The following is a 72089-nucleotide window of genomic DNA, read 5'->3' as shown; positions in this document are numbered from 1 at the left end:
ATTATTTTTTTTGTTGTTTCTGTTTTTCCAAGTAAGAACTAGTGGAGAGTTTTGCCAACATTTGTGAAGTTGAATACTGAATATTTGAAAGAAGAATTTTTGAGGTACAAGTACAGGGGTGTCCTGCTTCTGGTAGTTCATCTCCAACCCTTATTAAACACACCTGAAGCAGCTAATCAATGTCTTACTCAGCATACTTAAAAACATCCAGGCTGGTCTGCTGAGGCAAGTTGGAGCTAAATAGTGAACAGTGGTCCTCCAGGTCCGAGTTTGGACACCCCTGTACTAGTAGCTTTGATGCTTATTCGACATCAGACTAAGGCTGCATGATGTATATCGAAATATTGCAAATGTATATATCAATAACTGAAGGATTTTAATTCTTCAAAAGTTTATGAAAAGTCTAAGTTTTAGGTCGACACAGACAGCAGAGAGTAGACTGGACACATTACTGTTTCATACGTGTGGTATGCTTAGTGTTATTAGGCACAATAAGCAAAGTAGCCTACTCACGTGCACCTCTAGGACAGCGTGTGATTCGGTTCTCTTCCGCAGCTTATATGGCCAAACCAGAGGTGGGTAGAGTATCCAAAAACTGTACTCAAGTAAAAGTACAAGTACTTATAGAAATATTTACTCAAAGTAAAAGTGAAAGTAATAATCCTAATAGTTACTTGAGTAAGAGTAAAAAAGTATCCAATAAAAATCTTACTCAAGTAGCTCGTTACTAGTTACTTTAATGATATATATATATATATATATATATATATATATATATATATATATATATATATATATATATATATACACACACACACACAATAGCATGTTATTATTTAATGTTTATTATTTAAATAGATATTTAATTTATTATCATAATTAGATATCTTTGCAACAAACAAACAAACATAGAAGAGACTAGCATTATTTCTAGCATCTGTAACCCGAATGTATCATTACTATATTAATAACGTATACAGCTAACGTTACATTTTAAAGAAGAGAGAAAACTCTTTACATGTGTTCGCGCTCATGTCTGAACTTGACACAAACAATGATCAAATACACATTGACGGATCTTCTTCGGTCTGTTCTCCAAAATGTAATCAAATTCTGCAGGCGCGTGTAACTGCTTAACTGTATCAACGCAAAGCGTTAATTTTCAAGACGAACAGGTCGCTGGCGCCGCCATTGCGCAATAGTATATGTATAAATTAATGTATAAATTAAGAAATATGCCCATAAAAACGCTAAAGAAATACTACATACTTTTGTTATAGTGACGTAATAATCTGTTTGGTTGTAAAATGTCGGCTATTGGCTGTATCATAAAGTAAAATCAAACGAAATTGATAGGCCTACCTGTGGAATTGTTAACAGACAGCATACGCAGCTCAACTAATAAAGGTCTTCATCGCTGGCAAACAATTTGATGCATTTGCAGATTTGCTTTTAATTGACTGTATGTCCACTGCCACTTCATCCGCTCCGAGTGAGAAACCGCTTCAGACGATTCAGCGCGTGCAGGAACTGAACAAATCATTCAAACTGATTCGCGAATCAATTTAGACAGCTTTACCAACTTGTTTGAAGTCTTTGAAAAGAATCGACTCAAAAGAATGATTCATTTGTGAATGGGGCATCGTTCATGAAAAAGAGACAGCGCGCTTGGAACTACGCATTTCTTAACATTTACAGTATTGAATTAAAATAAAGTAACGAGAGGAACGTTGCCCATTGTAGCGAAGTAAAAGTACAGATTTTTCATTACAAATGTACTCAAGTTAAAGTAAAAGTACCCATATTTTAATCTACTCTAAAAAGTACAAATTTTCCAAAAAACTACTCAAGTACATGTAACGAAGTAAATGTACTTCGTTACTACCCACCTCTGGGCCAAACGCACATAAAATTATGTTAAAGTGCCCGTCTTGGTAAGTATTCACGTACACATAATCAGTTATATCTTAAAGGGGACCTACTATGCAAAATTTGAACACGTATGTGTGTCCACAGTGTGTGTAAACAACCAGCCTAAAATGGTAAAATTCCAACCACTCCTTTTTTATAATCCCCATAAATCTCTCTGAACGAGCGATTCCAGATTTCCCCTATACTCCTACATACTGTAAGAGTAGGGAGAATCTCCGCCCATGATTGGCAACGGAATCTGCATTATTAGCTTAGCTCCTCCCCCAAGTGAGTTGTACACAGTCCGCCATGTTAATCTCCTTGCCAGAGCATTTAAAAGCAGCATTCAAGTAAGAAATGCATTCTTATTAAAGTTTTTTTTAATAAAGAGCAGTGAGTGATTTTCCGTTTTTCTTTTGTTTGAGCAGATATCCAAGATCACAATATTGCACAGCAAACACTGGTCTAAATATTCTAATATTCACCATGTTACAGTGTAAACAGTCATATTTTATATTGTACTGTGTTTTATATAATGGAGCATAAAAACATCCTGGTGTCGTACATAGACTAGATATTTATTTAGCATTGAAAGGTTGCCTACCTGCCTATAATTCATATTTCATCATGTTTACTTTGACACAGTTTACTTTGACCTCAGCTGCATCAATCCCGTTCTTTTTCTTCTGAGGTAAATTCAAGGTTTATTCCTCACAGTGCGTCTTCCAAACTTGATGAAAAGCAGATGAACGATGAAGCTTGATGTTTGTTTATTGTGGTCTCATAAAGATAATGAGCAGACGCGTGAGAAATGATATGACTTACTTCATTTAAAAGTAAACACTTCAAGCTTTCTAAAGACACATCTCTCATGTCTGTGTAGCAAATATTGTTAGTATTAGTTTCAGTTGATTTTTGAAACGCGTTTCAGAAAAAAGTTTACAGAGACTGAGGTGGCAGAAAGTGCATCATGTTTGTTTTCTTTATTTTACAAAAGCACAAAGTTTTGTTGTTATTGTGAGTGTACACAAATAAAAGTAGACACCTAACAGTTTCGAATGATGTATAACACTTATCTGTATGATCAAAATCGACAGAGTATTTTGAGTCTCTTTTGCACTGATTAGAAAAAAAGCCAGGTGGTCGCGTCGGCGCAACTGTGAACCCTAGGGAGTTAACAACACATACAGAAGTTGGTACTGTATATTACGCTGCTGTCACTTTAATATACAAATCTAATATACACATGTGATTTCTTTCCCTGCTGTTTACGTTCACAGACATAACTGACTCTGATTATGTGAACTTTGTTTGTTTTTGACATAACCGTGTGTGTATTTGACAGTTGAAGTGCAATAAGACATGTAAGAGAAGTCAGTTTAATACTCACAGGATGTGCCATTTGACATCCAGATTTCTGTGCGTGTGCTTCAGATGTGTGTGCTCAGAAAACCATATATCAGAAGTTTAAACTCTTATGGCTTTAAAAAGCATGCAAATAATTTACTTTCTTGATGACGAAGAACTGCAATGTCACGTGAGCGTGACCGCCATAGAGATGATAATCAAAACCAAACAGATGTTTTGTTTTTGGCAGAGTATCTGAGGCATGAGTTGTACAGGCACCAAACTCTTCAGGAAAGTGAGGTGGGGAGCAGAAGCTCATTTGCATTTAAAGATACATGCATAAAAACAAGATGTTTTTCCTTCCACTCAAAAATGGGCATTTTCAACATAGTATAATAAATGATCAGTGGGTTATTTTGAGCTGAAACTTCACAGACTCATTCTGGGGACACCTGAGACTTATATTACATCTTGTTAAAAGGGACATAATAGGTCCCCTTTAAGGGCACAGTAGAGAAAGAAAGTGCAAGTGTAACAATATATTGTTCTGAGCAGCTCTTAAAGTGACAGCAGCCTAATAAACCTGCTTCTGTCTGTGTGCTTAATGTTAATCAAACAACAATAGACAAAGAAAAAATCACTCACAGCTCTTGACCAAATAACTTTTGTAGCTTTAATAAGAATTAGTGTATATTTAATTAATTCAGTAAAGACTGAGCAGTGTTTTATTTTTTAAATAAACCTAATACAGGCCAACTTGAAACCCTAAACACCTGATTTACACTGATGTTAAAATGACATTTACTTTTTATGTAATGCTACAGTAAAACATTGCTTTACACTTTCAGAAGTTGTAGGGATATTTTCTTCTGACAAAAATAATGTGAAATGAATATATTTTACACACTTAAAGCATTACCGTATCGCATATTAAACACTGCATTGTTTAATGAGTTATTGCATAACACATTTTTCTTCAATATAGTACAACAACTGTGTAGTTGGGTGGTACTTGGCCAGAATAAACAAAAAATTTGCACCAGGTTTAATGTCAATAGTCAAAAGTCTGGCTCACATGGTCTGTTGACAGTTAATGTGGATGACACACACTCACACAGTAATACGTGCAGTTTTTAAGTACCATACCCATAGCGGGAAATGTCACCACAGATAGTGGCTCATACCACAAGATTCATTACACACCAACTGGCAAACTGAAAAACTCTTTCTTTTAGAGGGATCAGTTTAAAACTGATTGGTTGTTGTAAAGGTATATTTTATAATGCAATTTTATTATTTCATAATGCAAATCTCAGTTAATCCCATCTGTTATCAAGTAGCACTGTTAATATGTTTTTAATATGTTTAAAATCAGGAAAAAAAAAAAAAAATGTATGTTTTATGTTGGAAATGGGAAGTCCTTTCTCCGTGATTACCAGGAACAATTGCTATGGCACTTCCTAAGAAAAGGTTATTTTGGTATTATGATGCAACCACTGATGTCTGGTGGATGTCTTCATCTTCCTTGAATAAGACACTTGAGGTTTACCTTTTGACAGTTCTCATTATGGCCCTGTTTACACCTGGTATTAAGATGCGTTTTGGTCGGTCGGATCACAAGTAGAGGAGACACATTATTGTTTACACCTTTTTATCTTACACTCTAAAAAAACAATGTTGGGTTGAAAACTCAATTTAACTTAAAATTGGGGGGGGATGGGGTTGGGAAAGGTCACCTGAGCTGCCCACAAGGCTATCGGCGCTGATGATAGGACATTATTTTCAACTTCACTGCAATGTTTTATTCTCCATCATTCAATTAGATGTTTTGTGAATACGGCTCCTGGTTTTTTAATCTGTGTGTTTTGTCCACTTTCAATGGACAATGGGTGGGTAAATGTATGGGCTTTTCAGATCTTTCGATCTAATGGACAAAATAAACTCATGCAATTTACACATAAACGTAAAAGCAAATGACAGAAAAACATACGGAGAGCGTATGTTTACACCTGTATTTAGCGTCATCAACATGTGATTGGATTGACCAAAACACATCTTAATACACATCTTATGTAAACAGGGCCAATGACAAAGACCTCTTGACGAATTTATTTAAAGGGTTAGTTCACCCAAAAATGAATATTCTGTCATTAATTACTCACCCTTATGTTGTTCCACACACGTAAGACCTTTGTTCATCTTCAGAACAGAAATTAAGATATTTTTGATAAAATCCGATGGCTGAGTGAGGCCTCCATTGACAGCAAGTTAAACTACACATTTGAATACCCAGAAAGGTACTAAAACATATTTAAAATCATTCATGTGACTTCAGTGGTTCAAACCTGTTATGAAGTGACAAAAATACTTTTTGCGTGCCAAAAAAAACTAAATAGCGACTTTATTCAACAATATCTAGTGATGGCCGATTTCAAAACACTGCTTCATGAAGCTTCGAAACTTTACAAATCTTTTGTTTTGAATCAGTGGTTCGGAGCGTGTATCAAACTGATGAAGTCATGTAAACCTTTGAAATTTTGAAACGTTTCGAAACACTTATGTTGTAACGAAGCCTTGTGTACTGAAATCATATGACTTTGGCAGTTTGATACACGTTTTTGTTCTGAAGATGAATGAGTAATTGATGAGTAATCAATGACAGAATTTTCAGTTTTGGGTGAACTAACCCTTTAAACATAAAATCCAGATTTAAGTCATTAGCAGTTTTAGTTTTGTGGAATTTAATGATGATCCAAACTTCAATCATGAAATATCACCCCCAAGTCTCATCAACACAAAAGGACATCCGCATCCTATTTGTTTTCATTCCTTAAAAAATGACAAAATGCATGTGATTAATCACAACTGATTAGTTTAATCTATTAAAAAGCTTCACGTTTCAGCCATCGTTTCATCATTAAATCAAAAGGTTTAAAAAAGCAAAACCAAGTGCCCCCTGCTGTGCCATACACGTGGTGGTCAGGACAGGGAGTGAAAGAGAGAGAGGGAGTGGAGGTGACCAGGAGGGGGACTGGTGTCCGAGTCAGCCTGACGCCACACTAAAGCAGACACCTCCTCTCTCTGTTGACTCAGCACTTGGCCTCAGGCTCAGAGAGACAACGAGGACTGCAGGGTCCTGATGTCTGACTCCCTGTCACACGTCAGGTACTAAAAAGGGAAGAGTGAAACAACAAAATTGCATGTTAATGACTTTCATAGCATCAGACAGGAGATCTCCAGTCCCGAGACTGGAGAAAAGTGTTCTTGTCAGGTCTCAGAGCTGTCACTGACCAGTCGTATCCAGCTACAAATAAGGAAAACCTGCTTCTCAATCACAATAGAAAAACAAGGTTTGGTTGCATATTCCCCATTTCGGAGGCAATAAAATAATCCAGGACTTTTCAAGCAATTTTTTTCCTGGAACAGTTCTTCACTGACAGTCAAAGAATCTTTCATACAATCTGTATTTCTAGGACTTTTCTCCATAGGCTCGTAAAGTTGACAGTTCTTGACAGTTAAATCAAGCGATTAGTGGTGTCACTAGCTAACTGCCCTCAGGGAGTATCTCATCCCCCTCCCCCTCGCTTGAGTAACAGACTAAACAAACAATCGGCAGTCAGCCTGACTGTGGGAACCATGCAGAGTCTGGATGTATGTCCAGCAGATTGACAAGCATCTCTGTGCAGCTCATCAAAGAATGTCAAGCAGAATTTTACTCAAAAGTGTTTGACCTTCATTATTCATTTGCTGTGAATGGTTCAGATCTCATCCAAGTGGTCACTTCGACTGTCTGATGTTGGAAAATGGACCTTCGGAGTCTGGATATAAACCATATTTAAAATGGCATGAACAGAAATAAGGCTGCGAGGGACAGTGGTGCAGCCAAAGAAACATTCCAGTGGACAAAAAAAAAAAAAAAAAATTTGGGTTATGAAAAGTAGACATGAACTAAGCCCTTAAAACAGAACAACACATTGAACTGACTGTTTCTGTTTCTGTCCTTCACAGCCTTGATTTGTCAGCATCAGTCAAGGAAGCCTAGCACTTGTAAAGTGGCTGTTCTTATTCCAGAAAGCATGTGTAAATCCATATTCTCTTTATTGCATTGAACTTCATAGACTGCAAAGCATTGGTTATTATATAATTAGCCTTCGACTGCCTAATTTGGCTGCATTAGTATCCAGATGAAAAGTATGTTAACAGGTTTGAGATGTATAGGGATGTTATTTATTTATTTATTTATTTATCTTTTGAAAACACATAGCAGGTTTCCAGATATTCTATTCATATCAAGGTTTTTGTGCCAGCTCTGGTAATTCCATATACCCACTAAATAGTAAGGGCAGATTGCATTTTCATATTTACATTTTTTTTTTTTTTTTTTTTTTTTTTTTTAGCACACTAGGGTGATCATGAACATGGAATTGTCCAGCCATGACTTCCAGTTCCTCAGGAGTATTAACATGAGGAAACTCAAAGGCCAAATTCCCTTAATCATTCATCACAATTAGTAAAACCAAAGAATATAGTTCTGATGTGCAGCAGAGGATTGTTGAGCTTCACAGAATACAAAGTGGCTGTAAGAAAATAGCTAATGCATTGAAAATCCCCATTTCCACTATCAGGGCAATAATTAAGAAGTTCCAAAACTAAAAAAAAACAAAAACAAACAAAAAAAAAAAACAGATGGATTTGGGGCACACATGGATAAAACAATCAAACAAAAAAACATACACGTTTGGAACAACTTGAGGGTGAGTAAATGATGACACAATTTTCATTTTTGGGTGAACTATCCCTTTAATATGGTCAAGCAATTCAAGATGTATTTTGGATAACTAGCTCAAACATGTCACTTAGTCAATTAGTCAACAATTTACTACCCCTAACAAGACTGGCCAAGATTAACTCGACTCGCCGGTTCATCACCTGATCAAGCACCAAAACCTGTTTGGTCCAGCTAAAAACCATACTAGTCAGATATGGAGCTCCTTTATTCAGTTAGTTTGGTTGTGTTATCAGGGTTTTCGTTAACATTTTGATCCTGAATGTTGTCTTGTTAGAGGAAGGTGTTTTTGTTTGGCAAAGTCAATCAAGACTTTAAGTTGTTCAGCTTCATTCATCAGCGTTGTAATATTATGAATGGCTGATGATTTATTTAGAAAAGTTGTGGAGGTAGAGTACTTCAGAGTTTGATGACTGGACAAAAACCTCTTTCTCTGGCAGTGTGAGCTCTCTACCATTTGTTTTCTCCATTCCTTTTATATTATGTGGTTAATTTTGTAACTCCACTGCTCATTTGTTGTTTTCAGCTTAGCATTGTAAAATGTTGTGTTTCTGCCCAGATGAAAAAGGGACTTTTCAACAGGGTAGTCTTTCCTTGCCTTTTTTTGTGATGGTTGAGTCTAACTTCTTGATTCAGCTTTGCTTCGTCATTTAGAAAAACATTAATTTAACAGTTAAGGAGTGAGTTGGTTTTGGTAGCATAATTTCATACCAATTTGTATCAGATGAAATCTATAACCTTAAATAGAATATGCATTGCATTTAATAAATTCTCAGTATAGGAAATAAAGCATGACACAGTACAGTTTTGATTTGCACATCATTGCACACACTGAGATCATTTGCATAAATAGCACATTCAGGAACCATTCACTTCATCTGCATCTATTTCTTGAAAATGATGGCATGGTGGTGCTTTGGATTGTAATTGTAACTCTGGAAAGAGTTGAAAGATTGTTGTAGGTTGTATATGGCACAAAATTATTACTCCAAACATGTAAATAGTCTGGAGAAATGTGAATGAGCTTGTAATGTGCGTGAGCGAAGAGCGAGTACATTTTCAGAAATAATATACTGTAGTTTGTGTTTCATATTCGGCACAGTATTGAACACTGATTGATTCTGTTATTTTCCCGTTTGTCACGGTAAAGCTACTTTGAAACAATCTGTATTGTATAAAGTGCTCTATAAATAAAAGTGACTTAATTTGACTTGATATAGGATTCTTACCAATCAGCTTTAACATTTCAATGCTTCCCTGGTGTGGACACAGATTCACAATATTATATATTATATGTAATATGAGATCAAACTACAGTAGTCATGTTGCCATAATGAATCATTGCCCTTTGAAGGTTCCAACACTGTCTTCAGTCTCCTGACGGACATAAATTGCACAATCCAGAGATGTGACCTGCCAAAAGCCAGCAAATCCTCCAAAAAAAAAAAAAACATTCCTACAGATGTATAATATATATTTTACTATCAGCAAATATATTGTGTACAAGCTACTTTTTGTGTGTGTGTGTGTGTGTGTGTGTGTGTGTGTGTGTGTGTGTGTGTGTGTGTGTGTGTGTGTGTGTGTGTGTGTGTGTGTGTGTGTGTGTGTGTGTGTGTGTGTGTGCATTTAGCAGGCAATTATAGATGAGGATCTTTATTTTTTCATTACACAAGATGTTGTCATGAAGTTATGCAGGTACACACCCTCTGGAGAAACATAGAATTAAGTGCAAGGACATAAGCTAGTAAGAGTTACGCAGGTGAACCTCACTTACCTGAGTCTCAAGAGGCGCACTAGTGATGAAGCTGAAGGGTGCAGTATTAAATGACCTTGTTAGAACCTGCCTCCCATGTTGGTTGACACTGACTCAGACCAGCTAGTAAGCATTGTGTGGGTAAACTCACTCACCTGGCCTCAAGAGGCGCACTAGTGACTTTAGCGTACTTCTTAGTGGACCCATATCCCATACCTGGTGATGTTGATTCAAATCCTGCTTGAAGTGGTGCGCGTAAAGCTAGTTATATTGGTGCCGTGACCCGGATGGTAGTAAGTGTAAGGGAGGCCAGCTAGTAAGAGATTTTCAGGTAAATATCATTCACCTGGCCTCAAAAGGTGCACTAGTGACTAGTAGCACTAGTAGAGGCTGCAGTCTTTAATGTCCTTGTTATCGCACTCACCTTCCATGCTGGTTGCGATGTGAGTAGTATCAGTAGCACATGGTACATTGCTCACTTAAAGGTGCTCTAAGCGATCCTGGGCGGAGTAACTTCGTGTTGTCAAACAAAACAGAGGCTAGCTAGACCTTCCCTTCTCCTCCCCCTCCTCTCCGTGCTTCCTGAAACAGTCATGAACGCACATTTAAAATCATTCTTGTCGGTTATTGGCTGGAGCATGTTTATTTTGTTTTGTGGTCCAGGCTGCACCAGTTTGTTTTTATTGCCGTTTTCGGAGCTTGTGGCGACTAGACTGCGTGTTTTACAGTGTGTTCAGGGGACAAGCAGCTAGCAGATAGTGAGGAGATGTTTGCTGTATGTGACAAAAAATGTTTTGGCCTAAAAATGCGTGACATTGCATAGAGCACCTTTTCATAGTTAATAGAACTATTGGCTGAAGTACCCGGATTTTGCCGTGTTCACACCGCAGGAACTAGGAATGATTTTAGTACTAGGAACTCCTGTTGGAGATGAGTAGGGTCTAATCCAGCACTTATAGGAGCTATCAATAAAGTAAGTGTACGCTGAATGGTCAAACGCATGTCAAACACAGACACCCGGCATTTTAAAAAGCCGTGTAAACATATTTACTTCAAGAACATGGAAAACAATGATAACGGCATTTGCCTGTTGTCTGCAAGGTTGCGTTCTTTTCTCCTCCTCGATGATATGTAATGTTGAAAGTTGTCAAAGGAGATTTTGTCTTTTTGCTCTTTCAGTTGCATAAATTATGTTTACATTCCATCTCCGTTATAATGAAACCCATGACACACAACAAACACAGTTCCGATCACAGCATCCTCCATCCACCTGTTTTTAGCTTTTGCAAATGCCACGCTTAAAAACGCACACCAATTCCTATTTCCGGTGCGAATGCAACCAGGAACCTGGCCCGGGCTCCTAGTGGCTAGTTTCTAGAACTATTCGGTGCGAAACCCCCTTTATTGTAGGGATAGCAGTCTTCCAGTATCGTCCCCCACCTACCTATCCCCCAAAAAAGAAAGTTTGCCACGTGGAGAATCCGAGACGGAAGAACAAGCACCAGACGTTTTTGATTAGGATTGGTGTTTGCTGTTCTCCACTCTGATTAAATCCTACAGTGTGAGAATAAAGAACGAGAGACTGAATCTGGTTAAATTGGACAGCAGGAGGTCTGTGTGTGTGTCTGGTGGGGGTTGGCTTCTACTCTACCTATTACTGAAAACGGTCGCCCTCATAAAACACATTTGTCTCAAAATTGCCAAACCATTTTAACATCATCAAAACAGGTTTAATCAATTACCTCAGTTCTCATGCTCTCTCATCTTAATTATGCTGTAGAGACAGCAGTCAGGTTCTGAAGGTTAATACTGTGACTGAGATAACAATCTCTCCAGCTCCTTCACTGATTGATGGGTAGCAGCGCTCAGGAAGAGAGTGAACATGGCATGGAAGCAGCGGTAAGACGTGTGGGAGGGGTACGTTAGCAGAGAACAATAGCTCTTAAATTAATGTCTGCACCCGTAAATCAGGGAAAAAGAGAGACCAAATTGGCCCTGCGATTGTTGAGATATGGAACGTGAAATCCAACTACAGCAGGACGGTTTATCAAAGTGCCCATGCAAATGCTTGAACAAAAAGACCTATTGCACAGGAAATGGACCATCTGACAGCAGTGTGGAATGCTCTGACAGAAATAAAGATAACTTTGTTGCTCTATCACAATAGACAGAATTGAAAACAATGATTTGATTGTACGTTTCTTCATTGAGCATGTCTACTTTAGTTTATTAGTGTTTTTTTTTTTTTTTTTTATTTAACATCATGAACACAAAATTAGCCACATTTTTCTGATCTGTTATTCAGTTCATGTTTTCTACATAAATGTTCATCTTTGAAAAATGTCTTTTTCAAAATGTATAACTAAGTCATTATTAATAAACATTATTTATTTATTTATTTTACTATTTTCAATTTATTATTTAATTGTTTCCAGTTCAGATGTCAGTCACAGTTCAAATGTCTCAACTAGCTTTTTGATGTTTGAGCGCACAGATTACTTTATCTTTCCCACAGAGATCGTTGAAGAGCACAGTCGATAAAATGTATCTGTGTCTCTCAAAGATCTGCAAAAAGACAGTGGAGTGTAATAGCATGCCAAATGTGTAAAACATCCTATTAGAAATGTAAAAAAAATGACATAACTGCTACTTTATGATTGCAGGTCATCAAAGAGAGAGACTTCCAACACAAGTCACTTGAGTTTAAACCTCAAGAACATACACCAAATTCCTTACAATATTTAAAAACCTGCCAAAACTCATCTTTTCCATCTCACTTTATCCTGCTGATGCTGAAGTTTCAAACTTTGTATTGTTAACACTTCTCGCACTTTATTGCTTAGGATGAATCACTTTGTTGTATTTTTTATTTGTAGGCTGCTTTAAATAAAAACATCTTCAAAATGAAGAAATGTAAATGTCTAAAGTGAACTGGCAAACTAAATAGCACTTTTAGGTATCATAACACCCTCTCAACACAATGGGTTTGAGTGTTGTGCCTTGTCATGCACTTGTAGGCATATGAGTGACCGTTAACAGATGCCTTCAATCTGAAAATCTGTCTTTGTTGAGGAAAGAAAGGTTAAATCAGTCTAGTTTGGCAGTGTTAAGGCTGGACAAGCTGATGGTCTGCCGTCGAGCAACATCGAGCCATTTTTGAGTATTAGCCAGCTTAGTTTTTTTTTTTTTTTTGGTGTTCCATGCCGATTCTGAATGTTGAATCTTGGGCCGTTGGTGAGAAAGAGAATTCTGATTGGCTGTTCAGTTTTTGCAAACCAGTCAATGCATGAGAATAAAAGCAAAAGTGATGAAAGTGAGCAAAGAAGTCAGAAAGAAGGCTTTTGGTCATCTTACCTTAGCATTTGGATTCACAAATATTTTCATAATAACATGAGCCGAATGGAATGAAGAAATTAATCAGCGTGACTGATGTTCAAAATGGCAAGCAAGTGCTGTGTTTACAGTTTGTATATCTGCAAACCTATATAGCAGCTGATGAGAGGCGACAACACAGTCAGGCTTCGTCGCCACCTAGTTCTTTGGATTCGGCTTGGTGTGTCCCTAGCTTTGAAGGTTTGATCTAATCTTGCTGGCTGCCAGGCTGGCCATCTGACAAAACCTCAAAAACCTTTCTAAAACCTCAATAACTGACCTGAGCTGCATTTCCCAAAAGTATCATCATTGGTACAGTTGCTGAAACCCAATCCAGTCTGGGAATGCAGTGGAAACCAGCAGAACAACCCTTGTGGGAAAATAATTGTGCTTAATTGAACTGAATGTGCACTTGTAGAGTATTTCAAGTCTTAAAAGTAATTTTTAAAATAAAACAATAACTCCGTATAATTGAACATTAATTAAATAAAAGGTATTTTAAGACCTTTTAAAAAGTGCATTTTGTAGTAAAATCTAATTAAAAGTACATTTACCTGTAAATCATTGTTTAAATTATTTTTTTATCATGCTTTAAAGAAGTACACTCATTTTGATGTGTTGACTAATAAACTAAAGCATGAAAAGTACTTAATTATAATTTTAACAGTAGTGTTATTTAATACTGCATTTAAAGTTAATATATTCTAAATGTACCAAATTGGGTAACACTTTATTTTACAGTGTCCTTGTTACACGTTACATGTAGTTACTACAGTAATTACTATAAATTGTGCATAATTACACACAACTACCCTAAACCCCAACCCTAATCTTAATCCTACAGTAAGTACATGTAGTTCGTAATTATTACACAGTACTTAAATGTATAATTGCACTGTAACAAGGACATTGTAATTATAAATATAATGAAATACATTAAATGGTTCAATAGAAATTACATGAAAGTGTATTTTAGTTTATCATAAATGCTTGAAAGTACATTCGGCAGTACACTGTAACGGCAGTAGAGTAATTATGAAATTGCATATAAATATGTACTCAAGTCCTCAAAAAAGCACTCTTAAATTCAACTAAATAAAGGTAATTTAATTTTAAACTATAATTCATTTCCAATTAATTGTAAATAACATGCAATTAAGTGTCCAAAAACATTACATTCAGTTTGCACTTAAGTATATTCCTTTAAAGAAGGAAGTGTAACTGACATCGCATCAGTTAAGCTTTCTGACTACGGAAGGCATAGGACATATCATAAGCATTTTGAACTGCGAGAGGCATTACACTTTCTTCACAAGTCGAATACGGAAGGTGGTCTGGTGGAAGCTAGATATTTAACTTGTTAAATATGGATATTTTTCTCACACAAATGCATCGTTTCACTTCAGAAGGCCTTTATTAACCCCCCGGAGCCATGTGGAGTACATTTTGCTTTGGATGGATGCACTTTCTTAAGCTTTATACTCATTGGTCCCATTCACTGCCATTATAAAGCTTAGATGTGTCTGGATATTTATTAATATAACTCTGATTGTGTTCATAAGAAAGAAGAAAGTCATACACCTAGGATGGCTTGAGGGTCAGTAAAGCTTGGGATAATTTTCATTTGAAAGTGAACTAATCCTTTAACAAGCAACTCTTAGTGACGAAACAGGGTTGTCACTTAATAAACCACAGGTCAAAAATCATTCCCTTAAAGGTGCCGTACAACGTCTTTTTAAACTTATATGTAATATAAGTCTAAGGTGTCCCCTGAATGTGTCTGTGAAGTTTCAGCTCAAAATACCCCATCGATTTTTTTTTTTAATTCATTTTTTTTAACTGCCTATTTTGGGGCATCATTAAATATGAGCCGATTTAGGCTGTGGCCCCTTTAAATGCTCACGTTCCCCGCCCATGGAGCTCGCGCTTGCCTTAAACAGCATAAATAAAGTTCACACAGCTAATATAACCCTCAAAATGAATCTTTACAAAATGTTCGTCATGCAACGTCTAATCGCATAAGTATGGTATTTATTTGGATGTTTATATTTGATTCTGAATGAGTTTGATAGTATGCTCCGTGGCTAAAGCTAACATTACACACTGTTGGAAAGATTTATAAAGAATGAAGTTGTGTTTATGCATTTATACAGACTGCAAGTGTTTAAAAATGAAAATAGCAACGGCTCTTGTCTCCGTGAATACAGTAAATAAGGATGGTAACTTTAACCACATTTAACAGTACATTAGCAACATGCTAACGAATCAGAAAGACAATTTACAAATATCACTAAAAATATCATGTTATCATGGATCATGTCAGTTATTATTGCTCAATCTGCCATTTTTCACTGTTTTCCTTGCTTGCTTACCTAGTCTGATGATTCAGCTGTGCACAGATCCAGACATTAATACTGGCTGCCCTTGTGTAATGCCTCGATCATGGGCTGGCATATGCAAATATTGGGGGTGTACACCCCGACTGTTACGTAACAGTCAGTGTTATGTTGAGATTCGCCTGTTCTTTGGAGGTCTTTTAAACAAATGAGATTTACATAAGAAGGAGGAAACAATGGAGTTTGAGACTCACTGTATGTCATTTCCATGTACTGAATTCTTCTTATTTAACTATGCGGAGGTAAATTAAATTTTCAATTCGATGGCACCTTTAATTTAGATTGATAACTTCACCTGTGAGAGAAATGTTTCCTTTCAGATGACAGATGTGATGACAGATTTCGCAATGTGACCTTTCTAGAGGAATGTAATTTTGTGTAAATGATGATGTAAAATGACAGGATGATGTTTATTATTACTGGACTTTCTTTCACTTTTGTCTATCTGTGTGTGTATGTAAATATAAATAAGATGTGTGCATATATACACTACCGTTCAAAAGTTTGGGGTCAGTAAGATTTTTTAATGTTTTAAAAGAAGTATCTTCTGCTCACCAAGCCTGCATTTATTTGATTAAAAATACAAACAAAAACAGTAATATTGTGAAATATTATTCCAATTTAAAACAGCTGTTTTCTATGTCAATATACATTAAAGTGTAATTTATTCCTGTGATCAAAGCTGAATTTTCAGCATCATTACTCCAGTCTTCAGTGTCACATGATCCTTCAGAAATCAATCTAATATGATGATTTGATGCTCAAGAAACATTTATTATTATTATCAATATTGAAAACAGTTATTTACATTTTTATTTCATGATGCTATGATGAAAGTTCAAAAGAACAGTATTTGTCTGAAATCTAAATCTTTTGTAACATTAAAAGCTACCGTTCAAAAGTTTGGGTTCAGTTAGAATTTTAATTTTATTTTTGGGGGATAGAAATAAAATCAATACTTTTCAATCAATCAATCAATCAATCAATCAATCAATCAATCAATCAATCAATCAATCAATCAATCAATCAATACTTTTATTCATCAATGATGAGTTAAACTGATCAAAAGTTACAGTAAAGACAATTATAATGTTAGAAAATATTCTATTATAAATAAATGCTGTTCTTTTGAACTTTCTATTCAGATTTTTTTATTTTGAACTTTCAGAAAGATTTTTGAAAAAAATTGTACACAACTGTTTTCAACATTGGTAATAATAATCAAATCATCATATTAGATTGATTTCTGAAGGATCATGTGACACTGAAGACTGGAGTAATGATGCTGAAAATTCAGCTTTGATCACAGGAATAAATTACACTTTACTGTATTGACATAGAAAACAGCTGTTTTAATTTGGAAATAATATTTCACAATATTACTGTTTTTGTTTGTATTTTTAATCAAATAAATGCAGGCTTGTTGAGCAGAAGATACTTCTTTTAAAACATTAAAAAATCTCACTGACCCCAAACTTTTGAACAGTAGTGTAGATGCATTGGGAGTGTGTTTGTTTTTGTGTGTGTGCATGTGTGGAATCGTACAATGACATCATAATGATTTTTAGCAGTGTTAATTGAAAGTCTCTTGTCTGCCTTGACTTTTGCTGACACAGACACACACTCAATGACAGCAGTCAAACCTCCAGCACATCATTAGGCTGTCTGGAGTCTGTGTGTGTGTGTGCGTGAGCTGTCTGCAGGTATACCTAACACCACATATACTTACCTGCACCACGCTGCTGAGTGTTCACACTTTGCACATTTGTGTATGAGCCGCGAGGAGTGTGTGTGTGGCTCCAGGTTCACCATAATGAGGTGTAATTCACTGCTAACTGAAGATATTAGGCTGTCATGGCCTGAAGCAAGTTTTCACTTAAACACACACACTAAATGTCAAATAATCCTTACTACCTTGGATATGATCCTACGTAAAAAGTGACAAACAATCAGTACATGCACAAAATTAAAAAGCGTTTAAAAATGTGATTCTCGCACTAAAGGGGCGGTCAGTCTAGATTTTATGTTCCATTCACTTCCATTCTTAATCTAAAGTAGTGTTGCACTCTTAAAATCTAGTGTGACTGCCTCTGAAGATAGCACATGTGCCTCCTTTAGTCTAGTTGTGTGACCTTCCACAGTCTGTGGAACAGTTCATTCGTTGCTTAAACTATGTTGATTGGTATAATTACAATGTAGCTGGCACCACTATCTTTGTGTATGAGTACAGACATGCACACACATACATACATTTATAGACATCTTAAAAGAAATCCAAAGTTCGGATCTTTTGCTGGAATGCTCTCTTAATGATGCCCTTATATAAACAACCACACAAACAAACATACAGAGAGAGAGAGCCATGGCAATGATAGAGAGTGTAATCTGTGTCTTTCTGCATCATACTGCTCTGTTTACCTTTAATTACACACCCTTTAACACACCTCTTCAAACCTCCATAATCACGGCGTTTCACTCCAACACTTACATGCAATCTCTTTCTCTTCTGTCTGTCTCTCTCATAATGTGTGTATTCATGTGATTACCTGGTGTTGCAATCTCACAATTGCATATGTCTATTGATGAGACAGCAGAAGTAAGCCCTGAGCTCCCTGCCTGTCTCTCACACACAGACACTCTCAGAAGATGAATAGCACAGAAGCGACAACTATACAGCCTGTTCATGTGCAAGAACATTAACACATGACCGCCCACATGCACACGTCAACGACATTTACCCTACGTGTCCACTGGCGCAGAAAAAAGCTGCTTAATACTGCCCAAAACGTCAGAGGTCAGATCTGCTGCTTATAAGGGTGTGTCAAGACAATTAAGGACTTAACCAAATGCAAAAACCTTCAATTTAATTTCATTCATAAAGACTCAAATAATGACTTTAAAATTAATTCTGCTGAATAATAGAAGCAAATTCCTTAGACTGATTCAGTGAAATCAGTCTCTGAAGTCAATTTGGTGTGCTTGTTAGGGGTTGAAAAGACTTGTGGAGCATTTATTTGTCATAACTGTTGGATATGGAGCATAAATGTGGACTTCAAAGATTTCTTATCCTATTGCGTCTCTATAAGCCATGATCAGCGACTAGTCGATGTCAAGCTTAAAGTGTCACGGCAGAGCATTAAATTTGACTAGTTGACTCATCTGTGCAACCCCTAGAGCCTGTAAGTTCAAATCCGATCCAAAATCATACTTACTAAAACTTACAAGAAGGCTGCATGCAGTGTTTCCCTTTGTGAATGACTCTGTGCTCTGTGAACAAACCATTCAAGTCAATGAATTATAAAAGAAACTGAGGGAAAGGGAAGAAACAGAGGGGAAGCAAATTTTTTAGGGTTAAGCAAAGTACATTTTTTATGTCATGTGGACTTTAAATACAGCAAAAATTGTTTTCAAATTTATTTAAAAAAAATACTGTTGAGTTATAAAACTAAATTATACCTGTTTTTGAAAGGTTTTAGGTTTGAACCCTGTAAGAGCTGATACAATAAATACCACCGTTATGCTCTTGAACATGACTCTTATCCTGAGGTTACCACTTTGGTTTTGACCCTGTAATTTAAAAGTGTAACAGTAAACTCTCTCTGAATTTCTCAACACAGAAACAACACTTTACTAGACTGAATTTTGCCTCCAGGGAGATCTTTCAGTGTTTCCTGGAGGGTAAGGGAAGCTAAAACACACCAAATAACCATTGGGGTGCCTCAGGGATCAGTGCAAGGCCCCCTCCTCTTCTCGATATCCACAACACACAGTTTCTCTTATGTCACTGTTCCTCAAATCTTACCCTGGAGGGCCAATGCCCTGCAGAGTTTAGCTCCAACCCTGAATTGAGGAACACATGTCTTACATGAAGACACCATTTCCGCGAACATGTTATATATTATCATAAACAAAGGCAGTTTGCTTTAATAAAGGCGACTAGCTTCAATACTATCTATTTAGACATATTGATATATACATTTACTAGGGGGCATTTACTAAGTCAGTCAGCTTAATCACAGCTCACACACATATCAGCCTGTGTGGGGGGTTTAGGTAAAACCTATATGGTATAAATTTGTTATAAATCATACTAAGTGAATGTAAAAATGTAAATGTAAACCTGTATAAAGTTTTCCGTAATGGGCAGGTTTAGAGTTAGGGCATAGACTATACAATTTGTACAGTATTAAAATCATTGTCTATGGAAAATTCCCATAAAAAACACAGTAACCCAATGTGTGTGTGTGCATGTGAGGCATGAATAGAGAGAGGTCTGTGAGAGAGGGAAGACAGTGACATCCAGTAAGCGCTAAGCTCAGTGTGTGTATGTGAGCGTGTAATGTGGGAGTGACCGCACAGATGTCAAAAGAAGACAGGAAACATGAGTGATAAGATACTTTACAGACAGTGTAAATTTATCAACACAGACAAAACAAAATGGCATCATATCATAGACTGTTTTTTGTATATTTGGAATAAATGCATTAACTGTATGTATGTGTGTGTCTGTGTTGGCTTTTCGGGCTAGGGTTTGGACTATCGTTATAAATACATTTATATAAAACAGAAGTACATAGGATGTTGTTATTCTTTAAATAATGTTGAGATGTATAGTAAAATAATGTCATCTGTTCACTTCATTTTAGAATTCACAACCAATATTTGAAAAAAAAGTATATAGTGTATTAGAAATATGATTAATTAAGTACATTAAGGGATGATGTACAGTATTGAGTATTTGAGGGATGATGTGGTATTACTGGTATTATGACATCATAATGCTGACGTGTGTCATCGCAGAGACAGATGGACAAGGTGGATGGGGTGTCATTACTGAACAGACAGAGTAATTTTAACTTTGGAGGAGATTGAAGAAACTACATCCACCCAGAGAAGAGCGAAGTGTGTGTGTGTGTGTGTGTGTGTGTGTGTGTGTGTGTGTTATGTGTGTTATTCTAAGTGTTATTCATGTTATTGTAAGTGTATTGTAAGTTATAGATCCACAGATATCTCGTCTTTTTCCATATTTGATAACAACATTTGAATTTGTTAAAATTTCTTCATCATGTGATGCCAGTATAGGCCATATACAATGACTGAGAAAGTTATTTTTAAAAGAATAATGTATCTAATGTAATTATATTATATTTGTGACATTATATAAAACTATATATGCTCATACAATTTGACTTGTTTCGTGTTGATTTGAAATCCACTTATTAATTATATAATATAAACATGCATGTACATTTAAGGTTGTATGCTAATATTCCATCAATCAATCAATCAATCAAACAATCAGTCAGTCAGTCAGTCTATGGATGGATGGATGAATGAATGAATGAATGAATGAATGAATGAATGAATGAATGAATGAATGAATGAATGAATGAATGAGCCAGTCAGTCAATCAGTCAGTCAGTCAGTAAGTCAGTCGATGGATGGATGGATGGATGGATGATGGATGGATGGATGGATGGATGGATGGATGGATGGATGGATGGATGATTGATGGATGGACGATGGATGATTGATGGATGGATGATGGATGGATGGATGGATGGATGGATGGATGGATGGATGGATGATGGATGGATGGATGGTTGGATGGATGGATGGATGGATGGATGGATGGATGGATGATTGATGGATGGACGATGGATGATTGATGGATGGATGATGGATGGATGGATGGATGGATGGATGGATGGATGGATGGATGGATGGATGGATGGATGATGGATGGATTGATGGATGGATGGATGGATGGATGGATGGATGGATGGATGGATGGATGGATGGATGGATGGATGGATGATGGACAATCAATCAGCCAGTGAATCAAATTCAGTCCCTGAACATGAAGCAGCCAGTACTGTAAGTGTAGTTTTAAATGATACTTTTCATTTCAAATATTCATAAACATGACATCATACATCATACACTAATTCTCCCTTAAATACTTCAAATATAAATATATAATATCAATATATAATAGATGTAATAGATTAAAATGTTGGTTTCCATGTTTGTTTTTATAAACTTGTCAGTAAAACTTATGTTGGACATTTCGTGGTGGAGAAAAAAAAAAAAATCTTAGTTGTTTTGAAAACTTACTGTTGAGATATGTATCTAATCATTCCAGGAAATATTCAACATATCAGAGAATAATAGGCATGATAATTTATGATGAAAGTGTGTGATTGTGTTGAATTTCTTTGAACTGAAATTCAGTAAATTCCTCTTCCTGTTATTACAATTCATGCTTCAGTTCAAGAACTGAAGGGAAGCCAAATGTTAAAGGGATGATATTGATTATTATTATTATTATTATTATTATTATTTTATAATGCTTCCTGAGGTGCACTTAAAATGTTAGAGTGATAGTTCACCCAAAAATGAAAATGTGATGTTTATCTGCTTACCCCCAGGGCATTCAAGATGTAGGTGACTTTGTTTCTTCAGTAGAACACAAATGAAGATTTTTGCAGTGCAAAGATTATGTTTTTTTCACAGCTAGGAAGAGCACAACATCTGGCATCGCAATCTTGTTATTATCCTTTTGTAAACAGCTAGGCCTACTTTAGATCCACTCGCTGCTCATCGACTGAACACCAGTGGGCGGAGACAACAATTTGATGATGTAAAAGTAGCCATTGTTGTCTTGCTCCACACTGTTAGCCCGGATAAGTTGAATTTACTTTAAAAATTTGAGGAAACTGGTTGCCCTAAAAAAATTAAGTAATGATTAAGTAATGTGAACTTTATAATTCGAGTTCATTTAACTTAAAATGTTTTGTAATATTAATTATTTTGTAGTTATTACAACTAGTATATTTAAGTTCAATTTACTAAGCAAGTTAACTTGCCACAAATCAAAATTCATCCATGCGTCCCATCATGCATTGCTGCATGAATAAATTATGAGCTGAATTGTCTTAGTAATTTTCTTTATTCTCACTATTTAAATTTTGCTGTTTTTTCTGTGACTTTTTAGTAGCTTGTTTTCTAATGTTCAGAGTTGATCTGTTTATCAGAACATGTTGCTTGTCACCGTCGTTGAGATTTACAGGCTGATTCTTGATGTCTGTGTGTGCCTAAAATATATATATATTTTTTTTTTTTGTGATAAGGACAACTTAAAAAAAAAAAAAAAAAAAAAAAATTGTATTGTAGAAGTTGATCCTCCGCTGTAGAATCACAGTGCTTCTGTAATCAATAATGTAAATCTAACTCAGAGATTGGGCTCTAAATGAGTTCAGTGATTTAGATCAAATAATGATTATGTGAAAACATAACCAACATCACCTGATCATCTTTTAACTTTGCTTGTCTGGTTGGTTTTAATGCAGTTAAAACTTCCCAAACAAAATCTAATATTAAAAAGTTAAGGGTCAAGAGTTCAACTAAAACAAACCCTGACCTCGATGATGGTAACTTAAAAATTGTGATTTTCTCCTTTGGTGAAAAACTATAAAAAGGTATGTTAGGAAAAAATGTCTGTAGAACAGCCAAAACAAATGTTCCAACTGCTCATCAACAGCTCCTTGAATTCATACACACCACGACAAAATGGTCGCAAACCAGTGTGAAGGAGGCGTGGTCAGGCGAAAAACTTCATAATTTAAGTGCATTTAACTTACATTTATTAACACATTCAAATACACCCACAAATTAGTAGAATTTACTTATATTTTATAAGTAATGCAACCAAACTTAAATATTTTAAGTATATTGTAATTATATTTTTAAGTAAATATAAAATCTGGGCTAAGAGTGCAGAGGCGGTTGTATGCAAATGATTGTGCCCCTGTGATGTCACATGCCACCACTGTTCCAAATGAAGCTGTTTTACAGCTTGATTATATAAATGCTTTTTTATTGATGACGAGGACGTTTTAAGTTATTGAACATGCAGGATGTAATAATAATATAAAGACCTCTTATATGCCAAAAGACCAAGGAAAATTTGATTTCTCATGTCATGATCCCTTTAAATTTTAAATTCTGCCCAATTCTGATTAAGCAAGCTCTCTCTCTCTCTCTCTCTCTCTCTCTGAAACACACACACACACACACACACCTTTTTTCACTCATGTTTGAATTACTGTTGAAAGACAGAGAATGATATTGAATTTATTCACACTTGTTGTAATGATTTTGTCTAATACGTACTGGTTTTATCCGCATTTGAAAAGTCTTTGTTGTACCCTTTATAATCATATACCACCCATTTTTCATCTATCGGTTTGATTTGACTTATAAACCTGTTGAGTCTGCCACAGTGATTTATCTGACGGAGTCAATCAACTCACAGACAACTCTGAAAAGACGTGTGTGTGTTCATGTGTGTGAGCAGGAAGCGTGTTTTCATTGCCCATTGAACCAGAACGAGAGTTTTTGTGAGGAGGGGTAATGTGCACACTCTCTCCCCCTCTCTCTCTTTCTCTGTTTTCCTTTCATTTTTCCTTCTCTCTTAAAGAGGAAGTGCTGGGAATGATCAAGCGGAAGAGCTGAGTGTGGAAACATCTGGCCAGAGATCCTCAGAGACCAACTCTCTCCTGCTAGTGCTCCTCATTTCACTCCTCTAACTTTCCATTTCTCTCTCCCTACAAAACATTATATTGTAGTACAACCAAATTTTTTTTAGTAACTTGTGTCACTCGTAAAGGCATGCTTTTAAAAGGCAATTAAAGCAATAGCTGTTCCCAAAAACGAAAACTATGTATTCACCCTTGTGTTCTTTCAAAGCTGGAAGACATTCTTGTTTCCAATAAACACAACAGAGAAATTTTAAAGAGTTACTAGCCACTCTTTCCATATTAATGGAGAAATGAATGGGTATATATTGTATTGTATCATGAACAAAAATGTGCATTTATCTATTTATTTGGTAGCAGTGTGTTTGTCTGTATATATATATATACACAGACAAACACACTGCTACCAAATAAATAGATAAATGCACATTTTTGTTAATGATACAATTAGGATTTGAGATCTGTTCTATTATTCTATTATAATTTCATCTAGTTCTTTGATGAATTTTAACAGGACAGATTTGTATTCCATTTGAAAGTAAGAACAAAAGATTTTATTACTATTTTATATTTTACAAAAAAATTGAATGTGAAAATTTAATTGATGAAGTGCATAAGATTCATCCCCCCACCTCTCTCTCTCCCTCTCTCTCTCTCTATAAAAACAGGTGAGATTTTCTGTTGACAATAGAGCAGGAAGTCCCATAAAGGCCGAACAGGAAACAGGATGCTTTGAGGATGTGCATTCTCTCTTTCCCTTTCATTCTCCTGCTCTCTCTTTCTCTCATTGTGCATTTACTGTGTCTCTGTCCCATCATCACCACAACAAACCTGAAAAAACAACCAGATCATTACACTTCCAGATCATGCCTGAATAGCACGAGAAAAAAGAAAAGGTAAAATTAAAAAAAAAAAAAAAAAAAAAAGGATTATGTCTGTAACTATGGACACATTTAAACCTGTGGACCTTTACAAAATAAACTTCTCAAACACACTTTTCACACACTCACCAGTTTAACATTTTCAGTTGCACTGTATATCAAATTCTTCTGGTCATATCACAGTTTAAAGGGAAAATATTTGATTAATGAATTATATGTAATATAATATGTAATACAAAGTTATACAAATTATTTATACACATTTGTAAGTTTGTTTATTTCACTATTGGTTTAGATTATCATAGTTTTTAAGAAGATAAAATAGTGAAAGCCATTTGAAAAGCAGCAAAAATAAATGGAGAAAGTTCTCAAGACACCCATGAATGTTGGGAATATGAAGAAAAGTGAAGATCTTTGACAGAAGAAGGACAATTTAGAGAATAACGGCAGAATAAGTTGAAGATGGGAGTATAACAGGGAAGATGGTCCAGGGAATGAAGTTATAAGCGTATTCTCGGAGCAGAGGAGAGAAAGAAGGACAGAGTGAAAGAGAGAGAGAGAGATCATCCTGTAACTGGTTTTGTGCAGTGAGGTCAAAGTCAGGGCTGAGATTTGAAATTGAGATGAAGTGTGTTTCTGGCCACATGCCTGAGAACGAGAGGGGGACGTCCTTTCAGCAAAGCACATACCATGAAGCCCTCAAGACTTCAAACAAAACCTCAAGAATCAACTACTGTAGAACATATTGTGCACACACACATTTCCATAGACATGATTTTTATACTGTACAAATTGTATATTCTATCCTTTAACCCTACCCCTAAACCCATCACAGAAAACTTTCTGCATTTTTTATATTTTCAAAAAACTTCACTTGGTATGATTTATAAGCTGTTTTCCTTGTGAGGACCAAAAATGTCCCCACAAGGACAAGGATCCCCCTTCTACACACACACACACACACACACATGCCCATGCGCACACACACACACATTATTCAACTACCCTGCAGTTCTGTACCCGGGTCATTTTCAGGAAACAGTGTCTGTGGTATTTGTGTCCCCATGATTTACTACTGATATCATTAACAGGATATCAGTAGTATTAGATTTATCTCTGTGAATATGTAATACTATGTAATAAATCTGTAATAAATCTGAATATGTAATAAATTTGTTGAATATCTAATACAAATATATCTCAAATACTTTAAAAATCAGTCAATTTGCATTTAACATTGTGATATTCTATTGAATAACAAAATCTAGAGCTTTTTTATATAATGTCATGCTTTTTTGTCTATGCAGCTGTGTTATTTTAGTATTATTTAAATACTTTTATAGTACATAATATTATTCATATTCTTTTTCATTTTTGCTTTCATTTTTATATTTTCATGTTTTATTTTAATTTTAGTTTAGTTTTTTAGTACTGTGTTACTATATGTGTATTTTTATTAGTTTTTTTTGTTTTAAATGTTTCTAATGAAAATGTATTTCATTTATCAATGCAGGGTTGGTCTTCGGTGGTGACAGATATGGCCATCCACACAAACAGTAAAAAGAAAAAAAGAAAAAAAAGAAAATGATTTTATCGCTTTGTAAGAGAAGCTGATGCTTTTTTGCTAAACCTGAAAAGTATTAAAAAGTAGAATTTAGAAGTTATATTAACTAATAATATAATTTTCTACCATATACAATTGAATGCACCTAGTTAACAACAACTTGCTTTGTTCTGGTTTTACCTCACTCCAGTCTAAACTAACTGATTTTATAGGTAGGCCTAATTTACTACACATTGTCATTTAAATAACCTGAAAATATTGTGGATTATTAAGGCTAATTTTACTAACCACTCTTGCTAAATGGGGTAAGCACACTTATGTTCTCATTTCAGAGTTGTTTGAGTAAATGATTCATTATAGACTGTGTGGACAGATCATCAGTTGTTGTCATGATTCATTAAAATGAATCTGTTCAAATGAGTCATTAGGTCGCAAATTGGACATTAGCGGACGTTGACGCGTTGCATCATATCGCAAAAGATTAGTCAATACATAAAACACTTCACCACTGGATAAGATTTTCTTTTTGTTTACTGAAAGTGTGGTTTATGTCAGCTGCACGTGCAGGGTGTCTGTCATTCCCTGAATGCGCCTCGTGAAACATGGATTCGGTCTTACGAACTTTTGGTATTGTGTCAGTTGATTTAGATATTACGTGTGAGGTAGAGAGAGTGCAAAGACGGTGCTTACTTTCTCGCGCGCACGAGGGAGGTGTTCTGCTCGTTCTGTCCGTCAGCGCAGCAGTCATCTCCCTCCTTCATTTTACAGTCGAATGGTGGCTAGAACGGCTCCAGGTTCAAAGGTCAATACGGAATGGATTAATCTGTTATTTTTTTTGACACATTATTTTTTCTCAGATTAATTAATCGAAATTAACATGTTATTTTGACAGCTCTAATATATATATATATATGGAATTGGTGGGCCAATTCCATATTAAACCCTACGGATTAAGAATAGCATGCAGACTGCTTCTACAAACATTTGTGAAAGAATGGGTCACTCTCAGGAGCTCATTGAATTCAAGGAATGGGTTTCCAAGGCCGAGCAGCTGCATTCAAGCCTTACATCACCAAGTTCAATGCAAAGAGTCTGATGCAGTGGTAAAGCACGCCGGCACTGGACTCTAGAGCAGTGGAGACGTGTTCTCTGGAGTGATGATTCACCCTTTTCTTTGTCTGGAAATCCGATGGATGAGTCTGGGTTTGGTGGTTGCCTGGAGAACAGTACTTGCCTGACTGCATTGTGCCAAGTGTAAAGTTTGGTGGGGGGTTGTTTTTCAGTGGTTGGGCTTGGCCCTTGGGTCCAGTGAAAGAAATTCTTAATGCTTCAGCATACCAATACATTTTGGATAATTTCATGCTCCTAACTTTGTGGGAGCAGTTTGGGGATGGCCCCTTCCTGTTCCAACATGACTGTGCACCAGTGCACAAAGCAAGGTCCATAAAGACATGGATGACATGTGGAGGAACTTGACTGGCCTGCACAGAGTTTGCGATGAATTAGAGCGGAGACTGCGAGCCAGGCCTTCTCACAAAACATCAGTGCTTGACCTCACAAATGTGCTTCTAGAAGAATGGTCAAAAATTCCCACAAACACACTCCTAAACCTTGTGGAAAGCCTTCCCAGAAGAGTTGAAGCTGCAATAGCTGCAAAGGGTGGGCCAATTCCATATTAAACCCTACGGATTAAGAATAGGATGTCATTAAAGTTCATGTGCACGTAAAAACAGGCGTCCCAAAAGTTTTGGCAAGTGTGTATATATATATATATATATATATATATATATATATATATATATATATATATATATATATATATATATATATATATATATATATATATATATATTTTTAGTATTGTGTTTTATTTTATATAACACATTTAAAAAAAAAAAAAGTTAACAATAACAACACTTATATGTGGTCTTTGGTCTAAAATTCGTAATGTTTAATTGTCTTTGATTGTTTGTCCCACATTTTCCCAGTTTTAACTAAGTTTTGCCATTTCTCACTATTAAAATAACAATTTAATCCTTCTGACATTAAATTTAAGGGAGTGACTTTTTGACCACTTGATTAAAAACAGATGAAATCTTCTTCAACGGTACAATGAGTGTGTCAACACTTACATTGATCTTGACAAATTAAATAACCATCAGGGTAAACTTTTTTTTTTCTCTCTCTCTTTTCTTTTCTATAAAAATCTGATCACTCTAATACTTGCTGTTCATATTGAGCTTCAAAGAAGTTTTTTGATAATTGTCCTGCAAGGCAACTTTCCCCCCCCAAAGGCAAAATAAATGTATAATAACTAAACAAATACTAATAGCGAGTTAACTAATCTGACTGGTAACTATAGTGCTAATGAAATATCTAATAGCATTAGCTAGCATCATAAAGACGATGACGGACACAATCAGAGTGAGATCCGTAAGAGCTGTGTGAAGGAACACATGCAGCCGTGTAACTGATCATGTGTAGATGCTGCTGATGTGTGTCTGTTCTCGTGTCTGTGGCAGCTTTCCATCTGGATCCAAAGAGGATAAATCTATGCTAATCCCACAAGTGATGTGTCATGAATATGGAGTTTAGCAGCTGAAATCCCCAGGGAAGACGTCAGCTAATAATAGATACATATACAGGCAGACAGGGAAAGAGAAAGAGAGACTAAAAGAATTAGACAAAGAAACAGCCATATGAAAACAAATAAAAAATGACAATGAGAAGTGAATACAGTACAGGAGAAATAGAGAAGAGTCCAGGAAATGAAGGGAAAAGGAACAACGTTTTTTACACCCCTTCATGGTGGGAAGGGAACACTATTCTTAAGTTTGTTTAACAAAAGTTCCCTTACAAAGCTAGAATAAGGAAATTATGTGGTGACCAAAATAAATCTCAGTAACACTTTAGTTTAGGGTCCAATTCTCATTATTAAAGGGTTAGTTCACAAAAAATGAAAATTCTATCATTAATTACTCACCCTCATGACGTTCCACACCTGCAAAACCTTCGTTCATCTTTGGAACACAAATTAAGATATTTTTGATAAAATCCGATGGCTCAGTGAGTCCTCCGTTGACAGCAAGTTATTTTACACTTTCAAATGCTCAGAAAGGAATTAAAGATATATTTAAATCTTTTGTTTCTAATCAGTGGTTCGGATCGTGTATCAAACTGCCAAAGTCACGTGAACCATTGAAATTACACTTATGACATAATGAAGCCTTGTTTACTGAAATCACATGACTTTGGCAGTTTAATACATACTCTGAACCACTGATTCGAAACAATAGATTTGTAAAGCTTCAAAGCTTCATGAAGCAGTGTTTTGAAAGCGTCCATCACTAGATATTGTTGAATAAAGTCGTTATTTTGTTTTCTTTGGTGCACAAAATGTATTCTCGTCGCTTCATAACGTTAAGGTTAACCCATTGTTTTAAATATGTCTTTAGTAGCTTTCTAAGCATTGAAAGTGTTAATTATCTTGCTGTCAATGGAGGCCTCACTGAGCCATCGGATTTTATCAAAAAATATCTTAATTTGTGTTCTGAACATGACCGGTGTTGAATGAGGGTGAGTAATTAATGACAGAAATTTCATTTTTGGGTGAACTAACTCTTTAGCTAGTTGCTTAACATGCACATTACTAGGATAGTAATAGGTTTTAGGATATGTAGGATATAGGTTTTAATAGTTTAATAACTTTTAATAAGTAATTAGTGGTTTATTGAGGCAAAAGTCATAGTTAATGTTTAGTTATTTGTGAGAATTGGACCCTAATTTAAAGTGTGACTAAAATGTCTGTTCAAAACACTGTTTATTCTCTCAAACAAAAGATATTAATGCTTCAAGAATGCTTTAAATTGATCGAATGTGACAGTAAAGGTGTGTATAATGTTACAGTGGATTTCTGTTATTAATAAATGCTGTTCATTTATATTCAGAAAACAAAAGGAACAAAGAAATGTATCACGTTTCCACAAAAGAAACATACATTTTAAAATATATTACGGTAGTAAATAGTTACAAGTTGTAATCATATTTCACAATATAACTATATTTTACTATATTTTTGATCAAATAAAGTCTTTTCAAAAACATAAAAAAAATTACCAACCCCAAACTTTTGAATTGTAATGTAATAAATAGTACAAAGCAGTCAAATACATGGATTTACACTATATAGGATCAATATTATAATGTATTTACACTAGTGTATATAGGCAAATTTGTTGGATAAGGTAATTTCCACTAACTTTCCCACTATTGCTCAGACATATCTTTAGTAAAAATATCATTACTTCTATTTACATAGAATAGTGTGAATAGTGTCAGTAAAATAGTGTAAAAAAAAAAAAAAAATTATCAGTAGAGCTCTATTTAATATTTATTTTTATACTTTTTAACTTTTTTTACATAAATACATGAAACAAGAAAAAAAGAATACACAATAAACATAAGAAATGGGCATTCATGAGACATTCATGCACTCTTCAGAGTGAGTATATGCTCACTTATAAATGAAAGTTTCCAGGTTACATGTCACTCTTTCACCTATTTCCTCTCTGTAAATTGTGAAAATCCTCTGCTGGGAAAACCAAGTTTATTTGGCCTTCAGGTGACAGCAATGCATATTTTCTTGATCTCTCTTTATTTATTATTCTTTTTTATCTGGATGTATAGGCACCCATGTGCATGACTGGTGTGAATGTGTGTGCAGCATGTGCATGCGTCAGACAGCAAACAGGTCGGACGGGTTATTGAGGAGAGATGCACCCGGAGGGGAAGTACAGAGAGATATGGGGGTAATGGAAAGAAAAAAAAATGGAAGGATGGGAAACGAATAAACATCATAGAGGGAAAGAGAGAGAGAAAGGAAAATAAAGGAATGGGATGCAGGTGTTGAAGAATTTTTGATTTTTCGTAATCATGGACAAAAAGTTTGCTAAATCGTTGCAGTCTGATCTTGCTTATACTGAGATGAACATGTTGTCATTACTGAGCCATTAAGATCAAGCTTTTACTGTCTTAATAGCGAAATAATGAGTGCTATTTAACACCAACAGATGTTGCAGACAGATGTTTTTATTTTCTTAAAAGGGGGAAATTGAAGATCTCTAACACCTTACAGTTGAATGACTGTGTATAACTGTGTATCTGAAACAGACATGTGGGAGTCTGAAGTTCAACCAAAAATTGCTTAAAGGGATAGTTGGAAAAAAAAAAATGTCATAATTTACTCACTCTTGTGTTGCTCCACACCCATATGACTTTCTTTCGTTCACAGAGAGTGTTCTGTTTCATAAAGGTGCTGTTAAGCTAAAAAAAAAAAAATGAAAATAATAATAAAACATGCTTATTGCTATATTTAAAGTCTTTTGAAAAGCCTCTTCTTCACTGAAACTGACTGGTCCCACTTTATATTAGGTGGCCTAATCTTACATCAAAAAAAGTACAATGTACTTTTTGTGTTCAAATTTTGTTGCAAAACACTGTTGAGGTGGGATACAGGTAAGGTTAGGGACAGGTTTGGTGGTATGGGTAGGGTTAAGGGTGGGTTAAGGTGTAAGGGATGGGTCAACAGTCTAATTATACATGTAATTACAGAAATTAATACAGATGTAATTACATGTAGGTATTTTTTAAAATATAAGTGCAATGTAAAAACATGTATGCACACAATAAGTGCATTGTTTCAAATGATTATTTTAAATGTTGGTATATAGTAGATAAAGACAACTAATATAGTGGCACCAACTTACTTAACTCAAAAATGGTTCTTCAAGAGACACTACACCATGTTTAACATCAACAATGTGAAGAAACATCAGCAAGAAAGAAAGAAAGTCATGTGGGTTTGGAACAACATAAAAGTGAATAAAAGTAGACCAAAGTTTCATTTTTGGTGAACTATTCCTTCAAATAAAGTATTTTTGAAAGCAGAAGTCAAGTTGGCTAGTGTAAGAATATGAGTCACGCTAAATAATTCTTTCTCTGACTACTCCGTCATGTTCATTCTTGTTAACTTAACCAACAAAAACTTATATAACTCATCTAGGTGTCCTGCACACATGCACAAGCTTTTGACATGCTATTAAAATCGGATCTTTTCATTTCCTAGACACATTTACTGTAATAGCTTCTTGTTCTTCTTGCATCGGTGTCTTCAATTACAGCAGAAACATGTCTCTCTGCCTCCTGAGGCCTGGGGCCTCTGGGAGAAGCCTGGGCCTGGATTTGGAGCCAACGCTGGGTTGGGTTCAGGCCCCTGGAGGCCCAAGTGGAGAGGGTAGGGGAGCAGTAAGCCACAAAGACGACGCTACCTCAGATCACCTTCAAAGAGCTTCAACTCTCCAAGGAGAGAGAGAAAGAGAGAGAAGGAGGGCTAACCGTGTGTGCACTCCCTCCCTCCCTCCCTCCGCCTCTGGCATGCGATCAGCACAAGCGTGCATGCACTTGCCCTTCCTAAAGTGTAGCACGGTGAAATAATTTGTGGGCCGCAACAGGGATCCACAGTGCAGATGACACAAAGGCGTACTTGTGTTTCCTGTAGATGCTCTGGAACAGGCTGATTCAATGCAACAGTGATAATAATTCTCTCAGATATCAAAGGAACCAACTACGACACTCTCTCAAGAAGTTCAGGAGGTCTGGATCTGCATGTGTGCATGTAAAAATTGTCTCTGCACAGGAATATATGTGTGCATATGTGTGTATGCATTTGTAGTGACAACAAAAATAGTTAATTTTCTCTATACAACTGTCACCCAGTCAGTGGTTCTGCAGGTCTGCATATGCATTTGGCATGCACACGTTCGAGTCATTGTTTTTGCATGGTGACATGCTTACACATAATGCATATGTTGGAAAATGCAAATATTTGCATGTACATTTTTTTGTGTGTGCCAAAATCAAAGATACCATCTACACTCCTCAAAATTTGTTCATGCATATTTATCTGTCACTGTGTTGTAAAGTAAAATGCTTAGAAAGAAGCATGCATGTGCAGCAATAAGCTTTTTCAGGCTAGTGAATGTATATTGAAGTTAGTATGTGCATGCATCACTGGTGAAATTAAAGATAATATCTATGACCAGTGTTGGGGGTAACGCATTACAAGTAACTTGAGTTAAGTAATCAGATTACTTTTTCAAGTAACTAGTAAAGTAACGCATCACATTTTCAATTTACAAACAAAAATATCTAAGTTACTTTTTCAAATAAGTAATGCAAGTTACTTTGTTTTCACATTTATTGACTGACAGCTCTCCTGTCTCCATGTTGAGAGAAAAAAGGTTAAGTGCAGAGGTGTTGTGTGCAATGTGTAAACATGATGGTTATTGTAGTTCTAGAATAAATGTAAACATTTACTCATCTCACTTGCATGAAAACATTCAGTATTTCTCAAAATGAATAAAAACAGTGAAATGCAATCTCAGAATTTTAAAAACTTGTAATAATTAACTATATTGAATTACACAAACCTACTTTATGTATTTAATCTCACTTTAATCTGACCTACAATGATCCAGTTCAACCACACTAATAAACAAAAATGGCTTTAGATTAGATTTAGAAATAAATGTTGAACTTCCTTCTCCTGTATCTCTTCTTCTTTAATCCAGAATGGCAGCACAGCTGAAAGGTTTGTTTGAGATGTGCCCTTTAGTGTACTGGCATAAATGCGTTTCTTTCAACCTGAGGCTTATTCATTTCACTTTTGGTGTAAATGGGCTTTAACATTTGCCCCCCAAAAAAAACAACAAAAAAACAAGCAATCCCAGTCCAAGTGAGAAAAAGTAACAGAAAAGTAATGTAACACATTATATTACATTTTCATGGAGTAACCCTATATTGTAATGCATTACTTTTAAAAGTAACTTTCCCCAACATTGTCTGTGACACTCACTGTGTGACCCATGCAGGCCTGCATCTGCATTTATGTATATACTGTATGTACGTGTCACTTAAGTAACATATTAACAAAAAAAGCATGCATATGGTAGAATGTGGCTGGTGTGCATGTATATATGCAAGAGACTGCATGCAAGTCTATGCATGAACTAATGATGACATCACATATATCAACTATCACACTCTCTATGTCAACTATGTCACCCATGCAGAAGTCTTGTAGGTATGCATCAGCATTTGTGCATGCATGCATGTGCATTAAGTGACATACTAACGGATATGCATACACAGACTTGTGCATATGTGTGTGTGCAGGCGACTGCATGCATATGTGTGCATGTATTAGTGTTAAAATCTGCCTATGCCAGAATATGAGTGTACAGGCTGAAGCATGATGTGTGTATGTGCATGCATTGCATGCATATGTTCATAGTGAAATCAAAGATAACAGCTATGACACTCACTCTAAAACTGTGTCACCCAGCCAGTGGTCCTGCAGGCCTGCATTTGCTTTTGTGCATGCACATTTATGTGTTGCTTGTTTATAGAGGAATGTGCAGGAATGGATGTACATGATGGTGCATGTGTATAAAATGCGTGTGCATGTGCTCGTGGGTGTGTGTGTGTGTGTAGGACCTTGAGCTGTGCTCTGGGTCAGCAGTTTGTTTAGCTTCAATTAGAGGCTCTGTCTTCGTCAAGGCAAGCGTGAAGGAAGAATTAACATGCAACGGCAGATTCCCACCAGTGTGTCATTACACACGCCATCTCATCTGCAACAGCTCCACTGTGAGTGTGGACTATATATATGTGTGTTTGAGTGCATATCCATTGTTTAGAAAGTTTCCCCTCTTCTTGCTTCTTCTTCTTTTTTTTTTTTTTTTTTTTTTCTTTTCTTTTTTTTTAGTTTAAATGCACTTTTGAGTAGAAATGTACTCTTACAGAATTTAAAGGTGATGTGTGTATTTTTTTGTTATCATCCTCAAATATCCTCATATACACAGAGACCACTATTATTTCTGTCATTAGCAGGTTGATTTCCCTACAAAAAAGTGTAAACACTGTGACTCTGTGGCACTGGAAACTTGTTTGAAACTTGTTTATTTTTGCTAATCTTTTCGGTGTCAGTAGAGGTGTAGAAATTACACTTCATCGTTAATTTAATAACACATTTTGCTCACAGTCTCTGTGCTGTCAGTCATGCTTGGTTTAAGAACTGCGATCTTCTATGACAAACAACATTTCAACTTATTACACATATGAACATTAATAGAGCTGAATCCTGGTAACATACTGTAAATCTAAACTCTAGAGACTGCTGTTTGAAAAAGGATAAGACAGGGACACTCTCTCTTCCCTCCAAACTCCTCTCCATTTCTCTCCCTCTTTTTTTACTCTTTTTTTCCCCACTTTTTCACTCTGACCACAGTTCTGCCACAAATATTTCCCTTGTTCGTCCTCTGTGACTGGGGATAGAGCACACTTTCGTCCAGAACAGGAAAAAGCAGCACAGACACACACTCAAAGCTCTGTGCGTTTGTAGAAAAACAGCATGTGTTTATCTTATAAATATGTTCATGAACCTTATAGCTTGCTCTGAAAATGCAGTTTGAGTACATTGCGGACCCTGAAGACCAACTAAAACAACACATTTACCACACTTGTAACATCAATTGAGTTTTTAGCATTTTACAAATAAAAATAAAGGCACTTCTTATAGTCTACTGTTCATCTGAATTACCTAAACATTTAAAGGGAACCTATTAGGCCCAAAGTCTTGATTTTGTTTATGTTTGAATGTTCAAAACACATTATTTTTCCTATATTTGACATTGTTGCAGCACCTCTCTTCCCAGTCTGTTAGTAACGCTCTGGGGTGCGTTTCCCAAAAGCATTGTTAGCCAACTAACATCGCAAGTTCCATCATTACTAACATAGTTCAACGATTTGGTGTTTCCCGAAACCATAGTTGAAATGATCATTTGCAAACTGCATCGCAAACTGGAACGACAGCTCTTGAGCTGTGGTTAGAAGCATAGTTTCTTGTTTTTATGACATGTGGATTTTATAAATCCTTATCTTGAGCAAAAATAAGCAAGCTGACATTAAGTACAATGTACATCTTTTATTTTGAATATATACAAATGTAATTTACATATCTTAGTTTGTCAAAAGATTTTAAGCACCGTTTTTGAAGAGTGCACATGTGCATACATGCTCTATAGTACGTAAGAACAAGCCTATGGTTGAATCTGGAAATAAAAAAAAAAATAACTGAGAAAAATGGTCCTCAGATTCCATGTCCATAATTTATATTTTTTTTAAAAATCAAGCATTAATTTGATCTCAAACGGATTCATTTAAAGAAGTTATTACTCCACTACCAACATCATTCACCAATGTGGTTTTGGGAAACAGTATGGTAGTGAAGCAGTGAGATACGTCATTGTATGGGAAACGCACCCCAGTTTAGTTCCTGTCTCTTTGAAGCCCCTCCTTGGTCAGCTGGATCAGTGTGTTGTGACTGGTCAACCACTGTTGACCAATTCTGTTTGGGAAATAAATGTCTCGCCCCTTACCATAACCGTGAATTTCAACAGACTACTAACTCAACCAGGCTCCGCCCCTTTAATTTGCGTACGCCTTGGGTGGGAATTATTTAAATGAGTAATATTTTGATGGGTTCGTTCCCAGGAGAAAACTACAATGGAGGCATTTCAAGGAGTTCAGAAACAGTGCAAACTGATATAGAGAATAACTCCCGCTGGAGTGACTGCTCTATGCAGTTTTGCAACTTCTATAACTCTGCAGACCATTATCATGCTCAAACAGCAACATTACACACTGAAGAAAGATAGTTAAAAAAAATAATAATAATAAAAGCAAAAAATAAAAATAAAAAAGCAAAATAGGACCACTTTAAGACTTTGATATACAGTATTTTGCCCATTTAACAAAGTCACTTTTTTTTTTTTTTTTTTTTGGTTATGATCTTAATCTTTATAAATTTAACATATATTCAATACTTAATATGGAATTTAAGGTCTCAGAACCCCAGGTTATAGAACCCGGATATTTTCAGATTTATGTATATACTATAAAATACAGTGGAATTTATTCTACTGTATTTTGTTCTACTGTATTCACCCCAAACATAAACAATGTTATTATCCTTCACCACACCTTAATGTAAAGTCCATAACTATTATCCAGTAGATGTTTAAACTGGTAACATTTTAGAAAGAAGTTCAGTTTGATAAGATTAGTGATATAATACATCACTTAACATGAACTAACAATGAAAAACACTTCTGAAGCATATATTAATCTTAGCTCATTTCAAAATTTACTAAAACACTATTACATTCAGAAGTTATTCAGAAGGTAACACTTTATTTTACAGCGTCCTTGTTACACATATTGCATGTAGTTAATGTAGTAATAACTATAAATTATGCATAATTACATACGACTCACCCTAAACCAAACCCTAATCCTAACCCTAAGCCTGTAGTAAGTACATATAGTTAATTGTTATTACTCAGTACTTAAAAATATAATTACACTGTAAAACGGATAAAATAAAATAAAGTGTAACCATTATATCTTTTAATATTATTTAATAGAACTGATATAACATGAACTAACAATGGATAATTTTATTTTTATTAATTTCTATTAACGTTTAAAAAAAAATAATAAATACTCGATAACACTTTATTTTAGTGTCATTGTTGCACGTTACATGTAGTACAGTAGTAATAACTATGTATTATAAATTAACTATAAATTAACTCTAAACCAAATCCTCATCTTAACCCTTTCTATAAAAAGTACATTATTACTCAGTAATTACAATGTATAATTACAATGTAATACTGACACCTTAAAATGAAGCGTAACCAAATACTGTAACAAATGCATTGCTCATTGTTAGTTCATGTTAGTTAATGCATTAACTAATGCAAACTTATTGTAAAGTGTTTCCAAAGTTCACAGAGTTTATAAAGTTAATTTCATGATTGCAGTTGTTTTTACATGTACAAAATAAATGTTTCTGGGCCCACAAAGAATGCGGAAGACTGTCTCAACAGAGCATGAGGGTTGACACAGGAACAGAGGAGAGCACGATATCCTATTATTAAGGATTCTGACATGATCCAACCCTTCATGGCATAACTGAAGAGTTCATTTGAGCACAACTGTCCTCCGGGGTTCGGCTGAGCGGGGCTCATAGTGTAGCAGTGTTGTTCTCTGCAAACTTCGAGAGGGGAGCCCTTCCTGACTGCGTATAAATAGGCAGATATTTTTACCCCACGGTTTTTGCGCTAACCCAGTGCTGTTTGATTAGAGCTCTGCTGGCCTCTGGCAGACACACTTTTTCTTCCCTCTCCTCCTCCCTGGAGAGCAGGGAGAGACACTGGGTGAGAGAGTTAGACTACATCATCCCTCCAGATGCATCTCTTTAACAGACCTCCAAACACAAACAAATTCACACGCAGTTCAAGGATTCTGCCCTGCAATAAAATCATGTTCTTCATCAGTATTTTTGTCCTGATTTCCAGTAAATGTATCTAAACACCCTTAAAATAAAATAAATTTACTTGAGAAGCAAAGTTGTGTAAGATAATAAAATCAAATAATATATCTTATCACAGCCGGGTTCGATAGACAACTCATAATAAATGATCGTAATACTTTTTGATCATTGCAAAGCCAATATCCACTATATCTGATAATTTAAATATATATATATATATATATATATATATATATATATATATATATATATATATATATATATATATATATATATATATATATATATATATATATATATATATATATATATATATATATATATATATATATATTTGTTTGTGATATTCAAGCCGACATCACACTAGATTTTGCGCAGATGAAACTTCTTCGGACACTGTAACGGTCGTGATATGACGTCACGCTCTGCAGGTTCTTTTTTTCTAAGCATGAATTCAACATATAACAAATAGTAATTCATTCAAAATGTAAAAATATACAACCTACCCGATTTACTGCAAAAACATCATTCTTTTAATTCAGCCAAGAGGTCACGCTGTGACGTATCGATCTTCTACTGGTCACGTCTTCACGTGATTCGAATTTGCAGGTCAGAGTTCACAAAACTTGAAGTTTGAAATGCAGCAAAATGCGAAACTTTTCACATGAGCTTGTGTTTGTGGTCTGACACATTTGCATGTGTATGAATGGAAGTCAATGGAACGAAAAGTGTAGTATGACCAAAGTCCCTTTAAGACAAGTAATTTCACTCGGTGGCCATATTTGAAATGCTTCTTGGGCATCCAAGTGCAGCTCCTATCTCTTTGAATGGGGAAACACCAAATTCTCCAACGCTGTTTGCCAAGCTTTCGATTAAATTTTCATATTTGAAATCACCAATGAAATCTGACAAAAACTGTCTCATAAATGTTGTTTCTAAACGCTCGAATAATGACAAAAAACTGCATTTTTTTTTCAGGCTGCATCAAGCTAATGACCTAACTGATCATCTGACTGCTTCTATTGGAACCGTTGGAATTATAACTACAGCTGCAGTGACACCATGACTTTACCAATCGGCAATTGGCTCTTATTTAGAAGGCGGGACTTATTCCGCCATATTGCACATTGCACTTTCTCCCATTCATAATAATATGAAGCACCATCTTTCTATATATAAGGTCTTTGGTGTGAGTCTGTGCGTTCCACATAATAGGCTTAAATTTAGGCCTACTTGACAGATAACAAGACATGATGTTAAAAAAAATTAAAAATGTAAAAAAGCAGATACAAGAAAGCAAAACATACATTACCTTTTTAAATGTTGGGTTTGGTAAAATGTATTGAATGAAGTCTCTTCTGCTCACCAAGGCTGCATTTATTTGATCAAAAATACAGAAAGAAACAGTAATAGGCCTACTGTAAAATATTATTACAATTTGAAATACATGTTCTGTTTTCATATATTTTGAAGCCATTGCTCCAGTCTTCAGTGTCACATGATCCTTCAGAAATCATTCTAATATGCTGATTTGCTACTCAAGAAATATTTCTGATTATTAACAGTGTTAAAAACAGCTGCACTGCTTCAGATTTTTGTGGAAACTGTAATCCTTTAATTTGGGATTTTTTGATGGATAGAAAATTAAAATGTTAAAATTGAATATCCGGTGGGTTTTAGGCCTGAAGAAAATGTATCTTGTTTTTCTTGGACATTTATATTTTACTGGACACCAGATAAATTGATGAGTGAGACAATCAAATCAAATCAAATCAAGCAAAGCTTATCAGCTCATATCTGATAGTTAATCTGGAATTTCGCACGAGGGTGAAAGATTTCCCCACACTGATTTCGCAACGAGTTGACCAACACGTGACCAACAGAAAGCTTCTTGATTTGGAAGTTACTTCTCTGTAAGCTGTGCTACATTATTGACAATAGACAATGGACCTTTTTGCCTGCAAAATTTTGCTAATTTTTTCAGCTTACATGTCACAGTCATGGCTAGGACAAAAACTCAGATTGAAGCTGCAGTGATGTTGGTTTCTAGTAGGCGTTTCCTCTGAACTACACTGAACTTCCTCTGAACTACTAATTTACATAAAGTTCAACTCTGCAATATAAAAAATTAGCTGTGAACTGATGTTCATGTCAAATCACTTGGTGTTAAGGTACACCGAAACTTGTGTATGTTCCCCTTTCGCCTAATTCCACATTTTCTTCTCATTCCCGCCATGTATAAACACAGCTGAAGTCAAATGACCCACAACTTCTTGACACAAACCCAAACTGACCAGCTGGTGCCACCTTTCTTTTGAACACACAAACACATATAAACAAACAATCACACACCGTTACTTCACTTTTACGCATATCAGGATTTCAAAGTACATTCCATTTTAAATGTTGTTGTTGTATCACCCCGAAGAAAACTTTGCCTTAAGTTTAAAATTTGCCATGTAAAAAATACTATTATGTCCTGATCTAGAGAGTTGGTAATCGATTTGTTTAATGCAGTTCTGAAATTAACTGGCTTTATGTTGATCCTTGTGAAAGAGAAGTACAGTACATTTTAGCAAAATTCTAATAATATACTTAGAATATACTTCAGTGTATATATTCTTATACTTCAACTCTAAAGTGTCTGGAAATTAGGATTTTTACATGTAATTTTATAATTATTTTAAATGTTTTTGAAATATGGTTACAGTGTACTGTTGAACGTATTGACAAGCATTTATGGAAAACTAAAATATACTTAAATATAATATAATTTCAATTAAAACTTGTATGTCATGTTTTTTATTAAATATATTTGTAATTTCACATTTGTAATGATGAAGTTGCAATTTAGTACATTTAGGATATATTAACTTTAAATGTAATATCAAATAACACCCTATTTAAAATCATAATCAACTACATGTGCTTTAGTATGTCAGTCAACACATCAAAATAAGCAAGACACAAAATTAAAACGTATGTACTGTACTTTAAAGTAAAACATTTTGACATTCTTACCAGTGTTGCGTAAAGTTATTTTTAAAAGTAATGCATTACAATATTGTGTTATGCCCTAAAAAAATAAATAATTGCGTTACATTACTTTTGCGTTACTTTTTCTCACCTGGGCTTGGCTTGCTTGTTTGTTTTTTTAACAATGACAAAAAAAGTTATACTTTTGGCAAATGTTCAGGCACTTTCACACCAAAAGTGAAATGAATAAGCCTTAATAAGGAAATGCATATTTACACCTGTACAGTATAGAGGGTGCAGCTCAAACAAAAGAATCGGATACAGGAGAAGGAAGTTCAACACTCTCAATCTAAAGTAATTTTTGCTCATTAGTATATGGATCATTGAAGGTCAGCAGCAAAGACATTGGTTAATAAAGTGAGATTAAATATATTTGTGTAATTTAATATAGTTAATTATTACAGGTTTGCGTAAAATTCTGAGATTGCATTTCACTGTTTTTATTCATTTTGAGGAATACTGAATCATTTTGTGCAAGTGAGATGAGCAAATGCATGTTCACATTTAGTCTAGAGCTACAATAACCAACTCAACATGTGGACAGAAGAGCTGTCAGTCAATAAATGTGAAAAAGTAACTTGCGTTACTTATTTGAAAAAGTAGCTTTGTTGTAAATTGAAAAAGTAATGTGTTACTGTGACGAGCAGGGCGGGCGAGAGCCGTGAGGGAACGGCGCGAGGTGCTGTGACGAGCGCTGCCCGAACTGCGAGGACAGCAGCGAGGGCTCCCCGACAACATGTCCCTCCTTCCTCCCGGTTTCGGCACCAATGTAACACGGTTAGTGGATGTGGGAAGAAGGAGGCGGGAACCGGCGAACATTCAACAAAACTTTAATCTCAAAATAAACAAAACGAAAGTAATGCCGGCAGACCCTCGCGGACGTCTGCCGGTCACACAAACATTATAAAACATAATGTAAAGTCCAGGCCTGGTCCTCTCTTATCCTTCACGGTCGTCGCTCCTCCTTTTATGCCTCCGGAGCTCCTCCGTGAGAGACTCGAGGCCGGCGCGCCTCACAGGTGATGCTCATTATCACTCGCGCCACCGGCCTTGCGCCGTTCCCTCACGGCTCTCGCCCGCCCTGCTCATCACAGTTACTTTTAATAGTTAGGCCTACTTAATAGTAATCTGATTATGTAACTCAAGTTACTTGTAATGCATTGTAATGCATCCACCATTGATTATTACAGAGTACTTCAGTGTGTTCAGAAACATAGTCATGAATGTCTACTTCTTTGAAATAAATTTAAGTGTCCTTTAATTTCATTAACAGTTTTTTAATGCTTTGAAGATTTGAGATGCACTACAAATGCACAATCAACACAATTAAGAGCACTTCTTTTTCACGAGTGGTGTTATGCAGCATATGTGTTGGTTGGAATGCTGCTGTGCTTCTGACACCTGTTAACTGTCTCCTCATCAGTTTGAGACCATTGCTGTGGGTGGGCCACCAGGCTTATTAGTTTGGGGGGAAAAATCTACTTTTCATAATCCTTCAAAATAGCATAATCTCTTTAATCCTTTCCCCTGTGTAATCACAATCTGCCCAAACTTCATGCACAATTCAGGTCAATCCCGCTTGCACTGGCTGCTGAACACATGAGGTAGCCATTGACTGTATGAGGTTGAGCACAGTTCATGACTCAGATTATTGTTTACACAGAGATCCATGATCGTAGGAGTGGTCAGACTTGCTCTGCTGTGAGAGTTTCAGCTCAGTTTAGCCAAATTTAATTCCAAATGCTAGGGTAAAATGGGGTAAGATAACCATCCAATTTCATTTTTTTTTTTTTTTTTTTTTTTGACCAGACCATTAGATGGCACAAAATCTAATCTCGACACATTTAGTTAATACCTATCCTCTTCTTAATTGTGTCTTTTCTTCTGAATATTATCATGTGTCAGATTTAGTCATTTGTTAAAGTTTTAAGGTTCATTGTTGAAATTTGGTGTGAAAATCTGTGATGTTGTGTTTTTGTGTCTACTTGTTAATGACAGATTTGTGGACTCATTGATGTTTTTAGATTTGTAAAATAAAGAGTATTGTTTTTATTTTGAAGTGAAAAGATTAAATAATACCCTGGATGGCCCCCTCCAGAACTGGGGCAGAAGGACCTGGGCCGCATGTTCTTACTAATTCTTTGGTAACACTTTATGGGGAACAATTCTCACTTTTAACTAGTTGCTTATTAGCTTGCATATTGGCTGTTGATTAGTACTTATAAAGCACATATTAATGCCTAATTCTGCATGACCATATTCTACATCCCTAAATCCTACCCCATACCTAAACTTAAATGCTACAGCAACTACCTTACTAACTATTAATAAGCAGTATATTGAAGCAAAAGTGGTAGTTAATAGTGATTATGTGTTCCCCATACCACAGTTTTACCAAATCTTATTATTATTTAAACATTTTATGATTTTAATTCACATTGCTGCTATTATGATATTCCTATTACTTATTTCCCAATACCAGAGTGGTTAGTGCTCCCTCAAGGCTAGGACTATGGCTCCTAACAAATAAAATAAAACAACTTAACAACAACGTTCACAATTTTAACCAAATATAGTAGCATAAAAAACAATAAATCAAATACAATCAAAGACAATAACCATCAAAGAACAATAATTTGACATGAATAATACATAAACATTTTATATAAACATTTTATATAAAATAATAATAATAATAATAATAATAAAGAAACAAAGGAAAGAATGAAGGGGAACCCCAGGTCAAGTTGCCAATTCACCTATAGGCAGTCAGTGATCTTTCAGGTTCCACTGTTACACCTGTAGGTGTAACTGTGTTAATGAATGAGTCATTGAATCATTCACTCAATCAGTTTTTTTTTTTTTTTTTTTTTTTTTTTCTGAAACACCACCACTACTGTGTGTTGTTCAGAGATTGACGAAGTCTGCTTTGGCTTTGGCTTTGGTTCTTTGATGGAGCAAAAATATACAGTCTCTGGAAATATTATGTCTAAAGTTACTCAATATAAACTTCATCTCATCCAATCAGACTTCAGAGTTGTAAAATCTGTTTCATTAATATAATTTAAATGTAGAGATTTAAGATTAAATGGAAAACCTAATATGGTGGATGAAGCTTGCTCATGTAGATCAGTGTGTCTATGTGTCTGTGTTAGTACTGCTTTTGTTTTCTTTCTTTAATTGGTCTTGAAGCTTTACACTTCCAAAGCACTTGCAGATGTTGATGGTGATGACCATGGTAACAAAACCTAAAACACAAACACATGCAACAAACTATTGCAAAAAGATAGAGAGAGATGGTGAAAGCTTCATTAGCAAGTGCATAAAACACATCATTACATGTTGTAGTCCATGAATAGCACAAAATCTTCATCAGAGTGAGTGACGGAATGAATTAAAGGGATAGTTTACCCAAAAATGAAAAGAAAAAGAAAAATCCCATGATTTACTCACCCTCAAGCCATCCTAGGTGTATATGATGTATCTTCTTGCATATATCCTGGCTCTTCCGATCTTTATAATGGGGGGGCGTGTTTTGAAAAAAAAAAATGCATCCATCCATCATAAATATAATCCATAAGGCTACAGGGGTTAATAAAGGTGCGATGTATGATGCACGATGTAGGAATAGCGTAAGCTTAGATGCCTCTCGTGGTTTAAACAAAAATGGCTGGGCAACAAACTAAAGATCCTCTCATCTTATATCAAAATCCTCCAACATTTCTCTTTAAAATTTCTCATTTTAGACTTTTTTCATGACCGGTGTTTTGTTTTGCTCTATTCTCCGCACTTTCACATTCGTCAGCATGTCGTGCGTCAGGTCAGAAGTAAAAATATCTCTGGTTGTGTCTGAAAGAAGATAGTCAAACACCTAGAATGGCTTGAGAGTGAATAAATCATGGAATCATTTCATTTTTGTGTGAACTGTCTTGGATCAGTCAACAAATCAATCAATCTGAAATTCAAACAATTACCCAAAAGATGAAACTTTAAATGAGTTGAACATTTAAATTAATAATTTTCAATAAATTACATTTTCAGATTTATGGTGGATAAAACTAAAACGGTCTCACTAATCTGTATGTCTTTGCAAAAGCCTTATCTATAATTGTTTGATATGTCATAGTTTGCACGGTTCATAACATTGTGTCATAATAAAAGACTTTTGTAAGAACTGCAAGTGGCCAGGCTCCTGTCTTAAAGTTCAGCAATAAACGTATCTAGCACAACTGTATATTCACTCTATTTTGAGTTACAGTATATCTCTGAAATAATTGCTACTTATTACTTCTGGAAAATAAATTCTGACCAAAGTCAACACACAGTTTCCTCTAATTTCTTCAGAGTTGTCTGCAAAACACATCACTGTGCTGTAATTTAAGTGGCATACAGAATAACTGCAATATAAACTTTATGCCAATAGTCAAAAGTGACATTGCATCTAAAGACCAGATTTAAAGCACCAAATGGTCTTAATTAGTTACAAAAATGGACAATTATTGGAAAACCTATAGTCGTAAAGACAAGGTGATAAAACAAAAAACATTTATAGCTTTACTAAAGACATTTGGGGGCTTAAGATCGCTCATGCTTATATGCCAGAGAAGAACTTTCTCCCGGAATTGTTGAGTGAGGAAAATGTGTTTTCCTGTGATGAATGTCTGGCCTTCCTGCAAAAGTAACTCTCCTGGAAAATTGCTGGAGTCATGGCTTTACATACTGGAAGTTTGAATGTATGCACGTCACTTCATAAACTTTGATGGCTGAATGTAAACTGAATATGAAAGTACAGTGTTCATGTTGCGATTGATCAGTTTTGTTGAGAGTTCTTTTAGTTGTCCAGATGTAAACCAGATGCAATTAGTAAACAACTTGGAATATGTCAATAGTTATTGGTTTATATTCTGAAATTCCTCTTTTTAAATGTGCAGTAAAGTCTGCAGATTGTTTAATGAGGGGCAGTGTGCCGGATACCACTGATGTAAATGGTATTAGATAAGGGCTGCGTGCACATATTCCAGTTAGTGTAGATGACGAATGAGAATATAAATAGAATTTAAGAAGTGGCAAGATACCATACCACAACAATTCTGCATCCAGCTCAATTAAAACTCAAATTCAATTTCCTTTTTTTATTATTATTATTATTTGATAAAATAATTGTTATAAATGGGTTGACACTATTTACACAAACTCATAAATATAACATTTTTATGATATGGTCATGGACTTGTTCTCTACTGCTACACTACGGCTCTCGTGAGGAAGCCAAATTACAGAGATGCTGCATGTAGTCAAATGCTGAGTTTATACTTTGACAGTTAGACAGTTGTTATTACTCTTTTCATATATTAAAATTTTCAAGCCAATAGATATTTTGTGTTAGACTGGTGGAGATTTTTATTTTTATTTTTTTTCGTCCTGTTGAACTGTCTGTTGTATTAAGCCTATTAAATATTTGCTGCCTTTAAATAATTTCTAGAGGTTAAGTTGGGAGATCAGAAGTGAGGCAATAGTTTTAAGAAGAGCAAACGCACACAGGGGAATGATGAGCATGTGTAAACCACTGAGCTGAAACCAGAACAGCCATTCATTGACTAATGCACGTACACATGCATGTGATTTTCCAACTATTGGCCAAAATAAGACAATCTGAATAAGACATTTCCATGTTAATTTGTCTTGCAACAAATCAGTATGTTTTATTACACATTACATTGTCATAAAACTGTTATAACATTGTAGTAACATTGACACATCAGTGGTTGCCTTAAATAATCACTGCTGAATAACTACTAATGTGCAAAAATGCAAAAAAAATGCAAAAAAATGCAAAAAAAAAAAAAAAAAGAAAGAAACTTTTAGAGTGGCATTTAATATAGAGGAAGGGTCTTCAATGATTTGTCATAAAAATAATGCAGGAACACTGTTAACTGAGAAAGAAGCATCTCCTTGTATATTAGAGTCAATAATTGTATGAATTGTATGAAATGTGGCATTTTGTATATACCCTTATAATGTACTGTATTATATGCCCATATGTTGTGAATTATGTCAATTATTTTTCCAGATTTGCATAAAGGACATTTTTAGCAGGCCCATTAAAAATACATTTCATATAAATGAGAATTTCACGTCAATGTGTTGAAAACAGTCCTAATTATTTCCGCTTCTCAAACTGTTTAACTTTTGATATCAACTGAAATTAATTTGGGCAAATTATTTTTAGAGCATTAACGGTCCTTATATTGTAAACCCTGCTATATTGATGCATAATGTGCACAATTATTATAGAATTATACATTTTAATATGTAACTTTGCAGTCTTACCCATACTTTCAGCAGTTTATATGAATTTCTGAGCGACATATAACAGCTCTGTGAAGGCATAATGATATATAAATATTTTAAATATAAGACAGAGCAAAAGCGGTGAGTGTTGATGCTTCAGTGTTGAGCTTCTCCTTGGCCAGAGGACGATCAGTGAAATCTCTTCTGATAGGAGCATAAACTCATAATCTGATAGAAACATACACAGACTATGGAGAGGTTTTGCCTGTATGGATTTGTAAAGTGTACTCTGTAGGTACTCTATGACAGATATCATATGCTGCTATGAGTTTTGGCGGTAGAATGTATGTTTTTCACATCATTTGTAATGCTGTGTAAATCTGCATACGTACTTGGTTGCCCGTATCTGATTGTATGGCTGCTGGTATGTACTGTATGCCGCTGGTACGTTGATATTCTGTGTGTGATTTGGTCAGTCTTTGGTTGCAGACTTGTTGTGCATGCATGTGTAGTTTCATGTTCTACACAAGTACTTGAAAGTCATGCCAATAACGCTCTGGCTTTCAAGTGCACCGGGGTCAATACATCAATGTGTTTCCCGTTCTATCAATCTTATCCCTTTCTTCTTACTTTTACTCATTATTCATTCCTTCTTGATCCTCCCTCAACTGCATTTCTTTGTGCACAGTACCTTTGTACAGAGACAGAGGAAAACATAATAAAAAAATCAAGAAACAGCATCCCACTCTACAATGTACGGAAGATGCTAACGATTAGAATCAATAACAATTTGTGAGCTTATTGAACAAAAGCAACAGTGAGTGTAATTGATTTTTTTTCTTTTGACACTAAAATTTCATAATAATTGAACATTTAATCCTAAACAGAATGTAAAAGCTTGGTCTATGCGTGCACCTTCTTTTACTGCGCGATTATCTCTGTCAATATTTATAACGGTGAAATAGAATTGCAGCACATTTTAATTGATATTCTCATAACAGGGCTCACTTCGTACATCATTACACAGTCTAGCACATGGGAGTCATGTCTGATGTAAATACATCTAGAATCTGCTAAATGCATAAATGTAAATAAAAGTGATATAACATAAATGCAATTATTATTATTATTATTATTAGTAGTAGTAGTATTAAGTTATTGCCCATTAATGTGGTCTTTCATATAGGTTGCTGTGTGAGTTGTGCTCTTGGCTCAGGCCTCGGTTCTTTCGCCCTGCCCTTGAGATTGTGCAGACACATGGCAGATAATGTTCTGACACCAGAAACTGAAAACCGTCAGGAAATCCTAACAACACTCTCCCTTGTCCTTCTCTCATGCTCTGGAGAAGAGTGGCAAAGCTCTCAAAACAGGCTTAACTTGCTGTAAAGTCTGAACCACTGACTGCTTAACGCATCTGTTCATCCATTTCTGAACCCTCTCTCATGGGTTCAGAATGATGTTAGTTTAGAAATTAGTGCCTAATTGGATATTTACTTTCTCTAAGCATTTTTTTTTAATTATATTTTATTTCAATTAAAAAAAATAATAATAATAGACTTTTGTTGGTGGACAGCTTTTATTTTAAACCCTAATTCCAACGTTCATAGCCCACTGTTATAATAACAATAAATGTGTCTGTAGTTCAATTAGGCTACGAGCCGCAGGGCTAGCTGTCACAAGGGCTCTGTCACATCTCAGTAACTATTAGCTTTTGAGTCAAAAGTCCAATTGAACAAATTCAGGTTTTTTTGCTGACACCTATGTTAAAACTGTTTTAAATTAGAATGATTTGTGTAAATTCTGTCCTCCAACCTAAAATTAAAGTTGTACAACAAGCAAAGACAATAGAACTGTCTCTCTCTATCTCTCTGTCTCTCTTTATTTATTTATTACTTTTTGATAAGCAATAATATAGAAAGGTTCAATAGCTTTTCCGCAGTTAGACTTAAGTTATGTACCTACAGAAATTGGTTTAAAAATAAACCCAATATAGAGTGAAGTGACAACTGGCCCGAGCCTCCACTAATTACACATTAATTACATATAGTTTTTAGTATTACACTGCAATTACATATGTAAGCGCATGAACATTAACACAATAATTGCAAAATATAACTTTTAAAAAATATATAGAATTTTCCACGTGGTATCACACTGGCCTAAAAACGCATGCGTCTTTTTTTTTTTTTTTTTTTTTTTTTTGTTAAATATAGATATTACCAAAATATTCACACTAGTAGTTAAATTGGGTAGAAATATGAAAAAAAGTTTGTTGTATTGGGTGGCGGAAGGGTTAATTGTCCTGTTCCCACAGTCTGGGCTTTGAGCGCAAGGTCAAAGATCTCATTTTACCGAGCGCACGTGCGCGCTGGATTTCTGCTCTAGTCAGCACGCGAGACGCTGCAAATCCTGCAGGTCGCAACACAACCGAAGGCCTAAACACAGACCAAGAGAGAGGGAGACTTAGCACTGCTTCTGCTTTCAGCTTTCTTTCTTTTTTTTCCAAATGATGTAAAATAGCCTTAAAACGCCCTTAATATTTGATATAGCCTATTTAAATAACGCGCTCTAGCGTTTCAAACTTTAAAAAAGAAGACATGTCTTGGATTTATATTTTACCTTATTAAGCAAAGGTCTATATGCAAATCTAATGAAATTAAACAAAGTTTAATCCTCCACTACTGATTCCGTTATTAATAGTAAGAGCGCATTCCTGCATGTGGTTCGTTTGAGCTCAAAGTTCAGCAAAAGACAAACAACAAAAGCAACCCTTCGGAAATATCGTCCCTCCGTCGAATATTCAGTAAGCTTGATTGATGACTAATTGATTACTGGATTCCAGTTCGCGTGATAACAATGCGGCATACAGTAAAGCGAAATATTGCATAACTTGGACAGACACAGGAATTGACGCATAAAATGAGCTGCTACGAAATCAATGTCATTTCACTGACTTTAATAAGCAAAATAGGAAACCATTTCTTCCAAAAACAGCAAAAACGAAACAGAAACCAGCCTGAATGGAATAGTCCGAATTGAACTCTATTCTTTTTCCATTTATATAAACAGATTTGAAAATTGATCCCCTCATTATAGCATGAAATTAACAAACAAAACAACAACCCGCTGCTGCAGTTTTACATTTGATTTCAACACAGTTGAATCAGTAATAAACCAAAAAGATCGTTAAATGCATGACTTTTTAACAATATTTCTTAGATGCAAGCACCATGCTTATTCAATATGATCTGACAAGTTTGTTAATTTAATCATTAAAATAAAAACTATGCATCTGGCCAGCAGAACCAGAATCTCGACATAATAATAAAACAAAACAAAAACAGAACAATAACATGAGACATATAATTTTCATTTTGAGATTATGCAGAACCTGAATCCCTTATTTTTTACTGACCGGCAGAAAAAAAAATAAAGGAAAACATTTAACATTGATCATTGAAACTCTCCATTGAAATACATGCGTAGTTTTCATGTTAGGCAATAATACACAAACCCCTGATTTAGGAAGCCTACACCCTCGAGCTGGATTATAATAACTACATTTTGAAATGTTGGTTTATAAAACTGGCAGCTCATATAGCTCAAAAAAAAAAAAAAAAAAAAAAAAAAAGTTGATGAAAGTGTGCCCATTCGTTGAAATCCTATCCATCAAAAAGATACGACCTATAAGTATTACTTATATTATAGAATAGCAATAGATTATGCAACAGCCTGCATGAAGGGCGAAAAAAAACGCACACACACTCTTGTGTCTCGCTACAATCAGACATGACACTATGAGCATCAGTTCAAATGAAACGCGTGCTATTACTGAATGTATGTGAGCGGCATGTCTTCATTAAAGGCGGTTTCTGCCAAAACAAAGAAACAATCAAAAAAGACGAAATGAAAACTGCCAATACCAAAATCAAAAAAAGTGCGCTTCTTTTACAAAGTTTGCTTACTTTAAATGCAACTGCAAAATGCCCATTACTGGAAATCCCAAAAACATGAAACAAATCATAAAAAGTTGGAAAACAATCAGCTCTTCGATGTCGGTTTGTAGGTTTGCTGTTGCATATATTTACAAGTCCAAATGAACCCATACAATGAGCGACCGGAGAGCCAGTCTCATATCCCCAAAAAAGAGCTAAAGATCAAAAACATGCTCTTTATGATACATAATGAACAGAAAGAAAGAAAGAAAGAAAGAAAGAAAGAAAGAAAGAAAGAAAGAAAGAAAGAAAGAAAGAAAGAAAGAAAGAAAGAAAGAAAGAAAGAAAGAAAGTGTATAAAATAGAAATTATTACCATACATGTCCAGCATGCAGGATTAATATCTTAATGCAGATTTATGTGTTTGTTTTTGTCGTTTTTTTCCTTTTCTTTTTAATATATATCTTTATATAACCAAGCAGGCAATAAACCAATGAGATGTTGCATAAAGTTCCCCTGTCGCCTCACTCAGGCGGGTTATACAGGAGAAGTAGGGGAGGTTTTGCATATTGTGGCGCTCTCAACTTTTCTTGCCAAGTGAGAAAAAAAGTCCAAAGTTTCTCTTTTTCGCTTAGCACATACATAGTTTCGTGACTTTTTTTTCCCTTTTTTTCTTTTTCATGAACAACCCAGGTGGATAGAAAGTCTTAGTTGAAGGTTTTATCCTAAATACAAAAGCCAGTTCTTCGCTTTCTTTTGTTGTGAGATCTCTACGAAATGGGTAAAAGTACTACAAGCAACTAATCTACATTTCCCAGAAAACATTCTAACATGTTCTTCGTATTTTAGTTGCCGAGGTCGGTGGCGATGGTTACATATGAGATTATTATTTCTTGTGGATTATTCTTCTAATACGAGTACTGTGTTATCTGAATGAGCGTAATGTCTCAGTCTCAGGCATAAGAAGCGCACACTCACATGAAGAACTCTGGAGAGGACGGGTTGTCGCTCGTGGATCCTGCCTCACGGAACCCGTTCGCTCCGGTCAGTTTCTCGCACTTGAGTTTGTAGGCGTCTCTCTCTCGGGCCAGCCGGTTGATCTCTTGCTTGAGCTGCTCTACCTGGTTGATGAGCTGGGTCTTCTCGTTCTCCAGTACGTGCTTTTGCTGCACGCGCTTGAAGCGGCACGACTGCGCGTAGCCCCGGTTCTTCAGGGTCCGGCGTTTCTGCTTCAGGCGGATCACTTCGTCCTTGGTGAAACCCCGCAGGTGTCGGTTGAGCTCCCGTACGGACATGGACACCAGCTGGTCGTCGGAGAAGCGGTCCTCTACGTTCAGGCCGCCCCCCACGCCGTGGTGACCCTGCTGGCCCGGGTGGGCATGCGGGTGGTGATGGTGGTGGTGACGGTGGTGGAGCTGCTGGTGGGACCCGGGCGAGGTAGGAGACGGGCTGTCGGGGTCCTGACTGTGGTGGTGGTGGTGATGGTGGTGGTGGCCGTGCGCGCCGGGGTGACCTGGCAGGTCGTCGGGGTGATGGGGGATCGCGCCGTATTGATGGTGGTGGTGGTGCTGCGGCTGCTGTTGCTGCTGCTGCGCGTGGCCGTGGTGGTGATGCGCGCTCCTGTATCCCTCAAAGCCTCCTGCTTGCAGCTGCTGCTGCACATGAGGGGGCGGAGGGTGCCCGTGGGCCGTGGCACCGATCAAAGCCTCCACGGCGTCTTCGGGCGTCAGGCTTAACGTCTGCGGGTCGATCTGCTGCGGGTAAGCGCCGCTGGGCATCCAGTACAGCTCCTCCAGATGGTTCTTCTGTTCCGTGGGGCTGAAGCTCGGGGAGGACGGCACGGAGCTGCACGGTGTGCTGATCGGAGTGGAGGACACGGAGCCCTGCGGTTGGAGGCGATTGCACTGCCGTATATTGGAGCGGTCGTGCCCCGCCATGGCCTCTTTCTTCACCTCGAATTTCATTAAATCAAAGTCATTGACATATTCCAACGCCAGCGGGCTGGTGGGCAGCTCGGGCCCCATGGCGAGATCGGCGCTCATCGTGTCCCTGTTCTTCAGCAAAGTGTTTACCAATGTCGCAAAACCAGAATTTTGCCTTTCTTCCCCCTCTTTGCGCATGCAATATTCTGGATGGGTCTCCGAACGCGACGCGCTCGAGCGTTGGAGCATAAAGTGTCACTCGAAATGTTCGAACAGAGAAAGCAAAAAAACTTTCTGGACTAATGCACTGCAAAAGACATTTGCCTCATATGGACGAACAGACCTCGACAGCTGCAGTCTTTGGAGCCTTCTCGCAGGACTGGAGAAAGTCAAGTTTCTCTCGCGCGTCCCGTCGCCACACTTGAACTCAAAACATAAATAAAAGACAAAAATGAGTACCGGAGAAGGGCTCCCGTCCCGATCCCGGATACTCCAAAATATGTCCTTAAGCCAGTGAAGCAGCGTTGAGGTGGATGTGTGCTGTGTTTTTCCAGCTCTGCACCGCAGAGAGTTCAGCTCGCACTCACTCCTGAGTATTCAGACTGTAGCAGGACGCCAGACCGCTCTGTACTGTTATAGTCTACGCGCGCGTGACGTCAGAGGGGGCTGGCGACCAGTGAGATCTGTAGAATTAGCATAATGATCGTTGTTTGTGTGTTGTCAGCTGACGGGATGAAGAAAGCGAGAGTGGTATTTCGTGTATTGACTGATTGGATATGCGCGCCTAACGAGGAGCCGGTTGTTGTGTACTACAAAAAAACATGTACTCTAATATTCTAGTATGATATGTAAGTCATATTCTTATGAAAACATAGCCTCCAAATTAGTTTTACTGACCCTTTAAAATAGTTTATGACTGTTTTGTTTTAAATAAACAGCCTGCTAGACTGTAACATGGAACAGCAGGTTGTTACATCAGCCAAACTCTACGCGATACATAAACACAATTGTCATTAAATACCAATAATAGTAACGCTTTTATCTATAGTGTCAAAATTAGGCTACTTACTTAAACAAACAGTTTTGAGTCATCTCAATTCAACAAGTTTTCATGTAATTTACAAAGAACAGAACTTATTTATTTATTTTCCCCCCAAATTGTTTTATTACTTAGCATGTTTATTTAAATATATTATAAAAACATCATGAAGATATTCAAATGTCGATTATGTTAATGAATATGATGAAGTTTTCTGCGTGTGAGGACGCCCAAGAACCATCAGGTGTATGAATGTGTTATTGTGATATTAGTGACTTTTGAATTTTCAACACTATAGGCTGAGGTGAAAGGCTGGTGTTGCGCTGCGGGTGACGCTTAGATTAGTGAAAACTCACCCAACGCTGCCCTCATGTGGCGCATCTGATCACTGCCGCACTCACCTGCCGCGCGCTCATCTCGCGCGCAGCTGCTAGTCTTATATTAAGTAGGGCGATGCGACTTTAAGATAATGAGTTTATATGTGAATAAATTGGAACGATTAATGAGAATGGAGAAATATTAGCCTAATATTTCCTAACTTGAAAAACCTAAAAAAAAATGTGCTGGAGTAAAAAACGCAGTGTGCGTTAACGAGCGTTTTGATCATAAATCTTTTATAACAGGCATGGTTACAGCGTTGTGTTTAAGCCTATTGATTATTAGTATTAGACAGGAGTCATGTATTCATTAAAACTGCTTAAAATATTTCAATAAGTAACGCCAATGTGACTAACCGTATAAAATAACTATTATTTTTATTCTTATTTCAGCGTCTAGCCTATCTTTATCTTCTATCTTCTATCTACATACCCCCCTTCTCCCTCTTTTTTGTTGACTTTTGACGCAAGATTCTACGATTTTACGCATTTTTAAGATTTGTCACATTGCAATTTTGCTAATTATGCTATTACTTTGATCAGGTATTAATAGAATTATCTTTAAGAAACAGTCGCAGAAATTATCCTACTAAAACGTAGTAAATAAAAATAAAAACTGCACAAAATAAAGCCTATATTTATTATTTACAGTATATATATATATATATATATATATATATATATATATATATATATATATATATATATATATATATATATATATATATATATATATATTATAATTATTATAAATATTATAATTTACCCCACTATATATATTTCTATTTTTGGTCATTGCGAATTTTACTCACCCATATCACAAACAATATGCCTCTGCATCGCATCTCCACGTCAACTACAAAAGCCAAGTGAATTCTTTCATCGATGTTAAATAATACAGAGCCCTAAAAGTCGTATCGTACCGCGTCAGTCCAGAAATCATAAATCAGTTGAGGAAACACGTTCAGTCCGCCGGTACCGGGCCCCATCACGCGGCGCCGGGCCCGTACAGTCATGCGCTCTGATTCCCTTAGACTCGCCGCTACTGGTTTCTCTCCCTCTAATGGATATGGAGATGCCGAAAAACTCTCATGTCAGCAGCATATTGGTGGTTAATGATCTATTAAGTGATCCTCTTGCTTATGGACAGCGGAAAAAGTGTTGATGCACGCTTATTTGGCCTAATGAGATTCCCATCCTACGAATTTTAGGAATGAATAAGAGAAATAAAATCAGCTCAGAGATGTTTCAAAGAGCAGTTGTCAAAGGGAGTGGATCGTATGCTGGTGAATGTCTCAGGCCTAAGACACTGGGATTGGGAAAGATGCTGTTTTTTGAGTGCCTTTTTGTATCGCTCATAAGGACACAGGACATTCGGTTGTGGACATTACGATAAGTATGAAATATTGATAACTCTATAGCTGCATTTCTAGAAGTGTGATGACAAGTCTTGTCGAGTGAATTTTGCATATTTGTAGTTCATAACATTGCAGAAGACTTTGGGAAAAAAGCAAAGGCACATTTAATATTGAATGATTTCATCAGAACAATGCGCGTGCTTGCGTGCGCGCGTGTGTGTGTGTGTGTGTGTGTGAGAGAGAGAGAGAGAGAGAGACAGACAGACAGATAGATAGAAAGAAAGTATTCTCTTGTTCCCTCTTCATCTTCCTCCTGGGACACAAACAGGTGCTGGGCGGTTGCGAAAGGCTTGCGCTCTGCTTTCTAGAAGAGTAAAGTGGGAAACAAAATACATCATCAATTAGGAGAGATGGTTATCAATATGTAACAGACATGACTATAAGAAACTTGAACCAGTTAGAACTACTAATATTGTGATCAACTTCTCTGATACTTATTTCCAGTCAACTTTATGTCATGAATTGTAATATGTAAAAAGACCGTTCTTGCTTAGCCCATATTTATAATCTCTATATTCTTGTATAAATTAAATAGTCGGTTGATGGTTATCAACAGTTTCAAATGTAAAATGCACAATTGATTTATGTCGCAAACCAATAAAAACAGTGGCATCATCATTATTATATAAATCTGATGTAATGAATTATCAATGGAAAGCGTTTAAAAACAATTAAGAGATTCAAGACATGTTTAAGTGAAAGTTTCCAAGCGATAAAAACGTATAAATGCGTTTAAAACATGTATTTATAAATATCTTCAGAAATCTCTTAAAGGCTAGCAGCAATGCCTTCAAATATGAAAAACAAACAAACAAACAAACACACAAACAAAACAACGAAAATTACAGTCATTCAGAGATATTTAGACTTACATTGCACTGGTACAGGATATTGAAGTACAAAAAGAAAAAAAGAGACAGAGGAGTCCGAGTGCAGCTGATTTGATATAAAATGTCTCGCACTGTGATGCTGATGAAATCGAAGAGGATCCACTTTTACAAAGCGAGTAACTTCACAACGAGCAGCCGAAAGATTTACAAGACTATGACGCCTCTAGTGGACAAAACCTGCAGACAATCAAGCCTGGAACTTTTTTTTTTTTCTTCTTGTTTTACGAGTATAGATATAAACAAGAACCGATAAACGATAAATAGATAGAAAAATAAATAAACATGTCAAGTTCAGTGAAAACAAAGAGACACATTGGTTCTGTTAGAACAATATGTAACACTTCCACTGTATGAGACAAATTCACTACAGATCCACAAAGCAATGGCTTATTTGTGATTGTCATTATTTTAAGACAAATAGGATTTTATTAAAAAAATTGCATGCATTGCTTTTTCTGACATCACCGGGCACTTTGTTCTGATAACGCGCCACGTAAAAGAGGTAAATAGCTACTAATACTTTGCATGCACGGTATTATTAAAATGTATGCCTATTAATATAATCAAACAGTTGTTTTTTTATTTATTTATTTATTTTTATTTATTTTTTTTGTTTGTTTGTTTTGTTTTTTTCAGTTGTTAGTAAGGTAACAGTTGAGTGCATGTGTTTGAAAACGTCTTTATAAAACACGACGCCGTCAATCAAAGAAGGCTTTGAATTACGCATGCTATAATGACTGATGAAGGAAAAGTTAAGGATACAGCTATTAGACATGGAATTATGGTTTATCTTTGGTTTAAGGATTCTGTCTGACCTACATGATAATCACCACCTCATTATCATCAATCATCGTTATATACTGTCTCTATTATTAATATCCATAATTTACTATATGAATACACGTAAAATAGACCTAAAATACAGGGGTAATCTATTTAAAAAAGCTATAAATAATTTAGAGGGGAAAAAATAATATTTCAGAATGTTGCATTTTCCAGTTTGACTTTGTGCCAAATGAAGTGGTCATTATTTTTATATGGTTATTCGTAAGATCAGATGCACTTTATTTCCACTCGATGTGATTTTTACATTAATAATAAACCATGCGTTTGTTTCACAAAACGTCTCAAAAGCGGTAAAAATAAAATATTTATAATTTAATATTTAAAGAGCTGTAGGTGTTATTCGTGATATTTAGCAAACAGCCCCAAAATAACGTCTGTTCTAAAAAAAAAAAAAAAAAAAAAAAGCTTTTTAAAAACTTTTATGTAGTCTTGTGACAGTAATATGATTTTTAAAAAGTTAAAAGTTAAATGTAATACAAAATCAGCTTTTAAAAATTATGTACTTGAGATTTTGCGTTGAAACAAAAATTGAGTAAAATGTGAATAAGTGTGGCAAAAGAATAATGGCTGCGTATTGAGTAACTTGACACTAGTTTAAATGTTGTGCAGCTCAGTATTTTAAATAGAAAAGTAAGAGGTGCATGATCAGATTTCAGACATAAAAGCACACCAATCTGTATCTAATATAGCGTGGATTTGAGTAATATGTGCACTTTTGATTTACCAATTTACCGTAGCATCTCTCAACTATCACTTCCGAAAACCAAAAGCGATTTTTTTTTTTTTTTTGAATAATGTAATGCAACACAGTCTTGCTATGTGTCCCACATTGCCCAGTGTCCCATATTACCCTAATTCACCCTAATACTGGTAGAGTTTTGACAGAGGATGCTACAGGCTGCGAGAAAAAAAAGCGATGGGAAATGAGAGGAAAGCGCAAACTCTCCAAGAACGCGAATAATTGTGAGTTAGGAGACAGAGAGCGCGGTGACGGAGGCGGATGAGCAGAAGAGTAGGAGCGGTGGAAAAAAAAAAAAAGAAAAAGAAAAAGAAATGCTTGCTAAAAATCATTAATCTTGCCGGGATCTGTCACGGCACACCGGCGACACAAAGAGGGTCCAGAGAGTCGGAGCAGTGAAGTCAGTGACCCGCTGCCAATTGCTTGTGAAAAGCCCACCAGCCTTTAATAGACTTTTGCTGATCCGACACTTGTTTGCGGGCCGGCACAAAGGGCCGATGTGAGCACCTGACAGCAGCCCGCAGGCCCCGGGCTCCACTCCTGCCCTGTGATGAATGACCCTGAGCCCGGGAGGAAGAGGAGGGTGGGCACAGGCGGGCTGGGGGGGGTGTAAACAGAGCAATGGACGGGGATTTTAGGAGTTTGATGTTTGAAAACAAGAGTGGACATAGGCAAGGATTAATTGTGAACTATGCAAGATAGCTCTAAATTCATTCATTCATTCATTCAATTGTTAATTTAAGTATTTGTTTGTTTGTTCGGTCATTCATTCATTCATTCATTCATTCATTTATGTGTATGTATCTATTGGTTGTGCAGTTGTTTGTTTATGTTGCCATAGTAACTTCATGTTTTCTCAAAAGTAGGTTATGACTGAAATTTTTAAAACTTTTTAGCTTAGTTCCAGTGTTGGGATAGTTACAGTGTTTTACCTTTTTATGTTGTTATTTTTTATTTTATTTTATTTGTTTGTTTAAACCTGCTTGCTGTGGTAATCTTGTGATTTAGAGGGAAATCCTTTGAACTACAAGATTACAGATATCTCTTCTCAGATAACCACAGAGAGAGAGAGCGAGAGAGAGAGAGAGAGATTTTCTCACCCCTTACTCAAAGACAAGGCCATTTAGCCTTGATATATTGGACTCTGAACACATTCCATTCTCACCCCACAAATTCAAATGGTTTGCTCCAGTCCTCACCAAAACACATTAATACGGACTGTTCCATTGCATCAATATAGTTCCATCTTTTTTTCACAATGGAAAAGTTAGATGGTGCAGTTAAAAAAGTTAAAAAGTGCAGTTAAAAAGTTAGTGCTTGTGGTTTGTTTTTCAACAAACCACTCCTCATTTTTGAAATGCAAGAGGATAAATCTTCTCTCTCATACTCTTATTTCATGTATTTTTCAAACTTTTTTTGTTTAATGCCATGCATCTGTTGGACTCTGCGTAGTGCATCTGTGCCAAAGTGATAGAAGATGTACTGTAGTTGTTTTGGGAAGGGGGTGAGGATAGAGTGAGGACACACACACACACACACACACACACACACACACACACACACACACACACACACACACACACACACACACACACACACACACACACACAGGTTTGTTTTGCTATCTTAGTGGGGAGATCATCCTATCACTACCACTACTCCTAAACCTACCAATAACAGAAAACATTATGCATTTTTACATTTTTAATAAAACAGTATGTTTTTAAAGCTATTTTAAATATGAGGACTCATGAAATGTCCTCATAAAACATGTTTACGTCGTAATACCAGTGTAATACCCATGTCATAATTCAAATTTGTGTCCTCATAAATCATGAAAACAAGCACAAGCACACACATGTTGGGTTTCTATGTTTTATAGGGACTATATAATGGTTTTTATACTGTACAACCTGTATTCCCCTACCCTATAGCCATCACAGAAAACTTTTCCTCATTTCTATCTTTTCAAAAACATCATAAGCTGTTTTCCTCATGGGGATCAAAAATGTCCACACAAGGAAAAGGATTTCAGATATTGACATCATTGTGGGGACATTTTGTCCCCAAAATTTAGGGTTTACCAGGACCACACACACACAAATACACACAAAGGAATGAATGATTAGTTATAGATACACGTGTGGTTTTCCCACACAAATACATAATATTTTATTCAGATACAAAACAATGCTTCATTTGCTGTACAGTTTTCAACAATACAATACACATCAGTTTTTCACATAAATGACCTTTCTGCAATCCTCCGACATGCAGGAAGTGATCTCATTTACTAACCACATATGACAGAATTAAACCATACACATTTATACCAATTCAACCCCACAGACAAATAAAGTTCTCATGTCGAACAGGTACAAAATATACAGAAGAAGCTTGCGTACGATTGAGAGAGAGAGAGAGAGAGAGAGAGAGATGAAAACAAAAAAAGAAACAGCAAACAAGGGGGTGTTGAATATAGCTTGTAAATAAATCTGTTTGGGAATTGGGGGTGTACGGATGAAATATGGAGCCTGGGATGTAGAGCAATGTGAAAAACTAGGGAACGCCAGGGAATAACAAATCTTCCCACGTAGCTCCCCGGAAAAATAAATACGCGGCTCTGTAAGAGCCATCCATCTGGGATACGAATCACAACAAAGACGTTCCCTGAGCACCCCTCCTCTTTCCCCAGCCTCCTCGTCCTACACCTCCTCATCTACTCCTCTTAGTTCGGTTTATTTCTTCACTCATTTTTTATTCCTCTTTATTTATTTGTTTGTTTGTCAAATCAAATGGAAACTGCTGGTGGGGAAGTCAGGGGGTTGTTTATTGGTTTTATAAATGAAATGTGATTTTTCTCTCTCTTAAATGGTTTCGGTGGTGATGGGGTGTGTGTGTGTGTAGCTCTAAGTAATGACTGCACACAAGGGATTTTATAAACAAATACCACCGGTGACCATTTAAAAGTGTTGCTGGTATATTGGATTGAACTAGTCCAAATGAAAAAGATGCTTCATAAAGCCCGAGCCCGACACACATTCATTTTGTCCGTCGCAGAGTGCATTAAGACTCTGCATCATTGACATGCCGTAAATTTGAGGGATATTAAAGATCTGATAGGAAAAGTGTGGCCTTTGATGCTTATCGAGAAATATATATTGTATATTTTGTTTCTGGCTTTTAGCAAATGCCTGCTGAAAATTAGACTAATTTTTACAGTAAGCTCTGTACTCTTTTTCATAAACACTTTACTTTCACACGCACCGTTTAACACCATGAATGTTAAGTGAGATAAACAGAAATTAGACCATATGAAGAATAAATATAAATATATTCAAAATAATATGATTACACTTCATATTTAAAAAGTATTAAATACATTTATATTGATAACTGTGTTGTAGAAGAAACAGAGGAGAAAGGAAATGATTTATTGTTAATTCTTACATTGCATAAAATGTGAGAAATTTGGCATTTTGTGGTGTAGATTTTGTGAAGTGGACAGACATTTTCCTTAGACATCAGTGTCACTATTTTTACTAGGTTCTCATGCTAATTGAAATGTCTGATGAAAGGTGGTTATTGTTCATATAACTGAGTTGTCGGTTGGGATAATTTTATGTTGAGTATTAAGGTTTATGATCCTGGAGAAATTTGATTTGAAAGAGAGTTAGAAAATGAATGAGCTTGACTGAGGTGATGTCTTTTTTACTTCAGGTTAGAATCCCAATTCTGCTCAGCAGGCATTATCTGAAGCACTTCTGTGATCTGTATCTCTTTCTCTTTCTTATAATTGCTCTTTAATTGCTTTCTAATCAGGCAGAACTAAGGATCTGGACCTGTGTCCTGAGAAGGAAAAGTGAATGTCCCATGGCACTGAAACATCCACTGGAAATATGTGAGTTTGAAATGATGAAGACTGAAACAGGTGTAAATAATTAGATAACACTTTATTTTGATTCTCCCCAACAAACTATAACTTTGCAACTACATGACAACTTTACTGGCTCTAAACTAAACCTTATATTCTACTAATACTCTATTGAGAGTTAGCTGAAATGTAGTTGCAAAGTTCCATACTGTAGAATGTCTAAAGTGGACCATCATACTAAAGTGTAACCAACTTAATATGGACATATACTCTCTTTGATGCTGCAACTTGTGTGCTTTTATAGTGGAATTCTCTTGAAAAATTTGAATAATTTTTGATTGTTTAGTTTTTAGTTTTTGTCTTTATTTATTTCATTAATTAAAAATCTTTCACAGTCTCTTCCAGAACTCTTTTTAAAGGGGACCTATTATGCCCCCTTTTACATGATGTAATATAAGTCTCAGGTGTCCCCAGAATGTGTCTGTGAAGTTTCAGCTCAAAATATCCCACAAATCATATATTACAGCTTGTCAAATTTGCCTCTATTTGGGTGTGAGCAAAAACATGTGGTTTTTGTGTGTGTCCCTTTAAATTCAAATGAGCTGCTGCTCCCTGCCCGCTTTCCAAAAGAGGGTGGGGCTTTAACAGCTCATGCTTCGGTTGCTCAACAACAACAAAGCTGGAGAATCTCACGCAGCCAAAATGACGATTGTCAGTAACGGTGTTCAGCCTTACATTGTTCAAACTGTATTTGGACACTGATGAAGAGACTCAGGAAGAGTGCAACTCATGCAACTGGACATTTCTGAATGGTTAGTGGATAAATTTATGTAGTTGCCGTGGAGTTGATTCAACTCATCACCTAGCATGTGCTGTCATGTTAATCTTTTGTGCAAAACCCGTATAGATGCCCACTAGCGTACCTGTTTGCTAAACGGAGCCATACACACCAGGCTAATGTTTATGATTGCTATCAAATGCTGTGAATGGTCTAATATTTTTTTCCAAAATATCACTTGGACAGAAACGCTCCTTTTTTAGCAATCGAGCTTGCCAGGGTCAACTTACAGACTATCCAAGCTAACCAAATTCTAAATAGTGTTCTGTGCTTGTCTTGCTCTAACTTTTGCCATGGCCTTAGAACTGGTACACTGTTTTTGCTTGCAAAAACAAAATGACGGCACCGTAGGAGGAAACGTGGGGACTGGGAGGTGGTAATATTATAATAAAATCCCCTTCAAAAGGGGGAGCAAAATCTGAGTTTCTAATTTTTTTCACATGCTTGCAGAGAAAGGCTTGCCAAAACAAAGTTACTGGGTTGTCCTTTTTCAAGTTTTCTGGGTTATTAGATGCACCTGGGACACGATTATAGCATTTAAATATGGAAAAAGTCAGATAATTTCATGTTATGTCCCCTTTAATACTCATTATATGAACTATGTTTGGTCACTGAATCATATGGAACGGATGTTTAATTTTTAATTAATTAATTTATTTATTTTTGTAAATAGTTGATGTATTGCCCCCATATCTGCTTTGGTGAATGTTTCCAAGAAATTTCCTCTCCTTTTCATTCGCTGAACCAAACCATGTATCACTGCCACCCCAGCCCACGTGCCACATAAATTAAATGAGTATCTCTTTGTGTTCTCAACAGCGTGACGTTGTTGCTGTTTTCATGCCTTTGGAATATCATTACTATCACGTGCATTAAGGTACTCTTGTATTGTAAGACCCTGATGCGTCAACCATGTCTGTCTCCCTTGTTGTTCAACTCTGACTTTGCAGTTTATGTCCTGTGAAATATGCCCTATAATTGTCTACCAGCAATATTGACCCCGTCATTTCTCTTCTCCATAGAGGCTGGATCTCACTGAGCCTATCAAGAATATGTCTAGGTCATATTTTACCCCAAAATCAAAATAATAATAATATTACAAAAACATTTTGCTTAAAAAACAAGATCTGTTTTTGGTCTATTAAAATTTTTTAACATGATCCAATCACACTATATATTATAATATTCTCGCCTGCTCTTTTTATCAGACTATAACAGATAGGGCTTTAAAGTGATTTTGCTGTATAAGGTTTCAGCACTTTATCACTACAGAAAGCATAAACAGGAATAAAGTGAGAGAAAGAGAAACAGATGTTGAGAAAGATAGATGAAGTTAATGTGGGACTTATCTCTTGGTTTGGTAATTACAGAGGAGAGTTTCCTGCTCTGATTTCCTGTGCAAATCTTTCCCAAAGTATACTTAAGAAAAGTACACACACATGCAGTGTTTTTGGTTGTGAGCTTGCTGGTCTGAAACTCTGAACCAAATCTGTCATGGATCTCAGCAAGTGAGAGAGACTAATAGAAATAGAGAGGGAGGGCAGAAGCTTTTAGAGCCAATCACTCCACCCACCCTCTGGAAGTCACTTCCTGTGGTAATGGACTGTCCTGATGGGAGTATGATATGTGAAATAAAGTGAAGCCCACACATTACCTGTAGCTCACTTAGCTCAACAGTTCAACATGGACACACACACACAAAGCATTCAGGTCATAATATTCAGCCCACTCTGTCCATAAGTTTTTAAAATGTTTAATTGTGATTTATGTACCAGTTATCAATGTAAAGCTGCTTTGACACAATCTGTTTTGTAAAAAGCGCTATATAAATAAAGGTGACTTGACTTGACATTTATATATATATATATATATATATATATATATATATATATATATATATATATATATATATATATATATATATATATATACAAAGAGCTAAAACAACTGTTTTATTCTAACAAAATGTAATGTGTGCAGCTGCTCTGGTGTTCAAGTATGTTTTAGTGGGTCACTGTGCAATTGCTAGAATTCTGGATGGTCCCTGTTTATTTATTTATTCATTTATTTATTTTTGGTTTGTTTGGGGAGGTTCCAGTTAGCACACACACATATACAAAGTTTGGTAAGACTTTATTCCGATAGTCCACTTTAGACATTCTACTAACTTTGCAACTACAGTACATGTCAACTTATACTACAAACGATAACCCTAACCTAACAGTTTACTACAGTAAGACTCTAATGAGTTAGTTGACATGTAGTTGTAAATTGATAAGAGTTAGTTTACATGTAGTTGCCAGTGGACTATCAAAATATTATCAAAGTGGACTATCAAAATAAAAGTGTAACCCTTTTTTTTTTTTTTTCACAGATGAGCACACTGGATTTGTTTGTTGTTGTCAACTATGTGTTTACATGTTTAAGTCTTGTAACAAGTCAAGTTGTACACTTTCTTTAAAATGGTAATGTAATTTTATTAGGCTATTAGGCTACTGTTTAATAATCATGTGTATTTGTAACATTAAAGTGCTAAATGCAAGAAATTTATTTGGCCAGCAGGCTGGTTGTTTGAGACCCCTGCTGTAGAACATTAAGTCCTGAACCTTTAACTTTGCAATTACAACATTAAGTCTATTCCCAGTGAACAAATTTGTCCTGCATATGACTAGAGTGTTGTGCAGAAGATGGACTGAGTCTGTTTGGGTCATATTTACATCTCACACAAGTGTATGTGAGAGTGCATGAACAATCGGAGGTAAATACGGGGCCGACAGCCCATTTGTTTTTTAGCCGATGGTGATGCATGTTTGTGCAGCATGTAGCACATTTGTACAACAGCAGGCCAGGAAAGGGAGGTGAGTAATGAAGCAGTGCTTCCTGTCCACTCTCAATGCTATTTTTATTAGTGTCTCTCTTATGCTTTCCATTTTTCATATAGCATGGGCTCGTTGACAGGATGGACATTGCGTGGCTCTTGAGAGCACGGGAGATACCGGGAGAGGTGATCGTGGCTCAGCATGTTTGGGTTTATTCCCTAATGTCATCATCGGTCTAGTGTCTCAGCCTGACTGGTGGTAGCCACCCAAAATGCACATGTACATCACTGAGACATCTGTGAAAGAGTGTTTGTACAAAAGGTGGACCAAGTAATTGTTTGTTTTGCCATGGTATATAATATGTGGAATAAACTATTCATAAATACCATACATCTCAATGGCAGCTGCTTGGCTGACACATGCAGCCCTGGAAACCTTTGACCATGCTGTCATCTTTGCTCATTGGCACTCAATTCCAGGAACATTTTTTGGTGCCTTTTAACATCATGGCTGTGAATAATTACTAGTAAAGAATATGGGTCTGTGCACATCAATGTTGTGCTATTTGCAACACAGATCATTGGGAAAACATGCCTCTACCAACAATTTTGCAAAACTCAAAACATGTACCAACACATACAAATCACTGCAGTTTCCAGATGAAATGAATGCTAGAAGGCGTAACAACCTTTTTTTTTTTTTTTTTTTTCACACAAAGTCATGATTAAAAGGGCAGATTATTAATTAATAAAGACATATTTCTTGCACAATACTATGTTATGACCTCAAAACACTTTTACCATAGTGCATCATTTGCACAACTAATATATTTTGACATTTGCAACAGCTCCATTTGTATGGATTTTCTGATGTAGCAGACTTGCTCAGTAGCTCACTGTACGAGTTCACACAACTAATCAGGGGTGCGTTTCCCAAAAGCATCGTTAGCCAACTAACATTGTAAGTACCGTTGTTACTTACGTAGTTCAACAATTTGGTGTTTCCTGAAACCATAGTTCAAACAAACATTCGCAAACTGCATCGCAAACTTGTGTGGTTGGAACGACAGCTCTCGAGCTGTGGTTAGAAGCATAGTTTCCTGTTTTTATGATATGTGGACTTAATAAATCCTTATCTTGAGCAAAATAAGCAAGCTGACATTAAGTACAATGGATTTCTTTTATTTAGAATATATACAAATGTCATTTAAATATTTTAGTTTGTCAAGAGATTTAAAGTACCGTTTTTGAAGAGTGCGCATGTGCGTACGTGCTCTAGTACGTCAGAACAAGCATTTGATTTAATCTGGAAATAAAGCAAAATAACTGAGGAAAATGAGAATTAGTTCTCTAATGCCATGTTCATAATTTATAGCAGAAATTCTAGCATTAATTCGATCGCAAACAGATTCATTTAAAGAACTTATTACTCCACCACCTGCGTGACGTCATTCACCAACGTCGTTGAACGACAAGTTTGCGACAATACGGTTTCGGGAAACAGTTGTGACTAGCTAGTTGATTTGTTCAACGATGCATCGTACTATGGTAGTTCAGCAGCGAGTTAAATCGTTGTTCGGGAAACGCACCCCAGATTTTTGTGTTTACACGTGTGCCAGTGTAAACGCAGCCTAAGAGGAGCTGGCGGCAGGAGAAACAAAGGCAGCACTGATGGCAGTAGCAGGAGGAGCCAGGTGTGGACCCAGAGCACAGCTAGGATGATGGCCCACGGCGAAGTCGAGGGAGAGAGGAACCATGGTAGAGACTTAGCAGGTGGACCCAGGGGGATGACAGACAAAGTCAGAGGCAATGGAGGTGGAGACCCAGATGGAGTTGAAGAGCCGATCTGACCAGGTGACACCGATGGATCTGGAGAGGCAGAGCCACAGTGATGAGCGTCTGAGGTGGAATAAGGGTGCCAAATGAGTGACGCAGAGCCAGTGCAACTGAGAACCAAGGTGGTGCCCGACGGAGCCAAAGAGGTGGAGGGACAAAGCACAGCTGAAGGCCTGGAAGTCCATGGTGCAGGCAGAGTGACATCTGATCAAGGTGGGGCCAGGGGGATGAGGGAGCCCGGTGGATCTGTAATGACAATGGTCCCAGGTGGAACCGAGGCAGGGAGGAGCCAAGGTGGAGACGACTGGTTAAAAAGCCAAGGTGGAGTGAGGGGCTCAGTGGCTGGAGGTGGAGCCAGGGGATTAGAAGACCAGAAGACCTGAAGCAGATCCATGCAGCAGAGTGGAGTCAGAGGAGGAGCCGAGGGACTGAAGGGAAACAGTGGAGGTGGGGCCAAGGAACTGGCTGTTATAGGCAGAGGAGGCTGGGCAGGATTTTTGGAGACTCAGGAGACACAGGAGACTTGAAGCTGGGCAAGACCAATGGCGACAGGAGATTAAAGGGTATATTCTTTTTCAAATCCTCATAATAATAATTCCCAAAGGTCAGGTCTAGCTTATCCTCAGCGGCGGAAGTGTGAATGAGCTTCCTTCCTTCCCCTTGTACTCCACGAGCATATCCACTGAAATACTCAGTGGTTTATTATAGGTGGTAGCCTACTGGATAGAGAATTTAAACTTTTAGTGCAACTCCCCAGGCTTTTCATTTCCAAATTGCTGTTTTACAACAATCAACATAATAAAAGTTTGCCAGATTCACAATTTCATCTGTTTTGGATAAAACTAAATGTGCTTTTAGCACATTTAGTTTTATCCAAAGGCCTCACCTTTGGATAAAAGGTCTATTTATCCAAAGGCCCCACCTTTACCACTCACTGGACATTTCACTTTGAAAGTGTTGTGCAAGGTGCAAGGTGCAAGACGCAAGGTGCAATGTAATATCATTTTGCAGAAATGTTGCCAATGAATCATGGGAAATTCTTATAAAATAATTCTTATTAGGCCACTAATATGACTGCAGACTTCATCACATGTGAGTAAATATTTTTACAATGAAACTAAACAGACATAGACAGTGAAGGCAACGGAATTCCATGTCCTCAAAGTTCAACTGAGCAGGGAGGATGGGCTCTGGAGGCAGACAAGGGGCTGGTGAAGGGCTGGAAACAAGGCTGGATTTACACTGCAAGTCTTAATGCACAGATCCGATCTTTTGACCATATTCAATTTTTTGGCCAGTGTTTACATTCACTTTAGATGCGACTGGTATCCGATGTCTGTGTTTACATTACTTCCTGCCCCAAAATGATTGGTATTGATAGTTTTACATGCACATAGTAGACCCTTGGGTTTTGAATGGCCGCGCTATCAAAATTATTTATATTTCACGTCGGGTGGTCAAGATCCTACCTGTCAGAATGGATAGATGAAGTTAACAGCTGTCAGTTTCATGGATGTATTGCAGCCCGAATTCTGACTGAATGGATATAGACTGGAAAATAAAGGTAATTTGCGTTTGATATTTTATCTACAGTTATCAGTTTTAGAATTCCATTTTTTTTTTTTTATTAGTTTGAGTAAGCTAGGGAGAGAGTGCGCGCGCGAGAGAAAGAGAGTAGCTAGTGAAGCTTTTGGATTATAAGAAAAACAACAACACAGTGACGGCAGTCTCTTTTAAATTAACCGGGCAAAGGTTGAAATTCAGCTGCTGAAATTGGAGCTGGGCAAAACCAATGGCGACAGGAGATTAAAGGGTATATTCTTTTCCAAATCCTCATAATAATCATTCCCAAAGGTCAGGTCTAGCTTACCCTCAGCAGCGGAAGTGTGAATGAACTTGTACTTGTACTCCACGAGCATGTCCACTGAAATGCACAGTGTTGCCAGCTCCGGTATCTCTATATATTGGGCTCGGGCTCTGGGGTGATGGTCGGCTCAGGCATCTGCTCTGGCTCTTGCATCTAATAAACACCATCCACACAGAGAGTTGTCTGGAAAGTTTGTAAGGCACGACAGGTCTAAAGAGTCCTTGTTGTGGTCCTTGAGGCTTTGTTTCTCCTGCCCCATACAGAGCAGGTGGACGGCTGGTAAGTCCATTATTTATCTTCTTTTCGGTTCAATCTTCTATTACGTGTTGGCTGCAATGATCGCACGATGCAGGAAATTCAATAGCAAAGTCTTTTCTTGGAAACATACAGGAGAATACAGGAATCAAACTCATAAAAAAACATAAACGAGACTGAACAAAGAACTGAGAAAACAAAGGGCTTAAATACACAGGGAGAGTTAATTAACCAGAACAGAGACAGGTGCGGGATAATCAGAAACTATAATGGCCAAGGAACACAGGCAAAACGGGAGCAGGGAAAACAAAACCAAAATACGATGAAACTAAACAGACATAGACATAACCATGGCACATTTGTGCAGATTATACATTTTCAAATTTAAACAAGATAGATGAAGATGAACATCTTAGTGATGTGGACGTAACCTTTTAGTGAAAGGCTAAAACCTTTAGGCAATATGTAACTATTTTACGTTTGGGAAAGTTGGTGGCTAATTCATATGAATTCGTACATTTTTCGACCACCCGACTGACAGTTAGGTTTGGGAATGGACCTTCATGATTACTTTTTTTTTTTTTTTTTTTTTTTTATCACTTGTTTCCATACAAATCACATCATACAAAATCATCTCTTCATAAAATAGTTACATTTTCTTATTTGATTGGGTTTGCTAAAACAGATCAAATTGAGTGTATTTTTTTTTTTTTAAATAAAATTTAAAAAAAATTCAGAATTAATTCGGATGACAGGTTTAGCAGCAGTGAGTTATAGCGGTACAGGAGTGACCCAGTGAGGCCTCACACTGGGTTAGTTCTTACCTTACCCACCTCTTCCCCGTCTTGTTTTTCTCCACTAAACTTGTTTGCATTCAAATTTACATACTATGCTAAGGTGTTGTGGTTGGTATCCAGAATCACTTTGTTGTTATGAGTTTTCCTTTTTTTTTTTTTTTTTTTGTGCATTTAATGTGCATTTAAAAGACTCATATTACACAGAGAATTTTTTTATTTTTTTATTTTTTTATCCTCAGACTGGGTGATGCATGTTTTGTGGGTTATTCCATTCAGTCAGAGGATATCAAAAATGCTCTATTTTGGG

General features: G+C 36.3%; 1 protein-coding gene across 1 annotated transcript; it reads right to left on the bottom strand.

Annotated features, from left to right (window-relative positions):
• Positions 1-50899: 50899 nt before the first annotated feature.
• mafba (MAF bZIP transcription factor Ba) lies at positions 50900-54776 on the bottom strand. Its single transcript, XM_067371384.1, has one exon. It carries the CDS (start codon positions 54435-54437, stop codon positions 53241-53243), a length of 1197 nt encoding a protein of 398 aa, XP_067227485.1. The 5' UTR covers positions 54438-54776; the 3' UTR covers positions 50900-53240.
• Positions 54777-72089: the final 17313 nt, after the last annotated feature.

The sequence above is a fragment of the Chanodichthys erythropterus genome, chromosome 20 (genome assembly GCF_024489055.1).
Source record: "Chanodichthys erythropterus isolate Z2021 chromosome 20, ASM2448905v1, whole genome shotgun sequence".
NCBI lineage: Eukaryota > Metazoa > Chordata > Actinopteri > Cypriniformes > Xenocyprididae > Chanodichthys > Chanodichthys erythropterus.
The sequence above is the reverse complement of the archived record's forward strand: the minus strand, read 5'-3'. Positions and strand labels throughout refer to the sequence as shown.

What these genes read in the sequence shown, in the direction of transcription:
- mafba (XM_067371384.1), bottom strand. Translation starts at nt 54,437, where the DNA reads ATGCTCCAACGCTCGAGCGCGTCGCGTTCGGAGACCCATCCAGAATAT.